Source organism: Onthophagus taurus, chromosome 11 (assembly GCF_036711975.1).
Source record: "Onthophagus taurus isolate NC chromosome 11, IU_Otau_3.0, whole genome shotgun sequence".
In the NCBI taxonomy this organism is placed as follows: Eukaryota; Metazoa; Arthropoda; class Insecta; order Coleoptera; family Scarabaeidae; genus Onthophagus; species Onthophagus taurus.
The window spans coordinates 5,781,063-5,833,465 of NC_091976.1; the positions used below are offsets into that span (position 1 = coordinate 5,781,063).

Here is a 52,403-nt window from a genome sequence, read left to right on the forward strand (position 1 = left end):
ATCTTTTTCTTTCGCCTTCTGCTCTTTGCGGAATACCGAATCTTTCATTTTCATTTACCCATTGATAAACTTGGGTGCCATTTTCGTAAATCCAAGTTTCGTCAAGAAAAACAAAAGTATACTCTCCGGATTCTAGGTATTGCAAGTATGTCTTTAAAAATGTAATTCTTTTTGAAACTATATGTGGTTGTTCAATTAACACTTTTCTATTGCTAATCTTTTTATATCTATATCCCATAGATTTTATAATTTTATGTAATTTTGATCTACCATTAGTAAAATCACATTCATTTCTTGCAAAATTAAGTAAATCATTAAGATTAAAATACTGTTTCTTTTCATGCAATTTTTGTATTTGTCTTCCTAACTCTTCTTTAATAAAATATAAATTATTATCCGTTTTGTAGTTCATTTTACAACGCCCTTGTGTTTTTGGTTTTTTTACAGTTTGATATTTTTTGTAGGTTTGAATAATTTTAAAAACCGTCGTGCTGTGAACCTAATACAATTATGTTGAATATAAATTTAATTTTAAAACTCAAGTGCAATACACATACATCAAAAATACGTGAAGCTTTATCACATATATATTTTAAATTCCTATTTGGTGTCTCCGTCTGTACTTCTTCACAATACTTAATTATAGAGTTTTTTTCGCGTTTAGACAGTTGACATCCCGTTCCACCCTTTCTTAACATTTTTATGGTAGATTTAGCAGCAAAAAAATTATATGAAAATTGTTTTTTAATCAATCTTAACAAATTTGATAGACAGTGGTGGCACACAATTAAAGTAAAAGTCACGACATGCGCTTTTACTTTCAATACCAACTTGACGACACTTTGACAATTGATTTAAATAAAAAACAGATTATGTACTATAATACAGTGTGTCCCCGGATTGTGTCCCCGTAAGGTATAATTGACGATAAATTTTTGAATTCAAATTCCATCTTTTGCAATTAAAGTCTGGATGTCATAAAACGAAATATAAGCAAGTTTTACGTCAAATGTCCTCAAAGTACCAAAGTTAACGCAAGAAGTTTGTTAACTGTTGCAGGTAAAGTGGCCTTTCTGAGCAATATACAACAAAAGTTGATTAAAATAAAACGTTTGTTATGTTAAATTATAGCGATATGCCGAATTTTATTAATCGCAAGAACCTATTGGGAATATGAAAAGCAACAGCTTTCAGAAACGATATAGATTTATTACAAAAAGGACAAATATCAAAACAATCAATGAATTTGCAATCATTTCTTGACGAACAGCATTTACTTCGAGTAGGAGGAAGATTAAAACATCCAAAGTTGGATTTTGATGCAAAACATTAAATTATACCTCTAAAAAACATGAGACAAAAATATTGGCGATATTGGTCTTGGAAACTTCACTGGAAGCGATCATCAGTAAATAAGTTAATGACTGCTCATCAGGCCCCTTCAAATGCGTAATAGAACTGCTATCCGTTGGAATGCTGCTAATTTAAGGGCAGAGGTCTTCGCCACTGTCATTGAAAATGGCAGAAGAGAAGTCCTGGAGAAACAAAACGACGAAGAGCATATTGTATCGACCACAATGTCACTTGTCCGGCCTGCGTGCGAGTCTAGCATACTTCAGCAGAAACGTCCCAAAAATTCGAAAAATGCTGTGTATTAGTGGACGCCAGAAATAGCTAGTCTTAGGAAACAAATGCACCAACTGTCGAAGGAAGTTGACGAGAGCCAGAAGACGTTACCGTTAGAACGTGCAAAACAAAACTAGCGAGAAAAGTCAAAAGATCTTAAGCGTGTGTTTAGAATTGATTCGATAAAACTTCATTTTTGTTATTTTTATTTTTCATATTTTATTTAATGCAATTTTTCGGATAGATTGTACATTTTCGTTTTATTTTCGTGCCGAAATTTTTTATGCGTTCGTTCCGCGCGCAAGTAGAAAAAAACCAGTACTCGTTTTCTTCGATTTGCTGTTACGACACAGAGAATAAAGATGAGTTTTACAATGAACTTTAGTGCGTTTCTGTTCAACAATTTCTTTCACAAGTTTAGTTTTCATTAAAGTTCTAAGTGTACATTCTGGACAGTAAAAGCAAGTATAGTTTTCGATTGACATTTTCGAGATCGTATAATTAGTAGATCAATTCATTTTCAAAAACGATCGTGAATAGATTAATCTAAAACAGCGTGCTATATTCAAGAGTAAACGGTTGAAATGAGACGAATTACGGGACGATATAAACCGCGACCCATTGGATACAAGATCGTCATAAAGAAGCATAAAGACCCTGATACAATATCTGTTATCGTCAACGCTATGTTCCCGATGTGACCTGAAGCAAATAATTAAACCAATAAAGATTCCTCGTATATTCCTTTATTTACTGGAGCCGAACTTCTCGCCGCTGCGGAAGCGTTAAAAAACAGAAGAGTATCCGACCCAGACGGAGTCCCTTTAGAGACACTTAAAGTTCATTCTACCTGGATGAACTGACCAGACGAAGAATGGCGTTAGAAGTCCCCCTGAACATCGCCGAAACACAGATCGTCACAAAGTCAGTTTTACTAGACACATAAAGATGTGTGTGCTATAAGGCCGCACGTAATTACATCATTATCATAAATCATGGCAAACACAAGGGGGCCGACAACATCAAAGCGAAAACTATTGATGGAAGTGACACATGCGATCATACTCTACAGGGGTGAGGTCTGGTCAGAGACGGTTAGCCGCGAAAAGTATAGAAACGCCTGTTGGCGCTGAAAAGAAAGCGAAACTGGAAAGCCAGCAATATGCTCGAAGAAAGAACTCAAATAAAAAGCCATATTTTGGAACGGTAGTGCTTATCCTAAAATCCCAGAAATCCCAAATGAATGCAGCTCTGAATTCTTTTACAGTCATTAACCAGAGCCGACACCGTTTTCACGGCCTGCAGCGCCTGAAGGCTTGACTGTCTGATCGTACTGTCATATTCTACACTCCTCTCTCAAGAAGAATTTTAGCACCCATCTCAATAGTAAATACTTCCGCCTGGAATACAGTACAATACGTACCAAGGCTGTAATCCATCTATAAACATGCAAATATCTGCCTGAACCAGAGATTTTCGTTTTCGATCCCGGACTGCCGCTCAGGCAGTATAATCTGGTATGAAACATTAATCAGTTGTAGTGATCCCGTCAAATCTGTGTGTCTTCCGCAGCCCAGTGGTACATTTCGGAGCAGTTTCGAGCATATTGCGTATACCTGTAAATAGTAGTTCTAGGCACTTTCTCTATATGCAAATGCAAAGGAGATAGGACAAGCAGAACATCCATTGCTAGAGTTGGCGTTGTGCTGCATAAATAGCGCTCTTGATGGCAGTGAATACCATCTTACATATGACGACTTTCAGGGATTTTAAAGGTCAGTTCGGTTTTATGAACTAACAATGAGATTTTCTTTAGTTTTGCTGTGCAATCTAAAAATAGTAAAAATGTTATCATTTTGAATAATTACTTAAAAATTAATATGCATCTTATACGTAACGTCTTATAATCCGTAACGTCTTATAGTTCGTAAAATATGGTAAATGTTCAGTGTTATATGCATTAATTGAAGAGGAGGTTACTCCTACATCTTGATATGGTGTCTCTTCCATAATTTGGCGTGAAATGTTAGAAGTGGCATCTTACTACTGAGACTTTGCAATGTCCTTAAAAATGTACACTTAGAATAACCGACTCGACTAACATTTATTTACTATTATTTTAATAAGGCCCACAGTGGTCTACGTACTTCTTCAGCCGAACCAGTTATGCGCGTCGCTATGTCACATCCGGTTTAGCGGTGAAAAACGCAACTTCATTCAATTTTGCAGCGTTCCACTACAATGCAGTACTATGAACAATTCTTCGATTTTCAATATCACATAGTGATTTCAGAGAAAAAGTTTGATATTTCCATTGATTAGTTTTTATTAATTAACATTACAATAATTTATAATATATCGCTAAATAAATAAATAATGTCTTATTTGGATGATTATTCTGTCATTTTTTCAATTAAAAATCGTACATTGACATAAACCCCAGTTGTTAAACCAAATATTCCATAAAAAATCAATATTAAATCGATAAGTAATCGAAAATGACATGGTCCATAGTCTTTCTGATGTCTCCAGCATATGTCTAAAATGGCCGGAAAGATTAGCGTTAAACAAGACAAGGCTATTGCGCCGAGCAAAGAAATTACAGTTCCAATAAATGGGACGGATATTGCTAAAAATACTAAAAAGAGATTTAAATAAATTTTTAAATAATTGTTTTTATTTACATCCCAATGCAATAAATCCTAATCTAAACACATATTCCCATAAAATCGGATATGGTGATTCTAACTTTGGCAATACATAAGTATCCATTACTAATCTAACTGGAACAATTCCGTTTAAACCTATTGATAAAAAAATCGCTAATGCATACAAATAATTTGCAGCTCGTGCAGGTCTAAAAAACAAATAGAAAAAGTTAATAAAACTGAATACACAATGATGTAAACCTTACGATTCATTCATTGGAAAATTAAGTATAACCACGGGTTTTAAATCTTCACCCCATTTCCAATAACTAAAAAATCCAACACAAAGGTACAGTATAAGCAAAATCAGAATTGCTAAATCGTAAATTCTATGAAAATGTTTCGGATTTTTCATGGAATTTTCAACGGAAACCACAACAGGTACACTTGTAAATGCGAATAATGTCGTGCCAAAAAACATGGGTAATTTAAAAATATCATTTGTTAATTTTCTTTCATCCAAATAGCTCGGTAAAGATTCGCGAAAAACGTAATAAAATATCATTCCCAAAACCATTACCGTTACGCCAAGCGAAAAGTATGAAAATGGTGCCAAATATTTTAAGTTTTTTACCGAATTGATCAGCATACACGGTATTATCATCAATAATAGGTAAAACCCTAACGAAATTTCTTTACCAACAATGTTATTTGTAACCATCTCAATTGAAACTCCAACAAAAAGCATATAAACGCATAATACACCACCTTGATACGAGATAATTAATGCATTTGTTAAAACACTGAAAAAAGAAATTGTTTATATTATAAATTAGCCTTAAAAATGATTTACGAAAAAAAATGACTGGTTTTTGGAAAATTATTAGGTCCCAATGTAGTCCCGAGTTTCATAGCATCGGCATATGTGACAGAGGGTAAATGGTAAGCTTTACCAACCATATAAAACCCCGTCACCAAAATGTGCATTCCACTTGTGCATAAGAAAGCATTTAATACACAATAGATTATCGCCATCATTCCACCGGCAAAACTAAAACCTTCAGGTAACGCTAAAACTCCGGTTCCCAAAATTCCTTTCATTATATGTGCAAAAGATTCCAAATCACTTAAAGAAAAGATAATTAGATTTTTATTTAGTTGCTCAATTAGTAAAAAGCACACGCTCAATTAATATTAACTTAATAAATAAAAAAAAAATAAGCAGCCCCCTCTGTATCCATTGACATATACAGGGTGTTAAAGAAGAATGTAAAATATTTAAAGAGGTTTCTTAATAAACATGGATCCGCAAATGAACGGTTTCGGAAATATCATTTTCTTATTATAGGCGGCTAACATTTTGAAATAACAATACTATGAAATAAACTTTGACTGTTAGCACTGCATAAGTTTTCAGTTGCTATGGTTGTTTACTCTAACGTCGAATTAACTGACACATTTCATGTATGGTCGTGCTGATGGCATTACCACCGAAGCGCGAAGACTTTATGCTGAAGCTTATCCAAATCGCCAGATTCCTTCACATCGTATTTTTGCAAGAACTCACCAAAGATTGCGTGATACCGGTTCATTAAGCAGACAATGCTCTTTATCCGGAAGATCAAGGTTGGTATCTACTCCTAGAGCAGAAGAAGAAATTCTGGCACGGATAGAGCGTAGTCCGGGGACGAGTGTGTGGAAAATATCAGCCGAGGTAGGAATTAGTACTCCTCTAGTTTGGAGAATCCTTCACGAGAAACTGCTTTATCCATACCATGTACAGCGAGTACTGAATTTAAAACCAGTTGATCTTCAAGCATGTATAGTTTTTTTCCGTTGGTGCCTACGCAATAATGCTGAAGACAACCGTTTTCTTGCCAATATTCTTTTTACTGATGAGGCCGGATTCATACGGAATGGAGTTGCTAATTTTCACAACACGCATGTTTAGACCGATGAAAATCCCCATGAAATATGGACATCAACACGTTTTTCATTAAACATTTGGATGGACATTGTAGGCGACAGGTTTCAAGATCCTGTTGTTTTACCTAACCGATTAACAGGCGCTGCTTATCTAAACTTTCTGCAGAACAGAATGATTAAATCCTTTTGACGACATTCCCGAGACCAAAGGCGACAATCTGGTTCCAGCATGATGGTGCTCCACCTCATTTTTCAATTGCAGTCAGAGTTCATAGTGAATACCCTCGAAGAGCTGCAGCTACGAATTAATCAACAATGCCAACAAATTGGAGCCAATGAGGAGATTTTAGAAAGAGTTGTTGTTGAAAGAATTGCTTTAGACGAAGATGTGCCTGTTTGGATATGGAAGGAGAACATTTTGAACATCTTATTTAACTTTATTTTTTGTTAGAAACTTTTTTGCACATAATAAATAATTTAAAAAAAAAAATTTTTTTTTCATGCTTTCCGTACATCTGAAACCGTTTATTTGCGGACCCATGTTCGTTAAGACTTTTTTGTTTACTTTGGTCCATACTAGTACGTTTTTAAATATTTTACATTCTTTGTTTGATACCCTGCATTTAAAGGGAGCTTTAGCAAAAATTTAGAAAACAATGATCTCGTATGAGAGTACCTATAAACAATGCCAAACTTTTCACATTACATTTCGCTGACGACCAAGTGATAATGGCCGAGGATAGACTAGAGATGTAGGAGACTAGACATGAGATGTAATTTAAATACTGCGAAAATTAGAATTAGAATATGAGTACTATAGGTTCTCTGTTAACACGGAAAAGACTAGATACCTGATGGGAACAGATTTGCCTCTAAAGGGCAACATTATTAAAAACATGACATCTTATAGATACCTGGGAGTGCAAATTAAAGGCAAGGGGGATAGCAATCAAACAATATCAAATAAAATACGAATGTATAAAATTCGGGTCGAAAGTGTTGGAACCTTCGGTATAATGGAAATGAAGTACAGGCGACGGTGCTGCAGAACTAGGAAACATAAAGTGAGGAATGTTGATATCAGGCAAGAAGTTGTATTGACATAAGTATTTTTTTTAGACATTACTTCCAAAGAATGACGAGAGAGGCGATAGAGATTTATCGACATGGGTATAACATGAATAGAGAAGACGGCTGGGAACTCAGCCACACATGGAAGATGCTAGTAAACTCAACGAAACCTTCTCCACCTGGATTTGACAAAAACAACTTAGTTGACAATTGACACTAATTAGCTATTAATTATCTTTTTACGTATTTATTGTCAAAATTTATACCGTACATGACATCCGAATCGTCAAACACTTTTTCAAAAAACGCACCAAAACAATTCACACGTGCCAAACAACAATTCAGTTAAAAACGAAAAAAAGTTTTTGATGTAGTAACAGGAGAAGAAATGAAGCCAGTTCAAGGTACAGAGAAATACGAAGAAAATTTAAAAAATGGAGAATCAAAGACGTAAAAGCACAAGGAATACTAGTGCAAAGAATGGAGGAAGCTCCAATGACACACATCTTAAGCTGTGGAAATGCACATAAAATGTGTGAAAAATTACTCTCAGTTTACGAACATATGTACATCTGAAGTTATATGGAGGAAAAAGCATGTTAGTTTTTCTAGCGAAGTTAGAGGTACTTGCTAGCCAATTAAACAGATAGGAAAACCAATTTCCGACCAAATGTTAATGGCAAAAGTAATCATGTCGTTGCCAGAACCGTACAAACATATTGTATCTGCATGAGAGTTAGTTCCATCGAACAATCAATTAATATGTGAATTAACATCACGTTTCTTGATTGAGGAGCAAAGAATAAAAACAAATGAACAAACAGACACTGCTTTTTTTGTCAGGAAGAAAAGATTAAAAGAAAATAATAAAATACTTTCGATGCAGCAAATTTGGAACATTTTCTACGAGGCGTGCTGCAGAAGAATCGATACACTTCGAGGGACATCAACCAGGCCATCAAGCAGCGAAAGCAAAAAGAGGACACGGTAAGTACAAAACCACTTGGATTTATCTGTCTTCCCTATGTTTCAGGTGTAACGGAACGAATTGCTAGGCACCTCAAGAAGGACGACATCGTAGTGCGGTACGGCATGGTCAGCAAAATTCGGAACACACTCCCGATAGCCAAGGACAAACTAACTCCATTAAAAGGAACGGGAGTCTACCGACTATCGTGTAGTTGTGGGAAGGTTTATGTTGGCCAAACTGGACGCAACGTCGAGTGCCGCATCAAGGAGCATGAGAGGGATGTAAGGCTGAAGAAGATCCAGCAGTCGGCGGTTGCGGAACATTGCCATGCAGAGGGGCACCGAATAGACTTCGAACAAACAAAGGTGCTGGCTAGGGACAACAGATACTACCAAAGACTGACAAGAGAAGCCATAGAGATTCACCGACACAAAAATAACGTCAACAGAGAGGATGGCTGGGAGCTTAGCAGAACATGGAAGATGGTGGTGAACACGAAGACCTCTTCCCGCCTTACACCGGACGCGACGCAATTAGTCATTAATTAGTTTGTAATTAGCGTTAACTGATTATTAATTAGTTTTTCCGACTTATATATAGTTACCGATTTTTGATCTCGTCACTTCGAACCAGTTTCTGAAGAAGGTTGCAACATGGCATCCGAAACGTCAAACCTTTTATTAAAAGACGTACGGAAAAACCCGAAAGTTTCTAGTTTTAGTTCTAATCTTAGTTTAAATTTGGATACATTACACAAAATTGTAAAAAGAAAAAAGAGGATAGAATATGTCATATTTGTAAAAAACAAAGTCACATCGCAAAAAATTGCTGGTTTAAAGATCAAAGAAACAACAAACAGAATGAGAAACCTAATAAAAAGGATAAAGTCAATACGTTCATAAGCACAGCCTTAGTAAAAGTTAAGGGTAGGTTGAAAGTACAAATAGGGTCAAAACGTGCCCTATTGTGAGTTAAACATATTCCCCAAATTTCATTTTCGTAGCGTTTATGGTTTTTGAGAAAAAAAAATTAAACCAAAATTTTCCGCCATTTTTGGTGGGGTGTAGCTCCTTAGGGGAGCCGAAGTCGCCCATGGTTCATATATCAAACTACCCTTAAAATTCACTAAAAAAATCACCCCTTGAAGTTTGTTGCAGTCATTCAGATACACCTGTATAATTATTATAATTTTTTAGGATCTGAAAATGTTACTAATCCTTCTATTTTGATATAGTTTATCGATTTTTTGAAAGACGGTCTTTCTATTCGATTGAGGGTAACGGCCCAAGAAATGATCGGAACTGAATTTCACTACGAGCAGATCGTCCTGACTTTTCAAATTTTCACTCCTCGATGGTTCTAGTATCGATACATCCGATATCATTACACAACTAATCCAACACGTGGCACGTGTTGCGCGAAAAACTGTGCCACTTCCACTGCGCCGTACGTGTTCGTGCTGACGCGAGTCGTGCTTCGTCGCGTCGTGTGATGAATTTGCCATTCATTTCCTCTTGCTACAAAAGTACGTGCTGCGCCGTGTCATTTCACACGCGTCACACATGTCCCAATTTGCGCCTAGCCTTAAGGAGCAATGGTCGCCAAAAATACCAAAAGGAAGAAGCTTCAAAAAATTCCTGACAAACGAAAAGTAAGTTCTTCAGCACTAAATATAGACGATATTGAAAAAATAGTTAAAATATAGGACGAAGAAACACCTGAAGGTTTACAACGAAAATTTTATCATGTAGCGGCTTATGAATTTGTCTGGAGAGGTGGTGAAGCAACAAGATGTAAAATTAATTTTTTCAAAGAAAAGAATTGCTACGGAACCTTAACGAAACGAATAGAAATCCAATCTTCTCTAAAACATGCCAAGGAGGATCGCAGAAATGTGCTGACAGTAAGTGGCTTACAGCAAACAATAAAAATCATGAAATTTGTGCAGTTCGCTAATATCGAAAGCTACTATCCAAGCGTTCAGCAAATATTACGTCATCTCAGTTATTTTTAACTGTAAATTCTTTCTGGAAGCTAGAAAATTCAAAGGGATGGTTTAAAAACTCATTAATTGAACAGAATATAATAGGAAAGTGGACAAAAGAAGCAGCTTCAAAAATTGGATTAAATGTTTCTTCCAATAAAATTACTAATCACTCTAATATATCCAGCGGCGTTTCAAATTATGCAAAAGCGGGAATCGGGGAGCAACAACTTTGTAAAATAACGGGACACGCAAATGCTAAATCACTCACTCCATATTTGCAACTAGATCAGCAGTATCATGCAACTCTCGTGTCGAGGCTGCGAAATGATCAAAAATCACCGCCAAGAGTAAATTAAGAAATGACTTCTGCTGAAACCATTCACTAAAAGAAAGATGATTCAACTGGCGATAAGACCATGTGTAACAATTGCACTTTCAATGTCAAAAATATGATTGTAAAGTAAATCTGAATATTATTAAAAAATATTAATGTTAGTGAATATTAGTCAAAAATAGTTAATAAATAGTTAAAAATTCTATATAGTTATAATTCTATATTCAATAAATTGTGCAATTAATTTCCCTAAAATACACTCGAGCTTGATTTTAAATCAGGATAATTTTATTTTTAATTCACTCAAGGTTTGTTACCCTTTGGAAAAAACTCGAAATCAAAATCCCATGCTTTTGCAGCACGAAACGATGGAAAGGCATGAACGATAAAATCAGTGGACTAACACTTAAACCATTATCACATACACTCTGGGGAAGTCGACTTGAGGCAATAAACCCCTTACGATTTAATTTACCAGAAATTCTTGGTAGATTACAGGAAACTGTAAATAGTAATGGAAATGAAGAAATGTCCTTTGATTTAAAAACAAAGCATATGGCATTGTCTCTTAAGAATAAAATGAAATGTTTCAAGTTTATATGTGCAATAATTTTGTGGTATGATATTCTTTCAAATGTCAATATTGTAAGTAAAATGCTTCAAATTACTAAAATAAACTTGGTAGATTCAAATGAAAAATTAAAATTGTTGGAAAAGGTTCTTCAGAGTTTTAGAACCGATGATCGTTCGATAAATTGTGTAATTCTGCTACTTTGGTCGCCAAAAGCATACAACTAGATCCAGATTTTCTACCGGAACCCCGTAGGAGAAGGCGGAATCAGTTTGACTACGAATACGGAGAAGAAACGTTGCTGTCACATACATAATTTTAAAATATCTTTTTCTTGGCTGTACTTGATAAGACAATACAAGCAATTCATGAAAGATTTGAACAATTACAGAATTATACAGATACATTTTTCTTCTTGCATAATATTTCCACCTTAACTGATATGCCTGACGCTTTTCCAACATTGAAAAACCTTAGAAATTAAACTTACAGACTTAAGTGATAAAGAATGCCCGAGGTATATTACTGCCTCAGATTTGTGCCGTGAAATAAGGCGGATCAACAATTTTATTACTATCGAGCAAACCCATAGAACCCATAGTAGTTTTGAACTTCATTCATAAAAACAGTGTAAATTGCGAGTTTTCAAGTTTATCCGTAGCATTAAGAATTTTGCTAATTATTCCAGTTGCTGTTGCTGTTTGTCTTTCTCAAAAGAAAGATCAAACAATCTGGCAATGATATCTATTGAAAGTGCAGTAAACCAAACTTTAAATCTTAAGGAAATTATTGCCGAATTCGCAGCAGCCAAAGCAAGAAAAATATCTGTTCTGTAATTGATTTTATGTTTTTGTTTATATTTTGCATATTATAGAATATATTTTATTTTTGTGACAATAAATAAGTACAAGCTTAATAATCTTTCTTTTTAAGTTGTTGACTGAAAAATTTGTGGGAGGGGGTGTATAATACAATTTTGCACAGGAGTGCTAAAATACCAGCTGCCGGCCCTGATCAAGTCGTATGTAAATTTATTACTACACATATAGAAATCACAACAATCACAAATTTAATAACTTCTAACTAATTCAAACTAATGTTTAATAACTCGTAGCGAATGGTATGGTGAATCCTGAAGTTGCAGCAAATGTCCTAACGAACTACCGTGCTGATTCTGCTTCATATACTTTTCCCGATATAAAAATTAAATCTAATAATAAAACCAGAAACATTTCAGGACCTTCACGTTATGCGTGCAAATTTGCAACTCATTAATGAGGCTTATCTGGCCAATGTGAAATCCCCATATGAAACTATTAAGAGACGACTACCGCATAAAACACAGACAAGCTCTAATCGACGGAAAGAGGGCAGCTCACGATCGTTATGTTGGAAATCACAAATATTTATAGTCTGCCATATGGAACATCGTGAATAAGCATAAAAAAGACGAGCGACACGCCACCTTGAGTAACATAACTGCTAACCAATTTAATAATTACTTTCTGGAGATTCCAGATATCTTGTCTACTTCAATACAAACTAACATTGATCCATTGACCGTCTGGAAGAGCGATAACTACCACGCGTCACAGGATGAATACTTCCAGTTCAGCGTCTTTTCCGAGGTTGAGGTGAGAGATGTGATCGATAAGATAAAAAAATAGATAAAAAATTACTTGTGAAGTGGAAGCGGCCATTCGCAGAGTGCTTAAATGTGAGAGTGTTTTAAAACAGCAAAACCACCAAAATCAAACATAACAATAAACGAAGGAAGGGCGCTGCGAACGATAAGGGGAAAAACAGATATCATTGTCCTACCAGCAGATAAAGGGAATGCGACCGTGGTTATCGACAGAAAAGAATACGACGACAAGATGACGAGCCCCTTGGACCCAGCTACCTTTAAGAAAATAATAAAGGACCCAACCGAGAAGATAGTAAGAAAATTGAAAAAAATGTTAAAATCTACAGGAATTCCAGCAGAACAACAGAGAAGCCTATTTGTACAGGCCCCACTATACCTCCAAGAATATATGGATTACCCAAAATCCATAAACCAAATGTCCCACTACGTCCTATTGTCAATACCATAAATTCTCCCACCTATCAACTAGCAAAACACCTTGCCAAGTTTCTGTCTCCTTTTACAAGTAAAATAAAATCGTATGTCAGAGATTTCACATCTTGGCAAGTTTCGACGTGGAATCTCTATTCACTAGAGTATCAGTCAAAGATGCCGTGGATGGTCTTCGCTAGAAACTCATCCCGGATGGTTTGCCGAAGGATATCCCAGAACTAGTGGAATACTGCTTATCATCGACATGTCGTCGACTTAAGATGCAAACGCCCTAACCCCACTTTTATCTCAACATAACATTTTAAATTGATCACGTGTATAAAATTATCCGCATCAACTGAAACACGCTTAACTCCCGAAATGTCAAAATTGCCGCCACAAAACGCGACTCGAAACTGGCCTATCTCCTGCCTATTCTATAACAATACGCGATTGGCATAACTCCCATTATAGTGATTCGTAAACGTTCGTCTCTCTTTAAATTACAAGTGCAAAAACCAATATTTTTAAGGTAAGTGCTGATATTTTTTTTAGGAAAATAGTATTTCAAACAGCAAAATAACCTAAAAAATTAAAGTTTATTGTTTAGATTTTGCCTGTTGACAAATAAAATTAATAATACGTAGGTATCCTTTTTACTTTAATGCCCGGTTTCTGAAAGGGTAGGTTATCGAACTAGTAACTGATCGTGTGTTTTCGTTTAGCTTCCACGAAAACAAGGACAGCATTATCAGTTACCGGTTTGATAATTTTATCTTTCCTTTCAGATACCGGGCATAACTGTTTTGTAGTTCGATAAAATTTTTATTCGCGTGATATTTGAGGGACAACAAATGATCTGGGACATTCAGCATAAATTTCGAACGTACCTATCGAACGTATCTATTTAAAAATGAATAGATAATCTCGTGCGTCTAAAATACTTTCACCGGCTGGAATACACATTAAAAAAAGGCCAATATAGAAAATGATGCAAACAGAAACAATGTGTTAACAGTTAGGGCCGCTTCTGCTCAAGATGAAGACCTTTCTAATCCTTCTGATAAATCATATGAACCGAGTGAAAATAATAATAATAATAATAATATGACTTTATTTGTCCCATTAGATGTACATTGACTTGGTATACATGAAATTATTATAAATTAAGCCAGGACAAATTAGGCGAAGTTTAGGTGCCGCCGTAACAGCACCTGCTCTTCGACTCAAACCTAATAAAACTAATTCTAATTCTAAATATACAAGAGAGAAAAAGAAAAGAAAAACGAAAAGAAACAGGAAAAGAAAAGGAAAAAGACCCGATACTGAAATCATAATCAATTACCAAGCGCAAACTGCCCGAACCCTGTCGCCCTACAATGCATCCTAAATTTGAGACAAGCGGCCCCTCATTCTGTGACGAAACAACCTTAAAGAAGTGCTACATTTTATAGTTGATGGCAAATCATTAAGAATATGTGTTATTTGATATGAAAAGCATTTCTTAAATGAAACCATATCAAGCGAAGAAAATGAAGTCAACTATTTCTAAGGACGCTGGTTGAGAAGAAAATTAGTTCCAGAGCTAGGGACAGAAAAACGGAGAACGAAACAAGAAGGGAAATCAACCAAGAAATTGTACCTTGAGAGAAATTGGCAAACAAAAATGGAGTTATATCGATTTTACAAAAATGATTGGTGCAAAAAATGAATCAACACCAGTATCAATTGCAACTTTTAACAATAGCTTTGACGATTTCAATTTAGTACTCTTTTCACCCAAAAAAGATTAATACGACACTTGTGTACGATACAAAACTGGTAATGTTAATGAAGCTTCCTAGCGAGAACATCAGGAGAAAAAGGAGGAGGCGCGAGAAAGAAGATGTAAGAGTTTTAGAAAGTTTATTGTTTACAATTATGGCTATTCAATCCTTGGATGGATATTGTTTCCTCTAGCATGAGGGCAATGCTGGACTAACAGCCAACATACCGGAAAAAGACTCTTTTGAAAAAGTAATTTTATACAGTGGTGGATATACGGGACAAAACCGAAACGTTATTCTTTCTAACTTTGCACTTTTAAACCTTGCACAAACGAATAAAATTATAATTGAGCAAAAGTTTTTAGAAAAAGGGCGAAAATTGAGCGAAAACTAAAAACAAGAATTATTAATGTCCCAGCAGACTACGTTAATGTTTGTGAAACTGCTCGCATAAATTCTAAACCCTACAAGGTGGAGTACTTAGATCACACCTATTTTTAAAACTTTCAAGGTGTCCAATACATCAGTTTCATACGTCCAGGCAGAACAGCAGGTGATCCGACTGTCACTAATATCAGAGCACTTCAATATAATGAAAACGGAATTCATTTTAAAATGAGACATTGAGGAGGAGTGGGCACCTTTGCCTTATAGATCGTCAAAAAAGGATAAAATAATTTGGAATCTAGAGGAGTTGCCATTGATGTATCCAACTCCTATACCAATTAAACAAGATAAGTTTAAACATTTAATGGATTTTTTTATTTCTAAGGACTTTCATTTGTTTTATGACAGCTTACCACATTAGTAAATCTGCTCTTGTTTTTCGTCACAGAACGAATAGTGATATAATATATTATTAGAATGTTATTATTTTTTTATGTTTTCTAAGTTTATTTTTATGTAAGTTAAAAAGAAAACAGGTACTAGCTGCATATCTCCTTCGGACAAAATAAATGTATATCGCACACAAACTAACTCCCAGATTTTCATAAATACAATCCATTTTTGACAATAACAATTATTTTTTGTAATCCAGTAACAAAACAATAAAATTATTTCCCAAACGATATTTCTTTTGTTATGTTTTCATTTTCCGAGTTGTTTTTTGTATCTCGTGAATAATTTTCGATTTTGAAGTTAAGCCAATGCATCTTAAACCGACGATATTTTAACTGGAAAGGAGAGCAAGTGATAAAAAATATCTTGCAATGAAGGTAAAAACTTGTTTGAATAATATTATTGAAATATTATTTTTTGTTTGAGGTTACAATGATAACGGTAATAACGGTAGAATCAAATGTATAACATGAAAATAGAAGACATAAAAGACCTTGGATCAGCCTATTTGGTAAACGTGCCCAATACCAAAACAAAAATCAGTACAAATACATCGATTTGTAAAAACTACAACGATCTCCGTCCGGCATATGTAATTTCTCAGGTGTTTTTTGTGAATTACCAAAATGGCAAGTGCACTTCAATAAGGATCGGTATTAACAAATTCACAAAAATGGAAAGACAAATAGCTGAGTTTTAGAAACTGCCAAATCCCGAGAAATATTCTGGACATAGTTTCCGCAAACCATCAGCAACCTTACTCGTCGATGCAGGTGGAGACATAACAACATTAAAGAGACACGAGGGTTGGAAATCCATATCGGTCGCGGAAGGCCACATTGATCGGTCAATTAACAATAAAATGGATACAGATAAAATATCGCACTCGATACAAAAGGCTATTTTAAAATTCTTATAATCAACTCTATAATCCGGCACTCATAAAATTCTACGTTCTATAATCCGGCACGTTTATTATTTCATCACAAGGTTAGAATAGTCAGTAGTAGGGGATTCAAACGAGTTTCTGTTATTGCGTGTGCTTTCCATGATTTTTATGCACCCACATCAAAATGGAAGGTAAAACACGAAAACGAAAGCACGAAATGTTAACTCCAGTTCAAAAATTGGAAATTTTAAGAAAATTGGATTCCGGTGAAAGTCAGGGGAAGTTGGCTGGTGAATACAATGTCAGCCGTGCGACAATTTACGACATAAAAAAAAATCGTGAAAACATTGAATGTTGTGTTAAACAAAGTGATTCGGGAATGAGTGGTCGTCAAACAATCAAAACAGGAAAATACCCACTTTTGGAAGATGATCTATATTCTTGCTTTCTTGAAGAACGTCGCTGTAAGAAGACTCTCACGGGAGATAGTATACGACAAAAAGCATTATGGAAAATATTTCATCATTATAGTAGACTCATACTCAAAATGGCTGGAAGTCCATGCTATAAATGGGCCATCTACAAAAGAAACGATTAAGGTACTATGGGAAATATGCGCCACCCACGGAATTTCCGATGTAATCGTTTCGGATAACGGAACAGCTTTTACTTCAGAGGAGTATCGTGAATGATTAAGAAACATCGAGCTTTAACTGCACCGTACCATCCCAGCAGCAATGGCCAGGCTGAACGTATAGTGCAGGACTTCAAAAAGTCATTAAAAAGATGGGGTAATGATGACGTGGGAGCAAACAATTTCAAAGTATTTGTTGAGTCAACATATCACGCCACATTCAACGACGGGAAAATCGCCTGCAGAAATTTTAATGGGAAGACGTCTGTCATGTTTGTTGGACAAAGTACAACCGGATTTTACCAAACAAATGAATGAAAAGCAAGAGAAAAGATGTGGCACGCAACGCACTACAATCGAAGTACCAGATCAAACAAACGAAAAGGAATTGCCAAGGGAACCGGAGCGGGAATCCATACCGCCAACTAGTGAGAAAAACACAGATTTTTCAGAAACTGCTACCCGAGAGGTGCTACCCTCACCGCGCCAATAAAATATCTGGAGGATTACACACCATAGATGTTCCTGGATCTAGGAGGGAGGAGTGTGGTGTATTGGAATAAAGGGAGTTAGAACAAAGAACTACCCGAGGTTAGGTGGTGGGAGATCACACGCCAAAGTCTCAGTTGCACGTTGGCTCGATGTGCGTGGGGGTCTCTACATAGTTTTTGCGTTATTTCATTATACATAAGTTTACCTGTTTATTATTAAAGTTCAGTTAAGAGAAACCCAGTGTTTCCTATAAAATAACGGGGGACAATTTGAAAATTTGATGTGATTTACTTTGATGATTAAATTTTTGTTTAATGTTTGAAGAGCTCCATCACATAACATCTATTTATCAGTTAAATTTTACAGTATTAAAGAAAAACCATTTACTTATTAAAAAAATTATAGTATACCATTATTATTTTTGACAGCTAAAAAGCGGTAAAATTTCCCTATTTTTAAATTATCTCTTACTAAACCATTTTGAACAATAAAAAATATTATAAAAGTCTAAAGACTTTTACTAATTTAGTAAACTGACGTTACTATAGTAACTAAGTGGCATTTAACGTTTTCCTCGCTTACTACAATTAAAATTTTGAACCATAATCTTTCAATTTTAGAATGAAAAATAACGCTAAATATGCTCTTTTCAGTAACATCGTAGTCAACTGTAGTTTGTATTTAAAAAAATACAACTTTGTGTTGTATCTCAAAAACCAACAAGTATATTTAAAATTTTTCAACGGCAGTATATTCTACTCAAAAAAGTGTCTCAAGAACGTATCAACCCCATTTCTCCAATTTCAAAAATAAATGAAATATGAGCATTTTTTGAAATTGCGAAAATTTGACTTTTTGGCTATAACTTAAAAACAAAAGAAGATAGAGGTTTGGTCTTTGCGGGATTGGATTAGTCTCGGAAAAAGAGACCGGGACATGGCATCCACTTTTTTCGTATCTCTTATAGTTTTTGAGACAGCCTATAATAACACCCAAATTTGCCCACCCTGTACAGGGTCAGCCAAACTCGACGCCCCAGCTCTTTTATGGGAAACAGGTAAAATTACCGAAAAAAAAATGTATACCATGTTAAATAGTATCTTCTCAGCTTTAGGAAACATCAGACGTTACAAATTTCGGACGGCGACGCATACAAATTTATTTTTTCAACGAACACATTTTTTCCTGTTTAGAAATAGGATGCCCATATAATTCTTAGCAATATTGAATAAAAAAGTTTTTTTATATCTCTAATAGTTTTTAATATATAGCGGGATATATATTGACGAGCATCATTCTAGTAATTCTTCCATCATAGGTAGCCATGGATTGAAAATATACAGTGTGTCCCAGGATAGATGTTACAATAGGTATAATGACCTAAAGGTTTTTGAATTTTATTTTAAGGATGGGGAATTAAGCTCTGCTTGGTGTGGAGAGAATTTTAAGTATATTTTCATATTTAGAAAATCAACTATGCCTTGACAGTGAAGCAAAAACTATTTTTAGTTCAGGAAATAAGCTTTGCATAATTTTGGTCGAAAATTTAGGTCGTGTAGTGTTATGGGCTTGGGCAAAGTGCACTAAGAGCAGTGGTGCAGCAGTTTAACGAGAAATTTCCTAATACCAATCTTACACGTATGACTATTATGCGAATAGTTTAGAAATTTCTTACTTCGGAAAGCGTTGTTAATGTTAAGAGAGAGAAAAAGAAATATAACGACAATAGAAAATTAGCTTTAAAGAATTTAGGCATTGTATAGAAAAGTGTGCAACAAAAGGTGGATGTTATATTGAATAAACGACAGTTATTCATCTACGTTAGACTTTTATAAATAAAATAAAATTATACAATATTTATGTTATTTTAACTAAAATGTAATGGTTCGACCAAAGTAGATAGATCCTTCTGAAATTTTGTATAGGACGATAATTTCTCATTTTGAATAACTTTTTTTAATAAAATTTTTCCATATCATAAACAAAAAGGTTACTTTAGCTAAACTAAAAATAGTTTTTGATCCACTGTCAAGGCCGACTTTGTTTTCAAAATATGAAAATATTCTTAAAATTGTCTTTACATCAAGCAGGGCTTAATTCCTCAGCCTTAAATTAAAATTCAAAAAATTTTAAGTCATATACCTCTTGTAACATCTATCCTGGGACACACTGTATAAACATTTGTTAATTTGACTCAGTGTCAAATTTAGTCTTGCATTTGTTTCTTAAAAATGGAAAATCACCAGGAAAAGGTTGACATACTTTTAATTTAGAGTGAAGCTCGCCGTAATTCAAGGGCAGCTGTCCGACTTTTTCGCGAAAAGTATCTGTTAATATGGCAAGTCAACAATTAAATATTTCCTATTCCTCCATACATCGAATACTTAAGAAGAACGGATATTTTGCATACAAATTGAAGAACTTGCAGCTTTTAAATGAAGATAACCGTAATAAACGCATAGATTTTTTAGCGGATACGGCCATATTGGAAGACTACAATAGAAGGATATATAAGAACATTTTATGGACTGATGAGAGCCGATTTGTAAGTATTGGGATTCCAAATAGGCAGAATGAAAAATACTGGGCCACTGAATATCCTAATGTGATTAATGAAGTCGAAAATCAAGGCCATTTTGGAATTAATGTATGGTGCGGCATAATCGATCGATATTTAGTGGGTCCATATTTTTTCGATTACAATTTTAATGGACCAATCTTTCTCCATTTCTTAGAAAATGAAGTGCTCGATTTATTGCAGAATTGTGATAGGGCGCTCCATCCATTTGAAACCACACATTTTCGTGCATGAAACCATTTCCAGTATACCTCTCATGCAGGAAGGAGGTATACTGGAAATGGTCTCATGCACGAAAATGTATGGTTTCAAATGGATGGAGCGCCCTATCACAATGCTGCAATTGTTATGCAATATATGAACCGCGTATATCCTGAGAGATGGATAGGAAGCTTTGGTCCAGTGCGTTGGCCAGCTAAGTCAACAGACTTAAGCTGCATGGACTTCTTTTTATGGGGCACAATTAAGAATATTGTATACAGTACTCCCACAAACAGCGTTGAACATCTTAAACAAAAAATTCGTGATGCTTGTAATACGATAAGTCGTGATACTCTTATAAAAGTTATTCATAATGAAGTGAGAGGCCGGTTTCAGCACTGAATGGCGGTCAGCTTGAGCACACTTTGTAGGTGCAACATATTATGTTTCTGTTGTTTTGATTTATTAAAAACAAAATTTATTGTTTTAAAAATTTTATGATTGTCTCAACAAATAGTTCTATACTTTTATTTCGTTATTTTGTTACTATTCAGTTTATTAAAATGTTTTGTAAACCAACTTCCTGATCTATTATATTATTATTTTATATTAGTAAACTTATAACACTCGTCAATATTAATTTACATGTCCCGCCATATATTAAAAACTATTAGAGATATAAAAAAAACTTTGTTATTCAACATTGCTAAGAATTATATAGGCATCCTATTTCTAAACCGAAAAAAAGTGTTTGTTGAAAAAATAAATTTGTGTACGTCGCGACGCCTAGCGTCGTCGTCCAAAATTTGTAACGCCTGATCTTTCTTAAAGCTGAGAAGATACTATTTAAAATGGTATACATTTTTTGCCATGTATACCTGTTTCCCATAAAAAAGGAGGGGCATCGAGTTTGGCTGACCCTGTACAGTGCTTTATTAAGCACAACAATTATAAAACAATTAATTTGATTATAACAATGGACTTTATGTTTTATACTGATACCAATATGGTACAAAATTAATGGTTAGGTTTAAAATTTTGTATAAAAATACGTTTATAACTTTGTTAATAACAACAGCTAGTGGATACTAAGGACGTAAATTTGTCGCAATTGGTGAAATTTGAACCGTTTTAACATATGGAAAGCAAGCCTAAAGAATACTAAAGCAATTGATTAAAATAATAGTTACTACTTTGTTGGAGTGTCAACATTTCATAATCAGGATCATAATCATTGTCAATACTTGGAATTTCTGATTTTATTTATTATGACAGATATGAGAATTGTCGCAAAACAAATGCAATCGGGTATTATTCAAGCTATCAAATGATGTCAAAGTTGTAGCTCATCATCTAACTTTTCGATAGAACGGAAATTTTGTATCTTAGGCGGCCTCTGGCGACGCATTCACACAGAGTATATGTTCAGCAGAACCGGTATATAAGCATATGTTGTTTTGTTAATCATAAGTCATTATTATGTAAGAAATATTGTACCATTCGAAACTGTCGTCATCAACCGATCGACTCGCCAAAGGCTTAAATTATGCAATCGCCCGAAAGAAGGTTCCCAGAAAAGAAATCATTTGTGAAGTGGAAACGGCTATTCGCAAAATACCTGCAGTGAAAGCAGAACAAACGTTCGACAAGACGTAGCGAGAGTGCTTAAAACAGCAAAACCACCAAAATCAAACATAACAATAAACGAATGAAGGGCACTGCAAACGATAAGGGAAAAAACAGATATCATTGTCCTACCAGCAGATAGAGGGAATACGACCGTGGTTATGCACAGATTAGAATACGACGACAAGATGACGAGCCTTTTGGACCCAGCTTTGAGAAGATAGTAAAGAAATTGAAAAAATTGTTAAAATCTACAGGAATCCCAGAAGAACAACAGAGAAGCCTATTTGTACAGGACCCAGTTCCTCCAAGAATATATGGATTACGAAAAATCCATAAACCAGATGTCCTTCTACGCCCTATTGTCAGTGCCCTAAATTCTCCCACCTTTCAACTAGCAAAACACTTTGCCAAGATTCTGTCTCCTTTTACAAGAAAAACAGAATCATATGTCAGAAATTCCACATCTTGGTAAATTTCGACGTGGACAAAGATGCCATGGATGGTCTTCGCCAGAAACTCAAATGCACTTCACAAAGGATCGGTCACAAAAATTGGAAAACAAGTGGCTGAGTTTTAGAAACTGCCAAATCGCGAGAAATATTCTGGACATAGTTTCCGCAGCTCGTCAGCAACCTTACTCGTCGATGCAGGTGGAGACATAACAACACTAAAGAGACACGGGGGCTTGGAAATCCACATCGGTCGCGGAAGGCTACATTGATCAGTCAATTAACAATAAAATGGATACAACTCATAAAATATCGAACTCGATACAAGAGGCTACTATGTAACTACCAAACTGAAAATCTCAATCAGATTAGTTCTATAAGCAAACAAAATATTGATTTAGATATAAACTCCCTACCTTCTTTCAATATTACTCAGTGCTCAAATACAAACATTACAATTAATGAAATACAGTACAAGCTTGTTAATCCGGTATTCACTAATTCGACACGTCCAGTAATCCGGTATTTTGAAACTGTTATAATGAACTCTATAATACGGCACTCATAAAATTTTACGTTCTATAATCCGGCACGTTTATTATTTCGTCACAAGGTTAGAATAGTCAATAATACATAAAAAATTTAAAAAAATCGTGAAAAAATTGAATGTTGTGTTAAACAAAGTGATTCGGGAATGAAAGAAAACAATGAAAACAGGAGAATACCCACTTATGGAAGATGCTTTATATTCTTGGTTTCTTGAAGAACGTCGTTGTAAGAAGACTTTCATGGGAGATAGTATACAACAAAAAGCATTAGTTTTTTACGAGAAAATCTATAAGTATAAGGAATTGAAAGCAAGTGACGACTGGTTTCAAAAATTTAAGGTAAGATTTAAGCAAGAGTTACCATTATGCCTTGTGCCAATGCTAATGCTAAACTCAAGCTTTTATTGATAGGGAAACCGAGATCACCTAGGGCATTTAAAAATGCTGATCTTCCACTCGTATATAAAAACCAAAACAAAGCACGGGTAACCAAAGAAGTATTCGTGGAATGGTTTCATAATGATTTTGTCCTTGAAGTACGACTTTTTTTGAAGAGGAAGAGCCGAAAGCGCTTCTTATTTTAGACAACGCACCTGCACATGGGCCTAATGAAAATTTAGCTTCAAGAGATGGTCTAATACAAACACTCTTTTTTACCTCCTAATTGTACACCTGTGCTTCAGCCTATGGACCAGAATGTGATCCAAATGATAAAAACCAATTACAAAAAAAAATCCTAGTCAATGCTGTTTTGCGAGAAGATGATGTCGCTAAAACGTTAAAAAATATGAGTTTAAAAGATGCCGTATTCACCGGGCCATCATTAAATAACAGTAAAGTAGAAGATGAATAGGATTTAGAAGATGAGCTCTCAATTGCAGAGTTGAAGAGTATGCTAAAAAATCAAGAAGAAACTGCACTGAGGAAGATATATAGACGAGTGGTTTGCAGAAGATTATGATTACATTAATAAATGAAGTGATCAGTAATGAATCAGACAATGGTAATATAGAAGAGGTTGCCTCCAAACTTCAAGTGAAGTCTGTGAAATCTGAAGACGCATTAAAGGCAATTGATCTCAATATCCTTTGGGCCGAAGACAATAAACAATCTGCAGATATTCTACTAACACTGAGAAAACTGAGAGAAAATATACTCCATAAAATCTATTATTGTAAAAAACAGTCAACAATTGGACAAATTCCTTGATACGTCACACAGTGGTTCGGAATGTTATTCTAGCTGGACAAAATGCACAAAAGTGTTTCTTATAAAGTGGTTTGTAACAATTGCAAACTACTGATGTCTTTATAAATTGACAATTGACAGAAATCTGCTCAGTTCGGGGTTGTTTGGCAATCGTAGATCTACTGCAGCCTATTAAATCGTTACATTTATTAACCCTGTTTATTTTAAGTAGTGTTCTAGCAATTACAGTTTTGTGTTTCTAAAATTGCATCTAAAGGTATGTAAAGTATCTTGCAGTAATTAAATGTACTTTTTTAAAATATTATTACGACAATGTCATTAAGAACGGACAACGCACTTATTCGAAGAGCTTTATTCGACGCGTGGCAAAGTGAACTAAACGTTTTCAATAGAAACTATAGTGTCTACAGTTATACATTAAACAAATTAAGACTAGTAGACTGTGATGATCACGTAACCGGATGTGTCATCATATACTAAAAATCTTGTTAACAAGAAACGCTATGTGGCTCGGCGGCATAGTTGAATTTCCTGAATTTGTTTTATACAATAACAAAACCAGGCTCCTCTCGTGAAGTTTCATCGCCAAAGGCACATTTGGGTCGTCCAAATAAGTTTTTCGACGAGCCAAGTGACAAAACAAAGAAAATACGCTTACTACCTGTAGTTTCACAATCAACTTCTGCAGAGTTGGTTTACGCAGCCCAGATGAGTCTAATTCTTAAACAAATTGAAATTTCTTCAATGAGAGCGACAAGAATTAAAAAAGCATATAAAAGTCCTGACAAACCTGTACCAATAAAATTAACAGGCGACAAAGCCTTAGCGCTATATGTGATTGCGAAATTAACAAAAAAACAATACTTGTAAATTCGTAACCAAACAAAACTGTAAAACGCGAATATCCACCCTTCTTGTCACAAAGCTTCAAGAAGCAAAGAAAGGGTGTTATCCGGATGGTATAGCTGTCACTAAGATTACTGCCGAAGTAAAGCTTCAAGCTTTGCTTAATCACACTATTCAACGTTTAGTTAGCAGAAACAGTGATATTTTAAAAAACGTAGATGTAGACGCCCATTTGACTATGTTGTTCAAGTGGGGTTGTGATGGCGCATCAGGACAAAGTACATACAAGCAAATGTATAGGATGGACATGGGAAATGAACAACATGATGATGCGTTCTTGTTCGTAATTTCATTAGTTCCGCTGCAATTAAAACATAATGAAGCAATAAAATGGGAAAATCCCCGCCTTTCGTCAACACGCTATTGTTAAACAATAAAGTTATTAAATAAAGTAAAATACTTTTATCTTTCTGTACTTTTATTAAAATGGATGTAATGTTATAAATTCTACCGGTTTCGGTCCTTTTATAAAACCATCTTCAGAAACCTTCGAATTTCGTCAATTTAATTTTAAAGCTCTCTTGACAATTTGCATCTCGAAATCTCTATGAAGCGCTTTATTGAAAAGTGTCTATGTTATTATTAATAGTAAAATTGTGTATCAAGTCTAAACTAACGAACAAGATGGACTTGAACAATTCCATCTTGTTGGAAACCGGTAGAATTTATAATTACATCCATTTTAATAGAAGTACAGAAAGATAAAAGTATTTTACTTTATTTAAAATTAAAATGGAAAGAAATAATGATTGCAGCATTAATAAAGTTATTGTTTCAGAAAGAAACTGCAGAACTAACTCGAACAGAAGTTAGTAAAGTAGAAACAGAAATAAAAGTTCTTTCTCCGACACATATTATAAATGAAGGCGAAGATATATTCGTGGATCACAAAATGGTGATGACAATGATAGACGGAAAGGTCTGCAGTGTTATTGCACAAGAGTCATCTCAAAAGTGTTATATCTGTGGTGCAACACCTAAAGAAATAAATAACTTGGCTAGACACGCATCAACGCCTGTTGATGAAGGGGTATTCGTTTTTGGGTAATCAAGTCTTCACGCGTGGATAAGATGCTTCGAATGTCTGCTGTACATTGCCTATAGACTTGAAGTTCAAACCTGGCAAGTGAGAAAAAAGGACCGGGAAAATGAGGGCAAGCGAAAAAGATTAATACAAGATCGCTTTCGCAAGGAAATGGGCCTACTTGTAGATAATCGCAAACCAGGTAACCGAACAAGTAATGATGGCAACACTGCTCGAAGATTTTTTTCTAATCCATCGCTATCCAGTGCGATCACAGGAGTAAATGAGGAACTAATTAAACGGTTTGCAGTTTTATTAACCCTTCCGCACCAATTGACTGCATATGAGTCAATTGGTGTGATTATGGGTGAACTATCGAAATCATAGCGTCCGCGAAAGTGTCAAAAACAATTGGGAATGGATATAAAATAAATTTGGAAACATTTGAAGAATATAGATATAATTGGTATTACATGCCGGCAAGTGTTCATAAACTTTTAATGCATGGAACAGACATTGTTAAAAATCAGCTCTTCTTCCTATTGGGCAGCTTTCTGAGGAAGCACAGGAAGCGCGCAACAAGGATTGTCGAAGGTTTCGGAGAGATCACGCTAGAAAAAGTCCAATCACCAACATCGAGGATCTGTTCAATATGTTATTAGTTTAGTCAGATCCGCTAATTACATACTTCAGAAGTCGCGCTCCTAAGAAAATAAAGAATATTTCCGATGAAGTAATTTCATTATTTAAAAAGTCATTTCAAGAGCAGGAATCTATCACTGCAGAAGAGGAGTCGGCAGATGACGAATTTAGTCTCTCGTGCAATAGTGATGAAAACTTTTCAAACATTTTTTAAGAGTTTTTGAATATAATTATGTCTAAAAATGCTGTATTTTTTTCAATATTAATTTTGTCCACCTAAATTTACGAAATTGACCACTGTGCGTCATTAACAAATGACATATAAATAATATAATCATTTCTTTTTATAATTATTTTACATTTCCTTTCCAATAATAAACGATTTAATACAGTATTGATCATTATTTTGTTTGTTTTCTCTTATAGTAAAACACAGCCTTTTGTGAAATGCTGTTCATTTAGTCGGTATACAGGGTTAATTGAAACGTCGTTCTAGAATCCTAATTTTAAAACACCCTGTAGAATAATTTAGTGTATAAATTGTTTCAAAATATAATTTTTGTTGCTATGTACCAGTTTTTTACAAGACATTTATCTTCATATTTTGTGTTACAATCTCTAGCTCTTATCACAGTTTCCATACGTCGATTCATGCTGTCGATAACACTATAAATGAACTGCTGCGTAATATTTTGCCATTCTTCTTGAAAAACTATTCGCAGTTCATGTACAGAAGCTGGAGCTATTTCGCTGTCTCTCACCCGCCTACCAAGCATATCCCACATGCTGGATGGGATTTAGATCGGGCGAACATGCTGGCAAGTTCATTTTATTAATACCCACTTCATTGAGGTATTGTGTAACACACCTGGCTGTATGAGGCCGTACAATATCTTGCATTACGATTTTTGAGGGGTTGCACGTAATTAACCAATATTTCCTCGATATATCGGTGGGCAGTTAATGATCCATCAATGATGACCAAATCAGTGCAGGCTTCCCGGTTTATTCCTGCCCACACCATTACTGAACCACCTCCATAGCTCAGACGAGGGCTGAAAGTGCATTCCGCAATCCTTTCTCCATTTCTTCTCCACACTCTTTTCCATCCATCTGGAGAATTTAACCAGAACCTGGATTTGTCGGTAAAGAGAACATTGTTCCATTGCCTCAAATCCCAACGTAAGTGTTCGGTGGTAAATTGTAGTCTAGCCATCCTGTGGCGCGGAAGCAATTTGGGTCCAACTGCTTTTCTGCAAGCTTTCAACCCAGATTCCTTAAGTCTTCGGCGAATTGTCCACGCATTCACATTTGTACCTCGGACCTGTCGAAGCTCATTTTTCGTCTGTACTGACGTTAAATTCCGCAAAGCTATAACACGTATAAATCTGTCATCAACAGCAATGGTTTTTCGTTTTCTACGCTTCCTGCCCTTCTCTTATTTCTTCCAGTTTGTGTAAAACGTTCTACCACTCTTTTAATAGTGGAGCGATGAACATGAAGGATTCTTGCAACATATTCATAATTACGCTCATCTACAACAAGAGCAACAGCTTTAGCGCAATTTTCAGCACTTAAAACCATGGTACTAATCTTCTGTACAAAAAATCACTGTCCAACTGTTATTAGAATAACAATGAGCAAAGCCACCTTAGTAAAAAGTAACGTATCTTAAGTAAATTATTAGTGACAAATTCATTTCGCTCTTAAAAATGAACGAATGCACTTAGAGACATGAACCAAAAAAACAAAATGTAGGGAACGAAGGGTTCTTAACAAAAATTATAATTTTGAAACAATTTATACACTAAATTATTCCACAGAGTGTTTTAAAATTCGGATCCTAGAACGGCGTTTCAATTAACCCTGTATACCGACTAAATGGTCAGCATTTAACAAAAGGCTGGATATTGAATATGAAATTAGACATTTTTATCTACAGTTTGCTTAAAAAATCATGAAAATTGTACAAAAAATAAAAGTGATCACATTTCAAACTTTACCAAATATAAGCTTGTTGCGTTTTTTTTGCACCTGAGTGTAGTTATAAATAAAAAATAGTTAAAATTATGCCTTATAACTTAACTTTAGTTACATTTTCATTATATGCTCCTATAATAATATACTATTACTTACCATTTCAAAAGTCAAAATTTCGTCACTTATACAAACACCTTTCTATTAATGATATGTACAGGGTGGGCAAATTTGGGTGTTATTATAGGCTATCTCAGAAACTATAAGAGATACGAAAAAGTAGGTGCCATGTCCCAGTCTCTTTTTTCGAGACTATTCCAATCCCGCAAACACACAACCTCTATCTTCTTTTGTTTTTAAGTTATCCAAAAAGTTAAACTTTCGTGATTTCAAAAAATGCTCATATTTCGTGGGTATTTTTCAATTTAGAGAAATGGGACTGTTACGTTCTTAAGACACTTTTTCAAGTAGAATATACTGCCGTTGAAAAATTTTAAATATACTTGATGATTTTTGAGATACAACACAATGTTGTGTTTTTTTAAACACAAAGTATACTTGATTATAATGTTACTGAAAAGAGCATACTTTTAACTTTCCAGTGATGTATCGCATGTATGGTGTTTTTGCAGAAAATAAGCGTTAATTTTCAATTCCAAAATAGTAAGCGCCAAATTATTCAAAATTTTGATTATAGTAGGCGGGTCCGGACAATAAATACTACCTAGTGGCTGTAACATATGGTTTTGCACGAATATGACAGAATAAAGGTGGTTTTTTACTATTATTCAGAATAAAGTTGGTTTTGTACCAACGAATAAAAACTTTGAATAGTTAATTTAAATTTCTCAACATCTTATCCCTGACTTTGTTCGCTAATAAAAAATGGTTAGCAAGTAATAGTATATTATTATATGAGTATATAATGAGGGCTATTATTCACGAAGGTTAAGTTTATGTCACGAGCGTAGCGAGTGGCATAATTAACCTAAGTGAATAATAGTTCATTATATGCGAGTAGAATATTATACTTTGTCCACGACTATTGAAATTGATTCCATAAATTTATTTTTTAAATAAATTTTTGAATAAAGGTTAAACGTCAATGTGACACAAATTCAATGTTACTAACTGTAACCAACTTCACAACAATTTGTCAAAATTAAGTGTCAGTTTTAAAAAACGTCGTTTTCTTTACGAAAATTAATTAATTTATGCTTAAATCATACCAAAAAAGGAATTTGTTTAGGTTTTTTTAATGTCAAACATTTCAGAAACTCCTAAAAAATTGAATTAAATTGACGTTTTTTGAACTTTTAACGTTTCAAATAATTATTATTAGTCTGGTCAAGATGGCTACCCGTGAATAATGATTATTATTCACCGCTATTATTCACTCCGTGAAAAATGACTACCATTTTGTTTTAGAAAACTGATTCATAAGGTATATGTTATAAGATAGTCGTGGACAAAGTTTGTTTATTAAAAATACAAGAAATGTATTAATTAATAAATAATTAAATATGGACAACTTCAGGAACTAAACAGTCACAAACTGTCATCTTCTTCTACTAAACTTACTGGTTGTAAGGTTAGAACAGTTCAGTGGAAACAATGAATTGATTCCGATTGACGCAACATAAGATTTAGAAGTTTTCTGATATCAGCAATCTTTTCTTTTGAAATTGAGTGAGAAATTGATAGAGGAAAATTAGGAATCATAAACTGAGGGCGGACTTTCCATTGAAACACCGTTTTCATATCCCCATTGAAACACCGTTTCAATGAAGACTTATGAAGATGGGATATGAAGACTTATGAATCATCTTCAAAGCGGACTCCAATATATTTTATATTTAATTTTATCGTTTTATTTAAAGATAATGCGGAACTTCTTAAACGGAAACTCGTTTCGTAAAATTCATGAATGAAATGACAAGTAAACTCACGTTGCTATAGTAACTAACAATAAGTAGCATTTAGCGTTTTCCTCGCCTATTATAATTAAAAATTTGAATTTTAATCTTTAATATTTTAGAATTGAAAAATAACGCTTATTTTCTGCAGATACATCATTGGAAAGCTAAAAATATGCTCTGTTCAATAACATCATAATCAACTATAGTTTGTATTTCAAAAAATAAAACTTTATGTTATATCTCAAAAATTATCAGCTATGTTTAAAATTTTTCAACGACAGTATATTCTACTCAAAAAAGTGCTTGTAGAATGTATTAACCCTATTTCTCTAATTTCAAAAATAAACGAAATATGAGCATTTTTTGAAATCGCTAAAATTTGACTTTTCGGCTACAACTTAAAAACAAAAGAAGATAGACATTTGGTCTTTGCGGGATTGGATTTGTCTCGGAAAAAGAGACCGAGACATGGCACCTACTTTTTTCGTATCTCTTATAGTTTCTGAGATAGCCTATAATAATACCCAAATTTGCCCACCCTGTACAGTGCCTTATCAAGCACAACAATTATAAAACAATTAATTTGATTATAACAATGGACCCTATGTTTTTTACTGATACCAATATGGTACAAAATTGATGGTTAGGTTTAAAATTTTGTATAAAAATACGTTTATAACTTTGTTAATAACAACAGCTAGTGAATACTAAGGACGTAAATTTGTCGCAATTGGTGAAATTTGAAGCGTTTTAACATATGGAAAGCAAGCCTAAAGAATACAAAAGCGATTAATTAAAATAATAATTATTACTTTGTTGGACTGTCAACATTTCTTTCAGAATAAGGGTCATAATCATTATCAATACTGGGAATTTCTGTTTTTTCCCTAAAAATTATGGTTTTTATAGTCTTATTAGAAAAATAATTCTTTACTTACTTTTTATCACCCATAATTAAAATTGGATAGATTTTATCAGTTTAAAAGAATTTTCAAACAAAAATAAATGTCACATAATAATTGACAGTGACTTTTCAATTGAATTTTAGGGGATCAAAGGGAGTATCACATAGGCATTAAGTTAATATGTCAAATTATCATATGCTATTATATTTAACATTAATAAAGCATAATAATAATTTTAACTACCATAAATCTTCAAGTTCTTCCTCCTTAACATCATATTTTTTTTCTAAAGTAGAAAGTAAATCTTGTTCACTTTTAAATTCAATATCAAAAGGTACTAAAGGAGTTTGTTTGATTGGATTCCCCTCTCGTAAATCTTGATTCATTTCAGCCAAACGTTTTTTAGTATCACTTAACCTCAAGTTGGGATGAATTTTGATTTTATCATCCAAATTAATACTATCCAAATACCCAAAAACTTCTTTAGTTGAATGACTTTCAACTTTAAATTTTTTAACATCATCTTCATTGTAAGGGAGGACAAAATCTTCTGCATACGGTATTTCAACCATTAAAAAATGAGGGGGATTTTGTTTTGGAATTAAACAATACAATTTTGGCATTGTGTTTTTCATATAAGCTCTAACAGCTATGCCATACTTATCATGTTTTATACATGCTTCTACAAGATGATTAATAACTCCAATTTCGATATCAGCGTCGTTGCTTGTTAAGATATCTGCTGATTCGTTGATCATGTAATGAGATGGAACATTTTTTGAATCGGTAAAACCTAAAAGTTTAAAAAATCTCTCGTAATCTTGGAGGCCTTTGGATACATCTTTAGGGAAGGTGATTAATTTTTCATGGATTATCATTGCTGGTTGTGTATCTTCTCTTGGTACTTCTACGTCTTGCTCTTCTAGAAGAACAAATTTCTCGTTTATACGTAAGTTATCTATTCTTGGAGTATCAGAGGAAGTGGGATCCATGAACTTTGTAACTCTGGTAGGAAGCTCCAATTCATCATTAAAAGTTAATGGTACAATGAAAGAAGTCATTGCTTTTTCACCTTCCACATATGATAAAAATAAATCAGTTCCAATATCAAAATCACACATAATTCCCATAGCATCTTTTGTAATTCGCGCTGCTATAGAATAATTAATATTTTCATGATCTGTATTTTCACCTTGAGTGTTATAAAGATCTACTGTGTCTTTTAATATAAGTTGGACCCATTTGTAAACATCAACTGTGTTATTTAATAACTTTTCAGGTTGTAGATTAACTCCAAGAAAATAAATGTATCCCTCATACTCTTTTAAAGTCTCCACAATCTTTTCAATTTTTTCATTGATTTCTTCTTTTGGCAATTTTGATGGAGTAGTTAGATCGCTAAGAACGAGTACTTGGAATCGTGTGTTTTCTTTCTTTTCAAATACATAGTGCAAGTTATCAACGACATCTTCTAAGTCGGATAACCAATCACCCAAAACTCCTTTTGCTGATTGCAGGTGTATCCTGTTACAGGCGTTGTATGGAACGTAATTGGTTGCATGTTTTTTACCTTCAAAAGTAAATATAAGATAATGAAAAATAAACAAATTTAATGTAACAATTCACCTTCAACGTTAGTTAAGAAAAGTTTTGTTATGTTCTCATCATCTGTAAAGTGCATTCTTTCGCATATCTTTCTATAGCAGTCGATGGCACGTTCTTTGAATGATGAGGATGAATTTGCGTCGAATAATACTACGCTTGCTCCAATTTTTTTGCGTGGCATTATTATTAAGTTTTAAAAATTTGTATCTTTAGCGGTAAGATGAAAAATTTTGAGGTTATATATTTGTCAACTTGACAAACGATGTGGTACTGCCATCTATTCACTTTTTAATAAAGCAGGACTAGAAATAAATAAAAATATATACATTTAAACAATTATTACAAATAATTCATTACATTTTTAAGTCTATGTTCGTTGGTATTACTAAAAGTAAAATAATTAACTATCTATCACTTATTAAATAGTGATATATTGATGATGTGCAATAATACATGTACAGGTTTCTGTACAGGCTCGTTTCCGCTAAAATATTATCAGTTTTCTCCAACTTCCGATTATACCGGAAATAGACCCTAACTTCGTTATTTTAACCCAGATATGCCCATACAAATTTGGTGATTGTTTATGAGTAGATGTTCTGAGAGGTTAGTGTTTACGCTATACATAAACAAATTTTGTAAAGCAACTTAAAAATTACTTAAATCGTCGGTATACAAGAGAATGTGAGCAAGTCCAAAATTTTAGATTTTTAGGTTTCAATGCTCAGTACCGGAAATTCAATATTATTTTTCTGGAAAAAATGAACAAGTCCAAAAATGCCATAATAATGCTTATAATTTCAAATTCCATAATGACCAAGTCCATTTTGTAAAAACCTGTACAGGAGAAAATGACTAAGTGGACTTATAGTCATGTTTTCTTGTCAATATTTTTATCTCTAGGATTTGACTTAAATTAAGATAGCCATGCATTATGCTTAACGAAAAAAAAACGAGAGAAAAGATACAGAAATATGATGTGACAGACAGGGAAAAGAGAGTGACGTTTGAAGTTTAAACAGTTTATCATAACAATTATTACTTAAATCAAAATAAAATTGTGTTCTATGTTATTAGACTTAATCTTTGGTAACTATCTACACGTATTACAATAATTTTGTTTTTCGGATATTTAGTTTTAAAAAATAATAAGCTAATGCAATAATACCTTATTTTAGTGGCAAAATGAGTTGTTCGAAAAATTATTATAACAACGCACAAGAAATTATTAATGATCTTAGGGATGTTCCGGTAGAATTTGCTACTAATTCTAGTAATACAAGCCCTACGACTTTAATAATAAATGAACCACTAGTAAATCCTACGCAAGTTATAGAAAAACGCAGATGGGTAATAAAAAATCCTCAAGGAACAAAACGTGAGAAAAACAAGTTATTAAAAAAATCGTGTTTAGCGTATATTAATACTAAAGGCAAACAAATGCCTACAAAGTCCCCTAGAAATGCAAATTGTGACAATTGCCGCTACAAATGTACAGAAGTATTTCCTGCAGATCGTCGACAAGATATCTGCAAACAGTATCACAGTCTATCCTATGACAGACAAAAGGACTTTATAATTAATACCGTTGCAACTTCTGAATGCCGAAGAAAACGAACGAGGGACTCTAGTAGACCTGCAAAAAATGTCTCTAAAATTTATACATTTGTTAAAAACGGAGAAAAGAACAGAGTTTGTAAAAATTTTTACTTAAAAACCTTGTCGATAAGTCATGGACCGGTTGATTCTGCTATAATGAACATAGACACAAATTGAATAAATCATTCAATTCAAGATCGACGAGGAAAAAGTTTCCCAGGAAATAAGACTAAACCTGTCATTTTGAATGAGGTGAAGAGACATATAGAATCATTTCCTGTGATGGAATCACACTATTGTAGACGTGGAACTACACGGAAGTATCTTGACTCTACCTTATCCATTCTTAAAATGTATGAATTGTACAAAGATTTACAGATCAGCAATCAAAAGGATTTTGTTTCTCCAATAACATATAGTAGGGTGTTTTTTACGCAGTATAACTTATCTTTCTTCAAACCAAAGAAAAATCAATGTTTGCTGTGTGTTAAAGAAGCTAAATCTATTGAAAAATCAGAAGAATTTCTTTCTCACATAAAGCGAAGGGATGATGCTAATAGAGCAAAAGATTTAGATAAACAAAGAGCAATTCATGACAAAACTTTTGTATCAGTAAGTTTTGACTTACAGAGTGTCCTGCAAATTCCATGCTCCGATGTATCACCTCTTTACTGCAGTCGAAAGCTATGTGCATACAATTTAGCAATTTATGAAGCAGCTTCACCAAATAAGGGATATTGTTACCTTTGGTCCGAAGTTGATGGCCAACGAGGAAGTTGTGAAATAGGTACAGCTTTATTGAAGTGGTTTAAAACTTTACCTGATACTGTCAAAGAAGTGTAACTCTTTAGCGACACATGTGGCGGCCAAAACCGAAATAAATACATTGCGGCTCTTTTGTTGTTTGTAGTCAACCAGTTACCTATAGAGATTATTACTCACAACTTTTTAGAAAAAGGTCACTCGCACATGGAGGCCGATTCGATGCATAGTGCAATTGAAAGTGCAAAAAAATACATTCCTGTATTTTGTCTTAATGATTGGAAGACAATTATGACACTAGCAAGATCCAAGAGAGGCAAAAATAAAACTTGTGGTGCCTACATTGTAGAGCAAATGACTTACCGTGACATTATTGACTTGAAAGCACTCAATACATCTATACTACAAAATACAATTCGGGATGAAGGGGGAGAAAAAATAGAATGGTTAAAGATCAAACAATTAAGGTACGAAAAAGAGAAAAAAAAATTTATAATGTTCCGATACAACTATGATGAAGAGTATAAAATGTTTAACATTAAAGGCAAAGCAAAACGTAGGCCCAGTAATAATATTCCAAAAGAAACTGAGTTAAAGAAATGTTATACTGAACCCTTGCCTATATCGATCAAGAAGAAAAACGATTTAATTCAACTTTGCCGTAAGGGGGTATTCCGATCGAATACCATGGTTGGTACTTTGACATACCGAGTGACAATTCCTTGAAAGACAAGTGTCCAGAACCCTCACACAATGAATATAGTGATGAAGACATATGAAGTTGAAACTAGTTACTACTACTTGTTTAATTATAGTCTTTTTTAAGTTTAAATACATATTCTAGAATCTGCATTGTTCATAGAAACCATTACAAACCTATGCAGTTGAAATGAGTTACTGGTTTAGTATTTGCTTAAATTAATTATAGACTTTTTTAATTTAAAATACATATTCTAAAAACTATATTATTTATAAAAATCATTATAAACTAATCTCACGTAAAATAATTGATTTTATAATAAGAAGCAAAAATTAGAATACTAATAACCCAAAACCACTATCTGTGGACTTAGTCACTTTCTCTTGTATACTGACGATATATAGTACGGTGGGCATTTAAGGAGTAACAAATCTAATTGTTAGTTTGTGTATGATATAAAAGAAAACACTTCACGTGTAGACCCTTTTCACACTTCAAACAGCTAGTGGTGGTCTTCTGATGACAATGGACGCATCTAGTCTGCTTATCTTGAGGTATGACGTAGTGGTCCCTGTGATCAAAACGAATATCTATACCTGCGTTACGTAGCAGTGTGGTGGCAATTCTTCCTCTAAATTTTAGCTGATCTAGTGTTCCACCACTTCTCCTATGTAGTTGCCAGGCGTTGTGGACTGACATGTCAATACACTGTGCTATAAGAGGAAAATATCATTTTTCCCTCTGACATATATACGATAAAGACTCAAATTTTGACCACATCTGTCCCACACCATAATTAAACCTTAATGGGTTATTACACCTTGTGTAAGATACGACAACGCATTTTACTATGTTAAGATCAATTCCATTTTGTATTGACCAGGAACTGATAATGTTCAGATTGCGCTGTAAGATAACACAGTCTTCAAGGGATGTTACATGAGTGAATATCTTTAGGTCATCGGCGTAAGCAAACATATTACAATCAAGTCGTCGTAATAGATCATTCCGATAAACATTGAATAGAAGGGGACCCAGGTTGGAACCCTGTGGAACAACAGAGCCAGCAGTGAACGTATCAGATTTAAAACCGTTGTAGCTCACATACCAAAGTCTATTGGAGAGGTAAGATGAAATTAAATCCACGAAATCATTGGTAAATCCAAGGCTGCAGAGTTTAGAAAGAAGTATTCCATGATGTAATCTATCAAATGCCTTTGTAAAATCAGTGTAAATTATATCAACTTATTCCCGTTTATCCATGTGCTCGCTGATGAACTGCGTTACCTCTGCTAAATTAGTCATAGTTGAACGACCAGTCATAAATCCGTGCTGATGATCAGATATATATGGGCGAACACAGTAACTCATTCTGGAGTATAGCAACATTTCGAAGACTTTCGAGCAATTGTTCAAAATGCTAATAGGTCGGTAATTTTCAATACTAAATCTGTCTCCCTTCTTAAAAACCGGCGTTATCCGAGTTTTTTTCCATACTGCAGGAAAAGTTTTAGTTTTTAAGCATAAATTAAATATAAAGGTTAAAGGTCTGCTGAGGAAGGGTGCACAATCTTTAATAATAAAACGTGGGAGACCGTCGTCGCCAGCGGTAAAGTCATTCTTTAATCGTTTCATACAGATTTCTACCTCCTCGATAGAAAATGGAATAATGTAGAAGGGTCCAGACCAGTTGACTTGCTGGTTACGGTTATCGATAGTTGTAAGTCCAGGATTGAAGGCTTCAGCAAACAAGACAGAGAAAGCTTGTACTATTTCCAGGGGATCAGAGATTTCAGAGCCAGCCAAGGTCATACAACCTGGAATACACGAATTACCATGTTTCTGATTCACGTAACGCCAGAAACTTTTGGGGTCGGTCGATATACAATTTTCGGTATTCACGAGATAAGCTTGATAATTAGAATCTATAGAATCTATCATCAAGATGAAAATGGGACATAATATATTCAAAATTATTTCGACTTATTGCTTCAGACACCAACACATTTTGACTGTCTCTTTTATACTGCCAGTACATTCTTCTTCTTGGTACTTGCATGTATCCACTGAGTAATAGTACACCTATGAATGCTTTTATTTCTGTTTTCTCTATTCTAAGGTGGTGATTCTTCTGATTTGCATAACGATTACTTTCGATTACTATTAGATCCAGTATTTCATCATCAAAGAAAAGAAAATAGCTCCAAAGGACTTATATCGTTATTATTTTCATCTACTTGGCCATTAAAAATTATATTATTAGGCTCCAAGTCGATATCTCCCAAAAGGCTGAAAGAGGAATTTCGTCGTCTGAAGAAAACTCGTCATCATTCTTTTAATTTTGATTCTAGCAGTCAATATTTCGGAAATTTATTTCAGCTGGAGCTTGAAGTTGTGGTCCAGGTAAATTATTTAGGTTTGTGGCATCCTCCTCTCCAGAATCTTCATCGGTTTGATCTCCGCAAGCATCCTCTGGTGGAAAAATGGTCAAAGAATGACGTTTTCTGCCAGTTGGTCGTCATCTTCTAACATTGCCAAAGCCTCGTTTAACGAAGAATCTCTAGAATAATAGAAAAAATAAGAGGTATCTGAATGCCCACCGTCCTACATATAGTACACATAAAAAAATCGGGTTGAAACAATACTCTAATAAATTTTAAAACTAATTTGGAGATAATATATCTAAAAGTTGGTACTTTTGCCTTATTATCCATAATGAATAATAGAAAAATAGATAATACAATATATGAAAAACTACTGACCTAAGAAATCGTACACCGTATTCCGCCATTAATGATATGTCACAAACTTTAAAAAATAACAATGAGAGTAATTAACACTTAATTGCACACCTACGCACCTTTACGCAACCACTACTTCTTACTGAATGCCTGTGTGCACCCGAAATGCCACTTCGACTTATGTTCGGACACGTTGAGACATGTATTTGCGTGTACTATATGTAGTACGGTGGGCATATCTGGGTTAAATGGAATGTACCAATTTTTATTGAATTTTCGAGATCCCCGCCAAATTTTAGTTTAATTTGATATAAGTCATCATATCATTAATTTGATATAAGTCATCATATCATAGCTTTTTGTTTGTTTGCAGGTCAGAAAAGTGTATAAACCGTGGTCCCAACGAACAGATTTATATAAAAAAAGTGTATAATATTTGAAATGGACGAACAGGAGATTGTCAGCGAAATACTCGTGGAAAATGAAATTATCGCAGAATGTTTTTTAGTAGCGTTTTTTTAGTATTCATTAATTATTATTATTATTTTTTATTTTTTTCAATTATTAGCGAAATATATTTTCTATACCAAACTACTAACCCTTATTAGTTTTTTCAAAAGTACTACTTAACGTATAAAGAAATCACATGCTAAATTGCACCAAAATCGATAAGCAGTACTTGAAAAAAAAAAATTTGGGGTGGTGAGGGTAGTTAACCCCAGCCACCCCTAAATAAGAAAAAACACATAATTAATATTTTTAAATGTACTATAAGTGTATTTAATGAAGCCAAAATCAACAGGGTAGTTTTTAAATTATTCCAAAAAAGTAGGGGTAGTTTTCTACTGCCTCTACTGGTATTGAATGTACTGTGTTCTCTAATACAACAAATATTAATTATTATAAGGTTTTATTTCTTAATATTTATATCAATATTAATTATAGCTTTGTTCGTTGGGACTGCACTACTTGCACTCACTTGCACTATGCAGTTTAGTGCAGATGTTGTGTGTTCGTTGGGGATAGTGCAGTTTAGTGCAGGTGCACTCATACTGTTCGTTGGGCCAGGTGCAGTGCAATTTAGTGCAGTTGGTGCAAGTTAGTGCAGATTTTGTTGCACCTGCTTTCGATTAAGTTCAATAAGTGCAGTGTAACTAAAATGGCGGAATATTTGAAAACGTGTTTTGTAATAATTAATATTAATATTAAATATTAAGAAATAAAACCTTATAATAATTAATATTTGTTGTATTAGAGAACACAGTATATTCAATCCCAGTAGAGGCAGTAGAAAACTACCCCTACTTTTTTGGAATAATTTAAAAACTACCCTGTCGATTTTGGCGGCATTAAATACACTACGTTTAAAAATATTATGTGTTTCTTCTCATTTAGGGGTGGCTGGGGTTAACTACCCTCACCACCCCAAATTTTTTTTTGCAAGTACTGCTTATCAATTTTGGTGCAATTTAGCATGTGATTTCTTTATACGTTAAGTAGTACTTTTGAAAGAACTAATAAGGGTTAGTAGTTTGGTATAGAAAATATATTTCGCTAATAATTGAAAAAAATAAAAAATAATAATGATAATTGATGAATACTAAAAAAACATTCTGCGATAATTTCATTTTCCACGAGTATTTCGCTGACAATCTCCTGTTCGTCCATTTAAAATATTATACACTTTTTTTATAAAAATCTGTTCGTTGGGACCACGGTTTATACACTTTTCTGACCTGCACTAAGTTGACATGACATTGCACTGACTTACACTTCATTGCACTATGACGTCATACGAGTGCCATGTCGTGCAGAGTAGTGCAGTCCCAACGAACAAAGCTAATTATTACAAAACGCGCTTTCAAATATTCCGCCATTTTAGTTACACTGCACTTATTGAACTTAATCGAAAGCAGGTGCAACAAAATCTGCACTAACTTGCACCGGCTGCACTAAATTGCACTGCACCTGGCCCAACGAACAGTATGAATACAACTGCACTAAACTGCACTATTCCCAACGAACACACAACATCTGCACTAAACTGCATAGTGCAAGTGAGTGCAAGTAGTGCAGTCCCAACGAACAAAGCTTATGTTTACAGTGAACCATTTTTGAATTATTTCAGTTTTTCCGAAAATTTTGGCAGATGGAACCCTTCACAATAAAAATAATTTTTCGAAATTACAGTCGCGTCCGGCCACATATTCTCAGGGTTTGTACAGAGAACACCCATAGCTTACATAACCCTTGAAAAGTTTTTTAAAAAATTATGCAGGTGGTCAGAAATTTGCGTCGAAGTTTCCTATTTCGAAAATAAGGGAACTTTATCATTACATCCTTATATCTAAAGGTGGGTATACATTTGTTGCGTATCAAAGTATAGTATCACCATTGCGTATCATAAAATGATACGCAACGATGCAACGCTATGTCAATACAGGATGTCCGCTGAGGTATCCGAGAAACTTTGTATATGAATTCTATAATTAATTTTAAGCACAAATGATTCTATTCACTTTTCTTGAATTCCAAACGGTTGTTGAGCTATCGAGGTTTGAAGTTGACAGATCGTATGAATAGGATGCTAAACAGTACAACACATTGCTAGGTTGGCTATGGAAAAATTGCGGTTTATTTTAATAAAAGCTTAATGACACTGCAATTATTAAAGCTGCTCAATGTGACCACCGCCTTGTGCAATGCATAATTCAATCCTTTGTCGGAGCTCTCGTTTCCAGTTGTAGTTCTCCATATTGTTTTTTACCTCTCGAAACGCTGCATGAATGTTTTGTATAAGTAGGTCTCTATTATTAGGCTTCCTCGTTGAATACATAAGTGTCTTCACATGTCCCTACATGAAAAAATCTAGTGGGGTGAGATCCGGAAATCGTGGTGGCCAAGCAATGGGATCACCACGACCTCTCCATCGATTTGGATACTGTTCATTGAGGAAATTCGTGACAATTCTTGCATAATGGGCGGGAGCACCATCATGTAAAAAGAACATTGTTCTTCTAATGTGAATAGGAATGTCCTCAAGTAATAGAGGTAGATCGTTCTCCAAAAAAGCCTGGTACATTTCGCTGTTCAAATTTCCGTCGAAAAAATGCGGTCCAACAACATTATTAATTATTCCAGTCCAAACGTTTACGGAGAATCTACTCTGGAAATGGGTTTCTCGAACAGCATGAGGGTTTTCGAATCTCCACACATGTTCGTTATGAAAATTGTTGATTCCATCTCTAGTAAATGTAGCTTCGTCACAAAAAAGAGTTCTTGAAAGAGTATCCAGATGATTTCTCCGCCATTCACAAAGGCGAACTCTTTGGGGAAGATCCTCCGGAGGAAGTTGTTTGTACTGGTTGGTAATGACAGGGATGCAGCCCGTTTTCCCGCAAAGTGTCATGCACAGCCGTCCTAGCTTGTCCAGTAAGTACAGAAATTCTTCTCGTACTAGTACCATCATCATTTTCAACAGCCTCAAGCATTTCTGCAGCATTGTTTCTTCGCCTAATTTTTCTTTCAAAAGTCGATTTAGGGAACGCACCTCTTAATCGAAGAGTTGTGAAGACTCTACAGAAGGTTTGCTTGTCTGGAAGTCGGCGGTTTGGGTATCGTCGTTGATATTCCCTAACTGAGGCGGTGGTATTATCTATACACGAAAACCATGTCCGCATACTCTTCATGTGGATAAGTTGCAGACATGATTTTAGCACAATTGATAACAATGATGACAATTAATGACCTGAATGTCAACAATTTTATTCTAATATCAATTAAATGGCTAATTATTCAATTACCTAGCAACATGTTATTTACTCTTTAGTATCCATCCATACGATCTGGTAACTTCAAATCTCGATATCTCAACAACCGTTTGGAATTCGAGAAAAGTGATTAGAATCATTTATGCTTAAAATTGATCATAGAATTCATATACGAAGTTTCTCGGATACCTCAGCGGACATCCTGTATATTGTCCGGTATCGCCACTGCGTATCCTAATTAAATGTGCAACGGGTGTGCGATACGAACCAAGAGAGTACGACGTTTGTGGATGCATCAAATTTACTAGCCGACTTGAATTTTCAATCTGTAAGCGTATTTTACAAAAATTTTACTAGGATGCGCGGGATATCACATGTGTATGTATGTAGGAAAGGGGAGGGTATGCTTCCACATACAGCACCTAAGCCCCAGCGGGCCCCTTGTACATGCTCCTGCACTCTCTCCGGCTACATCAACCAGCCTAAGGAATTTCCGAAGGCTAGGATACAGCTACTGATTCAATCTGTGGTCGGCCATTCCTCTCCGAAGTCTCTCATTCTGAGGTCTTGCAGAGTGGGGCATTCACAGAAGATGTGTCGGACCGTCTCCTCGCTCTTTTCACAGAGGCGACAGAGAGGGCTAACAGCAAGCTTAAGGTTATAAAGATGCTTGCCGTTACAGTTTGTAGAGCGTTTCTACCAAGCCTTACGAAAGACAACGTTGCCTCTGCTGAGGGATAATGTAATACTTCCTTAGACAGATGGCAGCCCTTAACCCTATCCCACCAGTTCACAAACTTTTTGTATGTAAAATCTTTAATTATCTCAATCTGAGTTGATAAGGACGGAGCGATTATCGGTTCAGGCGAATATGTCGCTCACTTGGCAGTCCTTTTGGCAAGCCTATCAGCGTGCTTGTTACCTGAACAAGTCGAGTGTCCTTTTGTCCATTGAAGTATAACACAGTTATGCACTGCTGCCTTCTCCAATGTCAGATGACAACCCATAACAAGTCCTGAGGTAATTGTTATTCTACTCAGGGCTAAAATAGCTTGTCTACTTTCAGTATAAATTATAAAAGTCTTACCTACCAAGTTGGATCTGACAATAACGTCAGCGGCAAGTAGTATGGCGATTAACTCCGCCTGTATGACGGTGGTACTTTTACCTAGAGGTTCAGATACGTGGAGTCGGAGATCGTACGAGAAGGCTCCGGCTCCAGCTCCTTCCCGTCTCTTTGAACCATCAGTGTGGATTTTAAGGCTGTTTTTTACCTCTACTTCTGTGGAACTTGGGTGAGTGACATATTTCTTCGTAAAATGTGTTGTGGGGGTGTGAAGCTATTATACATTCCAAAATTGATGAGTTGCCCACCATTTCATTCCAGAGAATGGCATTTTTACTATATCTCTCACCCATTAGAATTCCTGCTGCTCGCAGTCGAATCATGGTTACCAATGCCACCTCTTGGATGAACAAATGAAGTGGCGTTAGGTTCAACATGTTTTCCATGGCAGTGGGGGTAATCCCCAGCGCACCTGTAACATACAAACACGCAAGGCTCTACATTATTAAGTGCAGCAGTGGATGTAGGGATATCACATTTCAGAACGCAATTCCTGCTCAAGAAAGGCTGGCTCTATTCTCAATTCTTATCCCAGTTTTCAATAGTTATTTAAAATATCAAAGCAAGCAATCAGAATTTCATTTTCTCCCACCTGAGGGCTGCTAAATGATAGACCTAGATCTAGACCTAGATCTTTTTGCATTCATCAATGGTCCTATCCATTTGTGTTGCAATTTCCTCTCACGCATCTTGTTTTCAAAATGTATTGAAATGAAACTTTCGGGTTTTGTCGTACGTCTTTCATGTAGAAGTTAGCTATAACTGAAATACTCCTTTCCAGTTTTGCAAGATATTTGACCAACTGGTATGTTAGGGAGTTGATGGCACTGACGATAGGGCGGAGTGGGACGGTTGGCTTATGAATCTTCGGTAGTCCATAAATTCTTGGTGATACTAGTGCCTGCACAAACAAACCTTTTTGCTGTTCTTCTGGAATTCCTGTGGATTTTATCTGGTCCTTCATTTTCTTTATGATTTTGTCTGTGGGGTCCTTCTTGATCTTCCTGTAAGTGACTGGGTCCAGTAGGTTCATCATTTTGTCGTCATATTCTTTCTTGTCCATAACAACGGTGGCATTCCCCTTGTCTGCTGGTAACACGACGATTTCTGACTTTTCTTTAATGGATCGGAGTGCCTCCTTTTCACCAACCGTCAAGTTGGATTTTGGTGGTTTTGCTGACTTCAGTACTCTCGCAACTTCTTGCCGGATCTTTTCGGCTTTCAGTGCGGGCATCCCTCGAACAGCTGCCACATCGCAGATGATTTTCTCTTTTGGCACCTTCTTCGGGGCAATTGCATAGTTCAATCCTTTGGCGAGCACAGTGGTTTTGTCTTTTGTTAGTGGGACACTCGATCTGTTGATGACGATTGTTTCTACTGATAAATAATTACTTTTCTTCTTTTGTATGCGGCGTTCCAGGGATTCAAACTTCTTGACGTGCGTGTCACGAGTTTTTTGGAATTCATGATCAACCTTTTCCATTGTTAGTCTGTCCACTTTATCCCAGTCGTCTCCAGACATACAATTGGAAAGTGAGAGCTGGAGTCGTAGTAACCTCTCACTTGTTTTCTATAGATCATTGAAGGTCTTGTGGATTCGTTCTTGTAGTAGTGCTTGTTCTGTCTTAATCAAGATTCGACGTGCTGCAGCGGTGTCGATGTAGTTCTAATTTTAGTTCAATTAACACCGGCCGTGAAAGCCTTCGTACTTAAACTTTTTATTTATATTTTTTATATTTTGTGACGACTTATGAACACAAAAAAAAGGAACGATATAGTCGATTAGCAGTTTAATAACTAACGCAGGTCCTCGGCCGGCCCAGTGAAGACGGGTAGGGTTATTTATAAGGCGCCACACAGTTAACCCTGCGTTGTCCACGAACTGTGACGTGAGGTGGTAAAATGATGCTATCGACACAAGTGGACACAAACACAAAAAAATAACAAAACACAAAAAAAATTCGAGATATTTTAAGTTGCAAAAAAAAAATATTTATTCGGTAAAAAAAAAAATAATAATGTAAATAAAAAAAAAATATTATTATGATATACGTAAGTAAAGAAATGTTGTTGTCCAACGAACGTGAAGCAACAAAAAAAGAAACGAATTGTTGGCGTACCAAAAAAAAAAATTGTAATAAATGACCAAAACAACTACGCAAAAAGAAAATAATAAATTGAATTGAATTACGCGTACGACCCGTACCCCTGATATCAGTGTGGCGTCGAGAAAGAAAATAATAAAAAAAAACTAATTCGTGAAACAAAAAAAAGTACGCCAAAATTTTACAATAAAAAAATTATTTTGTTTGATTAAACAGACAACAATACTGAATATTCTCAATCTATGATAATTTTATAATATAATAAAATATATTTAATTAATTTAAATGATTTAGATTTTAATGAATTTAATTTAAATTGTACTAATTAATTGAACAAAAGCTCACCGGGAAGCGGTATATAACAAAAAAAAAAAAACGTTTAGGTCTGACCTTGTCTTGACCACATGTAGACGATCCAAGCAAATTCTTCCAGCTCCAGCGACAATCTCCTCCGATTCAGGGAAAGGAAAACTTAATAGGTGGTGGCAATGCAACCTCGACCAAAATCCTCAAGGAAGAACCCCTCCGAAAAGGTAGAACTTCGAAAATGGATTGAAAATCTCACACAATAACCAAACTTCTGTCTCGAAAATGTTACAGAAAGGTTGCCAAACTTTATGCTCTTCAATTAAAACCTTAAATGAACACGAGGAAATTAGAAAAGAGAAAAAAAAAAGTAGAAAGGATGGAAAAATAAGATAAAAAAAAAATGATGATAATAGTTTAATTAATTCGGTGGTAAAAGGATGTATGTTTGAATAAATGAAGGTATGAATGTGTAAGGGAAAATATAAAATGTATTCAATAAAAATATCTTACCTCAGATCTTCGAGGTTTAGTCAGAAAAACTTAGAAAAGTTTCAAAATACGGTTTAATCCGGAGTAATCCGATAATTGGACGTGCAAAAACGTTACCAATAAGTTGCACAACACGTAGATGAATCCCAAAAATTTGGATTAGGAACCAATCACCACGCGAAAAATTCAAAATGGCTTTACCAAAAATCCTAACTCTACGTGCGTACACGTACTGATCTGACTTGAAAAGAGGAAGAGAAAATCTTACACAGACGATAAATATCCTCAAAAATTCACAAAAAAATTGATACTTGCGCACAAGCAAGAATAACGAAAGAATTAACACCATCTTTTAGGGGAAACGAAGAAGTAAAATAAGTTTAGAGGAAAATAAATTGAAAAGGAAAAAGGAAAATTATGAAAGGAGATCTTCGGAGAATTGTCGCTGAAAAAGAAAAATTAATTAAACAAAAATTCAACAAAATAAACAAAAATAAACAAAATAAATCATCGCGAAATTTATGCAACTCAAAATACTCGATAACAAAATAAAATATCTAACCCAAAATAAAATTAAAACGAAGAATTAGGAAAGTAAAGGTTAAACACTCAAATGAAACATTAAGGAAAAATACAACCGTAACATTCCCCCCCTTACTTCAAGAAAGTTTACCCAGTAAACTTTTATCAACCTAGGAACTATCTAGTTCCTCCTCATCAATCAAACTACAAACGGCTGTCTCCAAATTAGGGATAAAGAGAGGAAATCAAAACAAACAACCCAACCCCCAAATATAACAACAAGATTTCGGAACCATCCACCTGGTCCACCACTTGCCCAAAGCCACCAGGTCTTCGGCAAATCGGCCGGAAGGATAAGAATAAAAATAATAAGAAAAAAAATAATAAACAAAAGATTAGGGAGATTAATGTGGATTTGGCTACGTACGCGCAACGGCTACTCAAATCTCTTGCGTCCATAAACAAAAAAAAATGGAAATCACAAGATAGTATAAAAAGAGAAGATTAGAAAAAGAACAATTAACAGGCCTACCCGGATTTACAATTGACCGCAGTCTTCAAGACCGGTAAAGGCGAAGAGATACCTAGAGAAGGAAGAAATGAAAAAGAAAATTATACAAAACAATACGGCTTACAAGAGATCGAGCCACGGTCACACAACGCTCCAAACCACACACCGCAAACCAAAATCCGTAAAACAGAACTCTTCGTGAAGCGAAGATATTCCAAAAACAAAAAAAAACGACTCTAAAAGGACAACAAAAAAGGTTTATTACTACAATTAAGGATACAAAGTGGAAAAGGATTGGGAAAACAAAGAAGGGTTGATGGTCCGAACCCACCCCTTACAAAAATAAAACACCCCCACAATAGTAAACATAAATCCACCAAGTGGATTAACCAAAGACAAACTACCAAATCAGAAAACGAGGATAAAGATGGATAAGGAAACCAAACTGTACTCGTAAGTACCAAAAAGCTGAAGGCTACAATAATTTTCGTCCCAAACAAAAACTCAACGGGGACTACGAGGTTACAAACGTGCTGTACGTGCATGGGGACAAGGCGTAAAATTTTTTAAAAGTTATAATAAGCAAACACGGAGGGATATAAAAGGGGAATACTTAGGGCTGCACAAAACCCTTTACAAGTCTGAGTTGAAAATCAAACGAAAATAAAGAAATCTCAAAAGAAACTTCTTTAAATGACCCAAAATTCCTAAGAATAGCTTACAAGCGGGAATGGAAACATCCGGTCTTCTGGCGTATTATAAGGCCCCAACCAGGTGAGCCAAATCATACAGAAAAACATACAAAAGTCTAACACCTAATACAATAAAAGAAAAGAAGGAATCTACCAAACTAATCCCGTAAGGCATAAAGTTATACAAAAAACTTCAACAAAAGATTGACCGCAGAATCCCCGAAAGAAATACTAATAAAAAAAAAGAATCCAAAATAACTCCAAAAGAATCAAAACCAACGCGAATCAACCTAAAAGTGGTAACCTTCCTACTCAACAGGACAATCACAACCTACATAACCATCAAACAAAACAATTCAATCCTCATTTTCTGGGACATTGGGAGAAGGTTTCAAATCCTTAGCATGCCAAACACCCTTGACAACACCACGTTCATCCCTCAACTCATACGTCCATGGAGACACTCTACGATGAATATAAAATGGTCCTACAAACTTAGGTGCGAGTTTCGCGCTATAAAACTTAGCGGCATCGGAAAGGACAAAGTTTCTACGCCAAACAGGTTGGTTTAACCAGTATTCAACATTACGTCGTCTAAGATTATAACTATTTTTCGATCTTTCAGCAGCTCTCCGAATCCTGACCTGAACATCCTTAAATAATTCCTGAAATTGATGAGCACGGGCATTAACATCCAACACACCCTGATTTGTATCTACCAACTGCTGAAAATCAGAACCACACAACACCATCTCACGACCATGGTTGACAAAATACGGAGTTACACCAGTGACCTCATGACGAGCGGTCCTAAGAGCACAAGCTATATGAGCAAGACGATCATCCCATACACGATGATTATCGGATACATAGGAAGCAAGCATTGTTTTAATAACACGATTCGTCCGTTCTATGGGATTAGCCTGAGGATGATAATGAGCATTAAACCGAATACGCACACCATAACGCTTCATCAGCTGACCAAATTCCCTACTACGCATCTGAACACCGTTGTCACATATGAGAACCTGCGGAGCACCATATAAAAGAAATACATTCTCCTCGATAAGTCGACAGATCGCCGGGGCAGTAGCACGTCGAAGGGGAAAACACAAAGTGAATTTACTAAAATAATCGCCTATGACCAAAATAAAGGCATGTCCACGATTTGACCTGGGGAGAGGACCTACTAAGTCTAAAGAAATCATCCTCCAGGGACGGTCTACCTCGGGCTGAGTCGCAAACAACCCTGCCGGCCGTTTCTGCTCGGGTTTAACAGCCAGACAAGTCTCACATCGCCGAACATAAGAGGCAACATCCGAGCGCATTTTCGGCCAATAACACTTCTGAGCTAAACGAAAATAGGTTTTGTAAATCCCCAAATGACCAGAAGTAGGGGCATCATGAACCGCTCGCAGCTTCTCTAACCTGTGTTCCTTAGGTATAACTAACTTCCAACTATCCCCACCATCCAAACCAGGAAACTTAGACTCAACATACTTATAGAGCTGACCGTCGGACACTCTCCAATTAGGAAATTTCAAAGGCTCACCTAAAACCGACTCATACACTCTTTTCCACCATTTGTCCTGAATCTGCTCAACCTGCACACAATCAACAATCGGAACTGCACGTGAAAGAGCATCGGGAACTACGTTATCCTTCCCCCTACGATGAATTATACGGAAGTCATACTGCTGTAATCTTACTGCCCAACGCGCTAAACGACCTACCGGATCCCTGAGATTCTGAAGCCAAGCAAGGGAAGCGTGATCAGTGATAACCTGAAACTGAACACCTTCGAGATAAGGACGCAACTTTTCGATAGCCCAAAGGACAGCGAGACACTCCCGTTCAGTCGTGGAATAATTACGCTCTGTACGCAAAAGGGACCGACTCAAATAACACACAACATGTTCCTCATCATTGACAACCTGCGACAGAACCGCGCCAATACCGTAACCTGAAGCGTCAGTCTGAAGAATGAACGGCCGATCAAAGTCGGGGCAAGACAAAATAGGAGCAGAAATAAGTTTCTCCTTCAGAACTCGAAAAGAATCCTCACATTCCGGAGACCAGACAAATTTCCGGTTTTTCCTCAATAAATCCGTGATGGGAGCTGTATAGGTGGAAAACTGGGGAACAAACTTCCGATACCAAGACATCATACCAAGGATTCGACGCACCTCTCTGACATTTTTAGGAACAGGAAGCTCTATAATGGACTTAATCTTTTCCGGATCAACCTGAAGACCTCTACTGCTCACAACATAACCTAAGTACTTCAGTTCCGGGCGAACCCATTGACATTTCTCACGACTCACCGTGAGCCCAGCAACCCGAAGTCGTCTCAAAACCTCCCGCAACGTCTCGACATGTTCCTGGAACGTCGACGTAACCACCACAATATCGTCAAGATACACAAAAGCTCTCGGCTCCAAATCCGCTCCAATCACCTGATCAATAAGACGCTGCCAAGTAGCCGGCGCATTGTGGAGCCCAAACGGCATCCTCGTAAATTGGAAAAGACCCCTATTCGGAACAGTAAAAGCTGTAAATTTTTTGGAATTCTCGTCGACCGGAATTTGCCAGTAAGCAGACTTAATGTCCAGAGTGGATAGGTATTTCGCGTTTCTCAATTTATTTAGGGTGTCGGACACATATGGTATAGGGTAAGCATCACGCTCAGTGACGCCGTTGAGTCTACGGAAATCAACACAAAAACGAAAACTACCATCTTTTTTTTTAACTAACAGGATTGGACTACTCCAGGGACTATCTGATGGCTCTACAACACCTAAATCCAACATATTCTGAAGTTCCTCGTCAATGTGTCTCTGAACAATAGGATTTACAGGGTAGTAACGTTGTTTTATAGGTTCCGCGGAAGTACGAATCACATGTTTAACCAAGCTGGTACATCCCAAACCATTCCTTTGGCCCTTAAAATGATCATTAAGCATGTCGTCGAGTTGTCGTCTCTGCTCGTCGCTAAGACTCGATAAAGAATCAGTACTTTGCGCTTCGATGGAATCACAAAACGTCCACTCTCCGCTACGCAAATCAGGAACTATACCCATGGCTCGCCAGAAATCAACACCTAACACCAACTCATGTTCCACTCCAGGAACCACCAAGACATTCAAGATCCTCACTCTACCACGGAGTACAATCGGTAAAGAACAACTTCCCAACGACTCACATTTCTGACCATTAGCAACAGTACAGCAACCCCTTGCAGTATGCATCACTACTCCCACAGACTGTAAACGACTCCAACCAGATCTTCCCAAAATAGTACGCGACGCTCCACTATCCAACAATCCCTTAAACCCCTGACCTAAAATAACGACATCAAGATAAGGTCGCTCATCACCCCTTGCACTATCGACAATAAAACTCAAAACACTCTGCATACGGATATCAAGATCGGTCGATTTTGATGACTCATAGGAAGGACGACCATTCACTTCCGCCGATTCCCGTTTCCCGAACACGATGGACAACTCCTAATAGTAAAATCTAATTTTCCACACCCATAACACCTTTTCTGGAACCGTTCTGGACAAGAATTTTTCATATGACCCGCCTTACGACAGTTAAAACAAATAATGGATGAACGTGTTCTAACAGGCGATTGAATTGTCTCGCAGACCCTGTCGACCACTACAG

The 52,403-nt window shown here is 35.4% G+C and overlaps 2 protein-coding genes across 2 annotated transcripts; both read right to left on the minus strand.

Annotated features, from left to right (window-relative positions):
* Positions 1–3,940: 3,940 nt before the first annotated feature.
* Positions 3,941–31,934, minus strand: LOC111416201 (proton-coupled amino acid transporter-like protein CG1139). The gene is made up of 6 exons (XM_023048169.2): positions 31,834–31,934; positions 31,708–31,782; positions 5,128–5,400; positions 4,541–5,077; positions 4,311–4,483; positions 3,941–4,264 (listed from the first exon to the last, which is right to left on the minus strand). The coding sequence occupies exons 1-6, from the start codon at positions 31,845–31,847 to the stop codon at positions 4,020–4,022; spliced, it is 1,317 nt and encodes a 438-aa protein (XP_022903937.2). The 5' UTR covers positions 31,848–31,934; the 3' UTR covers positions 3,941–4,019.
* Positions 31,935–31,983: 49 nt separating this feature from the next.
* Positions 31,984–33,673, minus strand: LOC111416200 (uncharacterized). The gene is made up of 2 exons (XM_023048168.2): positions 33,427–33,673; positions 31,984–33,370 (listed from the first exon to the last, which is right to left on the minus strand). Exons 1-2 carry the CDS (start codon positions 33,584–33,586, stop codon positions 32,040–32,042), a joined length of 1,491 nt encoding a protein of 496 aa, XP_022903936.1. The 5' UTR covers positions 33,587–33,673; the 3' UTR covers positions 31,984–32,039.
* Positions 33,674–52,403: the final 18,730 nt, after the last annotated feature.

Coding starts and splice junctions, on each gene's coding strand:
- LOC111416201 (XM_023048169.2), bottom strand. Junction 5,401..31,707: donor AATGTTGACAGTCCAACAAA/GTAATAATTATT, acceptor CTTTTCTTTAAG/TGATTTGGAATCTTTTGCAC. Junction 4,265..4,310: donor AGGATTTATTGCATTGGGAT/GTAAATAAAAAC, acceptor ATCTCTTTTTAG/TATTTTTAGCAATATCCGTC.
- LOC111416200 (XM_023048168.2), bottom strand. CDS start 33,586: ATGCCACGCAAAAAAATTGGAGCAAGCGTAGTATTATTCGACGCAAAT. Junction 33,371..33,426: donor TTTCTTAACTAACGTTGAAG/GTGAATTGTTAC, acceptor TTACTTTTGAAG/GTAAAAAACATGCAACCAAT.